Source organism: Diplotaxodon limnothrissa, linkage group LG2 (assembly GCF_057381915.1).
Source record: "Diplotaxodon limnothrissa isolate DT_005_m linkage group LG2, D_limnothrissa_male_GT1.1, whole genome shotgun sequence".
NCBI lineage: Eukaryota > Metazoa > Chordata > Actinopteri > Cichliformes > Cichlidae > Diplotaxodon > Diplotaxodon limnothrissa.
The window spans coordinates 8,396,931-8,469,019 of record NC_140597.1 but is presented as its reverse complement, the minus strand read 5'-3'; the positions used below and the strand labels follow the sequence as shown (position 1 = coordinate 8,469,019).

Here is a 72,089-nt window from a genome sequence, read left to right as displayed (position 1 = left end):
AATTTACAATGAAACGGAAACTGCAGTAATATCATCACCTCAGAGCAGCCAAGGTCCTTTTGGCAGGTTGGTGAAGACGGCGGTTAAATTAATTTATTCATTTTGATTAGCACCCTCCTTCTTTATATAATTAAATTGATTGGCTTCGTCATTTAGTTGTTTTGTTTAATTATTTGTTAGCATCATCCCAAATAGTCACAATAAGGCATAACAAACACAACATTAGAGATGACTTTATAAGGAAGCATTGCATGGTGCTCTTAGCTGCTATTATGCTAGCATGCTAACATGCTTCCAGTGGCAATGTTAAACACCTCTAATGTTTATCATGGTAATTACTCACATTTAATGTCACCACACCATTGTTTTCCATTTAAAGCTTCAAAAGGTCATGGTTTGGAATGAAATTCCCCCTTTTGAAATGTTAAACCCAGTGTTAGAAAGCTCAATTTCTTAGCTTCCATACTAACAAATTCACCAATCCATTAAAGAAATCAGATAGTTTTCAATGAATCAAAGATTTTAGCCTGCTGGCAATTAGGGGATCAACAGAGTTATTACAGCTTGTGCATTTTCTGGAAACAATAAACATCAACAGAATAATATTTGGTGCTAATGTATATTTCCAGTCTGTGTTTACTGAATCACTCGAGCTGCTAATTATAAGCATCATTCAGACCTTACAAATTGATATCCATGTTAAGCTCTTCTGTACTAACATCACCTGTCGTGTCAGATTTCTTGTCTATTGTGGGATTTTTCAGGGCCTTTAATTCTTACAAAGTGGATCTGGTAATCAGAGCCAAACTGCTTGTGTTTCTAGGTCAACTGTGAAGCATTGTTGAAGAAGCTATGTTCAGATAGCAGCCATCATTCTGGAGAATTTGATGAAAATTATATACTAATATGGAAATATCTAAAAAAAAAAAAAAAAAGTAACAAAAGAAAAAACTTCCGAATGCATTTTGTTTTTCTTATTTAAAATAACCCCTAAACTACAAACACTAAAGGTTTTTTTTGAATGCCTGTGACAAAATGGTATAAGGACTGATTTATGTACCTGACAACCTTAATAACTGTGTGAATTTGAGGTAATGCTGACAGTGACAAAGAAGGAAACAGCCTGCAGGCAAAGGGAAAAAACAAGGAAAAACCTTTTCTTTTATGCAGGGTACACAGAGCTGGGAAGTTTATTGTGCCACTTCTAAACACACACACACACAGACCCACACAGACACACACACACCCTTAGATAGTCTCTGGAGACATAAATATTTCAGAGAGTTGTTGTTAGTTTCAGTCTGCTGGGCTGGACAAGCCCGTAGCAAAGGAGCATAAACCAGAGTAGATGCACACGAGTTCATGACCCATATAGATGAAATAAAGTCAATAAAAGCAATCTGGCTTAATGGTTTTATGTTTTCTTGCATCAAAGGGAAGTCTTTTGGTGTAATGTTAAAATTTAGAAAATAAACACGAAAGCTTAATATATCAGGACAGGTTGGTTTCTTTGCGTGCCAACTTTTCCTTTTGCTATCTTCTGTGCTGAAGGTAGATTTTTCTCAGCTCTGCTTCAGTTTGACCTTTGACTCCAATTAAATCAATTAGCTTCATTAGCTTGGTGAAGATGCCAGATGTTCAGTCACAACAGCTTCAGTAATTATTCAGCTCAGTCTGTCCTTTACTTAAATACATTTTGCAGTAATTATTTTATCTTGGGGTTTTTTTCTTATAAAAGCATATCCTTCTCATTGTTGTATGGTGTGAATATAAACTGAGGTTAAAAAACTTTCCACAAAATGTCAAAAATTTAATGCGAAGAACAAGAAAGATTTTAAGATGAGCTTAATAAATGTAAGATGGATGTTTCTGCAATGCAATCTGCAAGCCCTAAAGCATTACAACTGGAAAAGATTCAAAAGATGACATTTTAATTTTGATCTCCTCTTCTTAGCAGACATACCGCAATTTCCACCTCAAAAAAATACCTAAGTATGCTACCAAGCTACTGACATATTTATCACCATATCCCTCTGATCTGAGGAACGCTGTGCTGTGAAACATAACATAATTTTCCGCTTTCAAATGTCATGCAGCTCAGTAGCCTTGAAACTGCTATGTGTGCTCTCTCGTTTTCTGAGGGGTCACTCATCTGAATCATGCAGTTTGCCTGTCAGCTGTTTGTGTATAAGCCTGAGGACAGTGAGCATGGATGACTTGTCCAATCTGACAGAGAAAAAAGAAAAACTATATTCACCCCAAAAAGCTTTGGGCTCTTCTTTTTGTAATGTACCATCTTCACCATGTTTGCAGCAACCAAAGCAAGACACAAAGAACATGTTGGATTTACTTAATTCAATAGTGGACAGTGGTGCACACAATTGTTTTGCTTTGGCAGGAAATTAATCAACTGAGTAAAATCAACACAACTTATTCATATTCAATAAACCTGTGCATTTCAATAAAACATGATTGAAACATGTTTAGATGAAGTAAGCTGAGCTCTTGGAATATTTTAGTCCTACACGAATGTGTCACTTTAGTCCAACACTATTCAATAACTTTTACCCCAAAACTACTTGGTCACTTAAATACTACATGTTGTCTACATATTACATAATGTTCAACAAGTCTAGAGTCTGGTTAACATAAAAATTGAATGGATTTACAACAACTTCCATCCTCATATTTTTATCTGGCTCGCAGGGGGGTTGGGGCATAACCAAGAAGTGATAGGGTAAGAAGCACGGTACACCCTGGACAGCTCACCAGTCTATCACATAGAGACAAACAACCATTTACACTTATGGGTAATTTAGACTCACCAATTAACCTAACTTTAATAACTGCATGACTTTTAACTGTAGAAGGAAACCAGAGTACTCAGGGGAACCCACTGCAAACTAGCCAGATTGTGGATTTGAACCCGGGACTTTGTTGCTGTGTGTGTGTAGTTGTCTGCCTCTTATAACTCCAGTGATTTTCCTACAGTTTGAAATCTCGTCTGATCGTGGGAATTTCATGAGTCCAGGCAACTAACCACTCTTACTAGATCCTATTATGTCATCTCAACAAGAACAAATTAAGTTGTTGAATTTCATACAATGTAACAACCACCCAATTTCTTTTTTTCAGTGTGAATCCATTATTTGAAAGCAAGAACGTAGTCTGATAAAAAAAAAAAAACTTTTTTTGGAGGCTAAAAGCAGCAAAACTAAAAGAAAAAAGAGTTATTACATCTTATGCATTTTCTGGAAACAACAAACATCAACAGTATCAGATTTGGTGCTAATGCATAAGCATATTTCCAGTCTGTGTTTGCTATATCACTCAAGCTGCTAATTATCAACATCATTCAGACCTTACAAACGGATATCCATGTTAAGCTCTTCTGTACTAACATTACCTGTCGGTGTCAGATTTCTTGTCTATTGTGAGATTATTCAGGGCCTTTCAGGGAAACTCACCTTTTGGATTTATTTCTTGCAAAGTGGATGTAGCAGCACACCTGTGCTGGTGGTTACTATTAATGTAATAACATTACATTTTTCAGTACTGCAGTAATGTACTGTATTAAAGTCAGTTATTTCATTACAGTCACAGTTATGCTCTTAGTTCTTACAATGGTTCTTCAGTTATCTCGACACTGTGCACATAGCTGCTTGTTTTCACTTTGTGTGCCAGGAAGAGGAAAATTGTGGCTTTGTACATCACTTCTGACGAGTGGAGATATGAACATTATTGATGGTTTTTTGTGCACAGACACACAGGAAGCCTAAATATGTTTTCCGATTCTGTTCATAATTTTTATGGATAGAATTTCTGGGCGTAGCCAAGTGACGGAGTGGAAGAGTCTAAGTATCTCTGGGTCTTGTTCATGAGTGAGGGGAGATTAGCAGATGGATTGTTGCTGCTGCTGCAGTGATGTCGGACGTTGTAACAGTCCGTTGTGGTGAAGAGAGAGCTGAGCGTAAAACCACAGCTGTCGATTCACTGGTCGATCTATGTCCCTACCCTGAGCTATTGTCATGAGTTTTCGGTAGTGAACGAAAGAACGAGATCGTACAAGCAAAAGAAACGAGCTTTCTCCGAAGGGTGGTTGGCCTTTCCCTTATAGATAAGGTGAGGAGTTGTTCCATCCAGGACCAGCTCAGAGTAGAGCTGCTACTGCTCCACATTGCCAGTTGATGAGCCAGTTGAGGTTGTTTGGGCATCTCACAAGGATGCCTGCACAGTGCCTCCTAGGTAAGGTGTCCGGGAATGTCTCACTCATGGACAATCTGGAGGAGGTGGCTGGGGAGAGGGAGGTCTGGGCTTAAGCTGCTGTCTCCATGACACAGCCCTAGATAAACGGAAGGAAAGGGATGGAACAATAACAATAATAATAATAATAATAATAATAATAATAATAATAATAATAATAATAATAATAACACCTCAATTGGCCAGGTGGATGAGTTAAACAAACATCACATTCAGAGTTGTTATGAAGAGGGAAACTGTCTATAGAGAACAACCATTTTGTCACAGGGTTTATATATACTTTTTAATTACGCAGACTTGGTATTTTAACCCTTTCATGCATGAATTATGACAACCTAAATCTGGGTTTTTTCTCAAGTGTTTTTATTCATCTTTAGCATGAAAAAAAAAACATTTGAACTTTTAAAACATGTACTTTTCAAAGAGTTTTTTTTACATGTCCACTTAGGTGGACAGCTGGCTGACCAGTGGGTGGCAGGGTATGGAGTGACACATCAGTGTCCAGTGTAGTGGTTTATGTGCAACACTGACACAAATACAAGAAAACAGCTTTTGAATAGTGTGTGAAAGGGTTGACAAGGAGTCTACGTGGACTGATTCACTTTTGGAGCCAACCCAAGTGTACAATAGAGGAACTGCAGGTATTTTCACATACGTGTCAGCTTCATTTTCCAGCTTTGAAGGATGTTCCTTGTCTTTGACCTGCAGAGGGAAGATGGTAACAGACTGATATCAAATGCTGTTTGCTAGATGCTGCATCAGGTAATTCAAGTGACTGAAGTAAACCTCTCAACCCAATTGTGATGTTGGTACAGCATTTGTAATAACATTATTTGACAAATAACACAGGTTACTGTGCAGTTTTTTATTCTGAAAGCTGCATTTTGAAGAGTATCATTTGGGTTTTTTTTAGCTTGGTGTAATATTTTGTATCTGTAGCATTTTGCTTGGCGCTAACTAGCAGTAGGGTTGCCAACTCCCTGAAAAATAAATAAGGGACACCTCGTGGCCAGGGCCGGGCAACCCAGTTGTCTTCACCCTTCCCAGTGTGGTGAATTTTCTAGCTCTTTTTTTGTGTGTGAAATTATTTTTTTTAACCATTTGACTTGAAGTTGATTTAAGTACATGCATATTCTATTCTTTGTGATATGACCATATGGGAAACAAATGATCATTTAGCCATTTATTTTTAGCTCAAAATGACAACATTAACACAATAAAACAGGTCTCTTTCTTAAACAGAAGCCTGTCATGCTTAACTTTTGAGAATATAAGTAAATCTTTCTTTAAAAGCACTCTGTCCTGCTTAACTTAAAATTATATAAATTAATAGAAAGCAATAGAACGAAAAATATTCTTGTAACAGTGCACATTTAGTGCATTTAGTACAATTGGCTTCAGTTGAGGTATTATTTCAGCTTTTCTAATGCTAATCAGCTGCTCCTGTTTGTAAACCCGCTTGTTCCCATGATTACGCATCATAACTCATCATCATTATTCATCTATGTATTACTTTTATGTATTAGTCATCTATTTGTTGTAATCATCTATCCTTGCAGTTGTTTATTACACAAAATAAATTATATTATCACACTTCTGGCCACATAGCGCTGATATTCACTGCACATGCCCATATTAACTTTTTCCAGCCAGGTGTTTTCCTTTTCCCATTCTTCCCTTTCTCTGAGGGGAACAAATATTGCTGCTCTAATGCTGGGCTTATGCTGGGCTCACACTGTGCGATTTTTGGCCCATTTTGAGCCGATTTTTGAGTGATCGGACCGATTTTGGCCTTCATCGTGCGTCGTGTAGTATACGTGGGGTAACGAGAAGTGATTAACACCTCACGACCAGCTCCCGATCATCAATCGCTCGTGAGGGTGTCACCACAGCCGCTCACACTGCTCATGCGCAAACACGTAAACGTCGGTGAAAAAGACGGCGCAGCGCGGCTGTGCAGCGTGTGATCTGGACACAAGCGATGGAGGCACAACTTGTAGAACTTTGGAAAGCTCATCCGAGCCTTTTCGATGTGGCATCACAAAATTATCACGACCACAACAACCGTGAAAATAGTTGGATTTACACTGCTGCTCATTCACAGCTGCCTGATCATGTTTTTCATTAGCAATTTAGCAAAGTTGATGGTGGTGGTGTGTCTGTGTGAGTGAAAGACTGAGAGAGCGAGCGACAGATTGTCTGTTATAACCTTCATGTTATGGAGGCACAGTGTGAGCTCTCAGGTCGCATCAGAGCATCGGGCGGTATAGTGTGAGACCTGCATCGTGACCTACCAACTTCTAACCCTGCGAGTCAATCGTGCAGTTTGAGCAGGAGCTGAATAACGTGACTGAAAAAATCGCACAGTGTCTGCCCAGCTTTAGGTGTACTGTCGTCCGAGACTTGCACCGCAGTGTCGGCGTTTGTTTCCCTGTTGGCCATGCTTCTTGTTGTGGTCATCTGTTGTCTTCCGGTATTTTCTCCGCAAGCGACCTTTCCTCGACCAATGAGATGAGCGGTAATCTGAATTGTCATACTCGAATTGTCATAAGTGTGCTGTCAGCTCATTGGTCACAAAGCAGGAGAGGGGCTGGGAATTATGTTTTCAAACAAAGCGTTAATTCCATTAAAAGTTATAGACTACTTTTGATTCTCACTGTATTACGGGACAAAGTGCGTCCCTTATTAGCTCAATACGGGACGTGTGCTTTTGTTTCGAAATACGGGACGATTCCGTATTTTAAGGGACGGTTGGCAACCCTAACTAGCAGGGACTGTCCCTGCTAGTTAGCGCTAGCGGTTTATCTGATAACTTTGGACTCCATCATCTTTTCCAAAGTTTGGTGTGTTTTGGATGAATTTTCAAGCAAATGAGTGATCTTCTCAAACTAAACAAGATATCAACAGGAATTGGCAAAACAATCCAGTGAACACATGTTGAAACAACTTTTGGATGTAACACAAACCAGATGTAACACAATGCTGGAGCTTTGTGAAAAACAGAATCCGACATGCAATAATTGCAAAATGCATTTAGAACACATTTCAGTGAATGTATGATGAATTTGTATTTCTCCTCCAAACAGCCTGCTGATCTGAGGTCAGTAAGGCAAGTCTATATTCAAAAACAATTCTAAAACCTTTTTGTACCCACAGTCTTACACTTAATAGCCCTGTTAGTGTGTATGTATCTTAACTTATTTATTTGTACAAATTAATCTTGTACTTCATATTAATTTAAGTCACATTTTTATGTTTTTATCTTTTAAGTTAAGCACATTCAGTTTACGTGAACTATAAAAATAAAATTTTTGTCAAAGTTGAGGCGAGCTGAGAATAATGCTGTTTCTTTTCTTCTTTTCACTCTTTATCGATAAGCCATTTTAGGGACTCGTATTACCAACAAAAATGGTTTAAGTTAGATTGATTTTTCCCACTGAATTTTCTTGTCTGGTGCTACACAAAGACGTATTGTATAAAAGGAAAGATGAACACTCTTTTATGAATCGAGTGTGTGCCACCACCAATCATTTAAATGAAATATTATTCTATAAATAAATGGACACACTAATTGGCTGCGAATGCTACCAAGGTACATGCCAGGTTTAATCTTTCCTCGTACAGCTTATTATCGCTCAAAGTAACAGAAATTGATCATGCATTCAAATTATTTCAGCAGTTTGTGACTCATGAGCACACACACACAAACACACACACCCCGAATACTCTTGGAGTACCAGCGTTGCCCCATCCTGTGATTGCAAATTAGCGCTTACAGGCCTGTAGCTTCGGGTTCCATGATTGCCAATTATGTTTTACTCAGCCTCTATTCAGAGACTGAGTGGAGTGCTGTTGCATGAGTTATCACGGTCAGCATCCTCATTGTTCATTATTGCCACATTATCATTCTGGGTGGTGAAGTATTGATTTTGCTTGTCATTGTGTAGAAATCATGGCCATAAATATTACACAGTATTTGTTCTGCAGGGACGTGTACGGGCATTTTGAGAGGTGGTGGCTGAAATTTTAAAAAGGGCCCCCTGCCCCAGTAGTAATTTCTATTGTCCTCATTGCGGTGTCAGTTATAAGTCAGCAAACAAAATACCCTGCCAGGGCACACACATTTATCTCTCATATGTATGCACACACACATTCGCATTTTTCTGCTGTAGTACTGATGTATTTAAATATTTTACACTGCAGACATTTTGTAATTGTGATGCTTACATTTTCAGGCACATCTGGTGGAGTTTTTCTCTCTGTTTAACATTGTTTAATATTTAAAGAATCATTAAATAGCCTTTAACCTGCCTGTTCCCTAGTATAGAATCCAATTGTGTGTATTCAGGGCTAGTGAGTGGTTAAACCAAAGAGAGCATTGCTATTTCCATTAGTGAGAACCCATTTGAATTGGATAATCTCCTGTTGTGTACCGCATATGAGAAAGGACAGGTTCTGACAATATCTAGGCCAGATTCTCCTGACATCCTCCCCCTGACACCATTTCGGTCAAACATGCAAAACACCACAATAACCAGAATTTATAGATAAGTTGTTTCTCCAGAGAGGAAAAGACACAAAAACAGAAAATCAACGGACCACTCCAACTCAATTTTCTAAAGCAAACCTAACGCTCTCTAGCCAAGCCCCAATCACCAAACATGCGTCATCGTGTTCTTAATAACAAGGTGGAGAATAATCGTGAGTATACACAAAAGTGGGAACAATTATGGCAGCTCAAGTTGGTCTGGCCTCCTGAGGACTATGACTTGGACTGGTTGATATTTAGTTGACAGAAAGACAAAAAATAGCCGTAATTATCTGAATTTGGCAGATTGGGGAATGTGGATAGGAGCACAGTGTGAAAAAAAAAACTGAATAAACGGCATGCAGCTTTGCAGTTTTCCTAAGGGGAGGAGTGAGCTTGTAACTTGGCTCCTGCTGATCCTGGAATGGCAGGCAGATTGGAGAGTACTAGTGTTTTGCACTCTTAGAACTACACACATTATCCTGACACTCACTGTGCATAAGAAAATATGTCTAAGCTACTTCAGGACTAAGGTTTACTTTGTAATATCTAAGGTGTGTAACAAATTCTAGTGCCAGGTGACAATATGCATTCCAAATTTTGACACAAACAAGTCTCTAGCTTTGAGGTACATCCTAAAGTTAGCATGCTAAAATATTCACAATGACAATGTCCTGTTGATATTTAGTGCATAATGTTAACCATTGTCACTATCTAACATGATGTTGTTGGCTTCATCATTCTGTCAAAGTATTAAAGGCGTAGATTGTGCACAATTGGCACCTATTGTACTTTTGTGTTTTTCTCAGGGCATCAAGTTGTTCATATACTTTATTCTTCCAAGCTGTGTTTTTTTTCTTTGTTTTTTCAGACTCGTAGAGGAGCCCCCTGTCCACTGTCACTCTCAAGCTGAGATGAATCAGATCTTTCAGTATGACATTACAGGAGTTGATGTGGAACACGTCCCAGTCAGCTTGGCTTTATTTGCAGCTTTATAATCTACAGGGTGTTTCACAATATCCAGTTCACCTGCTTTTGCTGTACAGTATTTTATACAAGAATCCATTTAATATATAAGTGACCTTAAAGAATATGACAAATGTTTGGTGCTTCAGTATACATAAATATAAGATATATCTTTAACCTACTTTAGTGTGTGTAATTAAACTTTTTATAATCATGCTAAACTGCTGATTATTGTCATGCAAGAGTTTTGCATGTACATTATAATGCAACCACATGCAGAGTTATTAAAACCAAAGCAGAGATTTACTGAGTGCTGAATTTCAATTCCAATGAATTTCAGGTTGAAAAAATAATTAATTGTTTCATTTTTCTTTTGAAAAAAAGTGAAAACGGGTCTCACAGACCCGAACACCATACAAGGGTTAAATGATTTTTCCTTGGAATTAACAACTTAAAAGAAGCGGTGAACAAAAAGACTTAAAAGAAAAGGATAAATGGGCCGGAGTTCAGAAAAAATACAGCTTTTCTGTTATGCAACAACAAAAAAGGTTTTTACTATGGATTATAGCCGTTGTGCTGAACAATTCTGATGAAATATTTATTTAATTACTGTGTTTGAAGTGACTACCTTTGAATTTTGGACAGTGATGAACAATTTTTTTTTTTTAAAAAGTTGTTTATAGATTAATGGAAAGCATCATTAGTTTCAGCCCTATAATCGCCCAAAGTAAGATGTAAAATGGAAAACCTGAGTCATTTATCTGCCTCCTGTCTTCTTCTTGTTTATTTGCTGAGGGGCAGCATTAGCAGACTGAGTATCATGTAAGGTAGATGAGTGTTTGTGATTACTCTGGAGGGGAGTTCAATATATGGATTTGCTTATCTCCTCTCTGCATCCAAAGGGGGCACGTCCATGTTTCCTGCTCTGGGTAGTAACACCAACAACAGGCTATCTGAAAGAACAAAAAACTGAAGCAGCTGGTAGATGTAGAGAAAGTGTTTTGTTTCTCTAAAGATGGGATATTTCCTATACTTGTTAAGTATTTTTTTCCAAAACTGCCTTTATCTGGATGGAATAATCATTTTGTGTAAGAGATAAAGCTATGACAAAGATCATTTTCCAACAATATTCCAGTGGATGCAGCTAATGTATTTGTGGAACTTTGTGCTTTGTAGTTTTAGAGAACCTTTTCAGAGTTAAGCCTATTAATGTTTTTAGTTATTCTTTAATAGTATACCTTCTAAGATGCTATCCATATGGCATCATGATCTCATCACTCTGTTTGTGTGCAATGTAGTCTGTTCAGATTAATCATTAATTCATCTGATTAATTAATTATTAGTTAATCATTCACTTTTTTGGTTTTTGTTGGGAGAAAGCACATTAAAGCCTTGAACCTGCAAAGCCCAAGCGGTGTCACTGTGAGAATAGCACAGGTATACTCAGTGGATTCACAATGTCATGCCTCCTGCATTCACTAGTGAGTACAGTATTTCCAGTAGTGACAACAGAATTATTACCTATTTTGCGCATCATTTGAAAACTGTCAAGTGTGAACAATGTCCTGACTTGATTGCCCCAACATCGTTTGGAGTTTCCCATCATACTGAGTCTACAGTTTTGACATCATCGCACGAATCATCAGTCCTCTTCTGCTTATCTGGTTCAGGGTTGCAAGGGTGCTGGAGCCTATGTTAGCTGCCACTGGGCAGCGCATAGCTTAGACAGGTCGCCCTAATTCACTAGAAGTCAGCCAAAATGCACGTCTTTGGACTGCAGGAGGAAACCAGCATTTCCGGAGAGAAACTGCACAGGAAGAACATGCTAACTCCACACAGGCAGATGGACTTAAACCCAGGAACTTCTGGGTTACACTGGGTTACCTAGAACCAGGTAACACTGGTGACCACCAAACCACTGTGCTGCTGTGCCACCCACATCATCACACTTTGCTTAATTTAATTATATAAGGTTTGGGACAGTTTAGAGGTTACACCTTTCAAACTTTTTCTATTATTGCGTATCCTCAGACTTTTTTTTAATTTTTACTTGTTTTGTGTCTGAATCTATATCATGCCTTGTTTTGCTTTATTTTAACCACCAATCCTAGCTCCTGTCTTTTTCTTCCTGTCTGTCTTGAACCCAGCCTTGAGCCTATCCCCAAGCAATCATTTCTGTAATACCTTACCATGAAGAAAAAGGCTGTTATGCGAGTATAGAAAATTAGATCTGAAGTGGAACTTCACTTTAGCACAAGACTGAATTATCTTCATTTGAGCACAGTCAGCTTCAGCCGGCAACACACTGTCAGCTATTACAACCTACTGCAGCTACACCTCACAGTAAAAGTCCCTGAAGTTATTCTTCAGGGAGTGATAAATAAGTTGTGAGATCAGCAGCCTCCAGTTAGATGAAAAAGTATCAGCGTGAAAGCCCCCGTGTGCATCTCTTAGGTCGTATCCTAAGAGACTGCGCATACCAGCTAGCTCCTGTGTTCACTGAGATATTCAACATCTCTTTATCTCAGTCGGTGATCCCCACATGCTTCAAAGAGTCCATCATTGTTCCTGTCCCGAAGAAACCCCACCCTGCTTCTCTCAATGACTATCGCCCTGTAGCCCTCACCTCAGTAGTGATGAAGTGCTTTGAACGCCTGGTCAGAGACTTCATCATTTCTTCACTACCAGACACACTGGACCCACTACAGTTCGCTTACCGTCCAAATCGTTCCACAGACGATGCCATCTCTCATCTCCTCCACACATCACTCACTCACTTGGACACTAGAAGGGGGAATTATGTTAAAATGCTCTTCATAGACTACAGCTCTGCATTTAACACCATAATTCCCTCCACACTCACCACCAAGCTGGAGCATCTGGGACTCAGCTCATCTATGTGTCAGTGGATCTCCAACTTCCTAACTGGCAGACCACAGGCAGTAAGGATGGGCGGACATGTCTCAGCCTCCACCACTCTCAGCACTGGAGCCCCCCAGGGGTGTGTTCTGAGCCCCCTGCTGTACTCTTTGTACACATATGACTGTGTGGCCACTACCAGCTCCACCACCATCATCAAGTTTGCTGACGACACCGTCGTGGTGGGCCTGATCTCTGATAACAACGAGACGGCCTACCTGAAGGAGATTAGGAATCTGGAGAACTGGTGCCAGAGGAACAACCTCCTTCTAAACGTCAGTAAGACAAAGGAGCTGATAGTGGACTTCAGCACTAAGCAGGAGAGGAACTACCAGACCCCCGTCATCAACGAGTGCCCAGTGGAGAGAGTGGACAGCTTCAAATACCTCGGAGTTCACATCACGCAGGACCTGTCATGGTCCTGTCACATCAACACCGTGGTGAAAAAGGCCCGACAGCGTCTCTACCACCTCAGACGCTTGAGAGACTTCCAACTGCCCTCCAAGGTGCTCAGGAACTTTTACTCGTGCACCATAGAGAGCATCCTGGCGGGAAACATCTTAACCTGGTTCGGGAACAGCACCATGCAGGACAGACGAGCTCTACAGAGGGTTGTGCGGTCAGCTGAGCGCACCATCCGCTCCGAGCTCCCTGACCTGCACTCAATCTACAGCAGGCGGTGCTGGACCAAGGCCAGGAAGATCGTGAAGGACCTCAGCCATCCCAACAACAGACTGTTCTCTCTGCTGAGGTCAGGAAAGCGATTCCGCTCCCTGAAGACCAACACAGAGAGACTGAGGAGGAGCTTCTTCCCGCAGGCGATACGGTCTCTCAATCACACCACCACACAGTACTGACCCACACATACAGTTCTTACACACACACTGGACTTTCTGGACTTTGGTTTTGCACAACACTGGTCACTATATTCTTCATTTCCGTCACTATATTCTTCATTTCCGGTTAATACTTGTACAGCTGCTGTTATTGTGTATATATTTATTTATATTTAGATTTCTTCATACATTCTTATATAGTTCTATATTGTGTATTGTGTATTTTGTTGTACAGTTATTTTATTTTCAACTTTAATTTATATATTTATCTTTATCTTATTCTTCCCAGTTAAATTTACCCTTCATTCTAATTTGTGTTGTACAATTATTTCATTTTTAACCTTAATTTATATTTTATTCCTTCCTAGTTAAATTTACCCTTTTTAATTTTTCATATTTATTTCCTTTCTTATTCATAGCCTTTTCCTTTTTTGTTTTCTTTAGGTCACGAGCAGTTGTCCAAGCATTTCACTACATATCGTACTGTGTATGACTGTGTACGTGACAAATAAAAATTTGAATTTGAATTTGAATTCCCTGCTGGAAGGAAGAAAAAAAACTTTTGGGAAACTCATTTCTGCTGCATCTTGATCGCTTACGGATTTCATTTCTAAAGTGGCTTATGTAACAAACAGAATTTCTTTGTGCAGCTTTGGTCGAAACACACACAAATCAGCTGGTGTTGCTCATCAGTGAATTTCTCATGAATTATAAAACACATGCAGCCATTTAGTTGGTTTGTTCACAAATCAAAAACAATCACTCAGAGACTAAAATGGGGAAGGTCTGCACACAGGTGAACTACAATTTAATCATCGGAGAATTCAGTCATTAAATTGTTTATTGTGTAGCCCTTTTCCATTTTGTCACATGCAGTGACTGAATATTTTGTCTTTGGTGTGAGCACACTCAGTCTTTTTTCCTGTCATTACTCTGGTGCTGCCAAATTTAGATGCCTCATCAGAGTCAAAAGGAAGACCTAATTCTAAAGCACGCACCTGCCTTCTGCTCTCTAACAATGACAGCATCTGGTGTGTCAGCCATGAAGCAGGAAGTACATCACAGTTAATAGCTTTCTAATGAAAGGAAAAACCTGAGATTGATTATATATAGACGGTATAATGTAATTATAAAGACATTCTCATATACTCCCCAGATAAAGACCTTGGAGCCATAATTCAGCCAGGTATAAGGCATCGTTGATTTACTGTGAGTTCACAGCTAATCTTCTGCTCAACATCAGTGGCTGCACTTCATTCATAAAAAGTATGCAAATGTTGCAGTGTCCTTAATTAAAAAGCCTTAGGCAGAATCAAAGCAGGGCCATTTTTCTCATGTTCAAGTAATGAAATATTTTCAGACATCATCATGTGCATGTACAACTTTGCTGCTATCGGTTGCAATGGCGATAGTGTGAGTGAAAAGCAAACTATAAATCTTAGTCAATGTTATGTCATTCATGATTGACAGTTCCTCCATCCCATGCATCTATCTATCTATCTATCTATCTATCTATCTATCTATCTATGTACAAACAAAATTCAGTTATTCATTTTTTTCAAGTAAGGTGCATATTTTATCTCTTTATAATTAAAACAACTTGGTGATCAACACAGTTAAATAAAAGTACCACAGGCACTCGGTGAGGGCCTTATACAATGTGAGAGATTTTTTTTATATTTAAAACAATGATTAAAAACAAATAAAAGTAAACACTAAAGTTAGTTAAAAACAGTAAATGTAAGATTGACATTGTGTAAGAGAAGAGATAAGTGGAGATTGAATGAACAAATAAGATATAAACTATAAATCAAAGAAAAACATTGGGATCTTAACCTGACAGGTGTGCTCACCTGTCATAAAATGAAAGTGTTCATACCTGTCTAGTATAATTAGCATCTCCACAACAGGAAGTACATTATATTGAAAAACTGGATTGGATATGAGCAGAACCAGTCTTTGTAATGACATTATTGTACCGGTTTGTACCGTTCGTTTTGGCCCCCGGGCCACATGTTTGACACCCTGGCTTTAAAGCGAAATAACTGTTCCATGAGAAAATAATTCATCTGCAGTTGTTATTCCGCTTTTATATTGAACCACCTGTTTGTACACAATGAAGAGCGACCAAAGGTTGAAAACTACAAATCCCAAAAAGCTTTGCGCCACTCATTAGCGTGTGTTCTGCATGCAGTGGGGAGAAATGTAGAGTGTTAGGAGGCGGAGAGTCAGTCTGCTCACTGTGGAGCTGTGTAGGGGCAGCAGGAGGAGCCGACACCGACAGAAAGGAGCGATTCAAAGAAAGACGTGAACGTTGCTCAAATGCACAAAATTGGGCTTTGAATTACGCCGGGAGCAACGGTCGTGTGGTTTATTCGGAGCCTTTGGTTTGGACAGAAAGGGTGTAGACTACGGACACGGCAATCCCCTTTACCCCCCCTAAAACAGCGAGAGGAATCGGAAAGAGGTGAGAGGAAAACCGTTTGGGACTGTGAGACATTTAAAACTAGCGAAGACAGAGAAACGCTCCACAATTGGCTCAATTGAAGTTGAAGGAACAGTTCTGGTGGGCTGTAGGAACATGACCGTCTTCAGTTAGCCTTTATATGATTTTTTCCTTCTTAATAAATGCAGTTGTTCGCCGGTCTAGTCATTTTTTAAAAGCCCCCATAGGTGTAAATTGTATCCCATTAGAAATGGGTGAGGTTTGTCTGCTATACAAAAGACTTGCGCTTCCTTTCCAGTCAGCTGAAGTGAATTTATGTCGTTTTCTCTGATGGATGTATTTTTTTGTTTGTTTTTTTGGTCGCCTTCCGTCTTAAGACAGCTAAGGTTTGATTTATTGAACACTTATTTGGAAGGCTTTGTGTTGACGGCGGGGAGCGCCTTAGAAAAACAGAAATGTGGAAATGCATAGCAGCCCGTGTAAACCCTTGTTATTTGGCAGTGTTACAAAGTAACCAGCAAGACTACGTGTGTGCGCGCGCACGTGTGCGTGTAAGCCTCTGGGTGTGTGTAAGCGTGTGATTTCTTGGCTGGGGAGACTGGGGAATATTTGCATTTGGTCCAGTATAGAAACAACAGCGATGATGAACAACTAAATAGGAAGATGGTTAAAGTGCAGCTGACCACCAAAGTGCCAGAATCTTCTCGGTGAGAGCTTCAATGGGCCTTTTTGCCCTCTAAAGTTTAATCATTGCTGCAAAACCTTAGAAAAAAGCGGTTATGTTACATTTACGCCCATGTTAACGACCTTTGTACGTGCAGGAAAGGGGGTCCTGTTACTTGGACTTTATTCCCCCTCACAGTTCAGGACGGATGTGGACTGTTTGGGATTTAAAGCCACATAGGAAGGAAGAGGGGATCAGTGGATAGACTAGAGAAACTGGACGAACCCCTGCCAAGAATTTAGTTGCAGGGCAGGCAGGCAGTGATGTGGGATGTGGAGGATGAAAGCACCGAAAAACCAGCTTGCCCACCTCTTGTAGCTCACTAAATAGAGTTCACTCTTCTTTGTAGGCTGGAAAATATCTGTAAAAGTACTGTGCATGATGATAAATGGTGTCAAACTGCTTCAGCTTATATGGAGACTCTTTAGGGCAGTAGATGTGTAAATAAATTACGCACTTGTGTTTTCCACTGCCTGCTTCTAGGAGAGTAAACTATGTCTCATCAACTGCTTACTTGACCAATTAGGACATATTGATGATTTTTTTTAAATTTGTGTCTTCTCATTTTGTTTCTGTTTTCCAGGGAAGGAGGCAGGCTTAGTGTGTTATTGGAGAAAGCCATTCAGCACTGGCAGTCTATTCCATGTTAATGTAATGGAAACACCCTTTTGGTCGGTGGCATCTGAAATGCATCAGTGGAAATATATCAGTAACTTCCATGGCTAATTCTATCAAGCAGCGGTGGCTTGAGTTTGCCAGTGGATGCACTCAAGAGCCGAGTGCCCTGCCATGCCCAGCGCCATGCTAAGGCAACACATTCATAATAACAAGGAGCACTTAGTTCAACCAGTGGGGAAGCTATGGAAAAAGTTGGTGGAAAATCTATGGTTTAAACCTCAATTTTAAACTTCCTTTTTTCAGTTTGACCTACATTTTCTCTAACGCTTCATAGCTCAGTTGCTTTTCCTGCCATCCACAGCGACTCTGCTTTTTTCTCTACTTTTCACCCAGCTTGCCTTCACTCTCGCTGCTTCTTAAAACCAAGGACATCTAAAGTGCATCCTTCTTTTGCACCTGACAAAATGGATGTTCGAATTTAAAGCCAGCCTTTGTTGGAGATGAAAATGTGAAGGGGCGTAATGAAGGGAACCTGAAGAGGAGGAATAGGTGGAACAGCAGCACTAGATCAAAATGGCCCAAACCAGTTTGCTGAAAGGGAAGCGCTTTTACTGCCGGGAGTGGGTATTCCATAAGATCCAGCATTGCCTCCAGGAGAAAACCAACAACCTCAGTGGAGTAATCAGCACTCCCAGTAAACAGCCCCCGTTGGCACCTGGTGGTAGTGCGTCCAACCCTGGCACCCTCACAGCAGGATCTGCAAAGTCGGGTAGCTCCTGGGGTGTGTTGCTGGTGGGAGGGCCAGGGAGTGGGAAAACTGCACTGTGTACAGAGCTGTTATGGCCCACATCAGCCCAGGGAACCCACCGCGGTCTACACCAGCAAAGCCTGGCTTTCCACTTCTGCCGGGCAGATGACTCGGACACGCTGTGCGTCGGCGGTTTCATCCGAGGTCTGGTGGCTCAGATTTGCCGCAGTGGGCTACTGCCAGGATATGAGGAAAAGGTGCGCGATCCGGCTGTGCAGAACACTTTGCAGCCTGGAGAGTGCGAGAGGAACCCCACAGAGGCTTTCAAGAGGTAAAGACACACACACTCACACAGTTAAAGTATGACTGCAAGCAGATGATTTCACAGATTAGCACCTCTTTATAGTGAGACGGATAACTAATCCATGTCGACAGGACCTCATTCTTTGCTTAATCAATTAGTCAACATTGATAATAAAAGCAAATTTTGCAGCTTGCCCAATGTGACTATTATCTGTTTTTGTCAGCTTTTATCTCATTGTTAAATACTGGATGATTAGACATGTACACCACCATCCTGTTTTTCAGTCTCTATCAGTTTTTTCCTGTTGATTCATTAAAAAAAATAAACTGATGCAGTTATATATTTTACTGAAACAGCTACCTATTGCAGCACTGCACAAAATTACCTGAATTATGATTCCTTTTTGGAAAATATAAATCTGCCTATTAAGTGTTTCTTCATATCTTCTTGCAACTTTAAGTTTAAAAAAAAAAAGAAATGGTTAAAAAAACGGTGTTTCAGGTAGTAACGGAAATCTAGGAATTTGGTTTGACTAGAAATGTAAAGTGCAGTCAGCCCATCCCCCCCCAAACCTACCCTCTCCACCTCCTGACCCTGATGCACCTCCCCCCGTTTATTTTTTTTTTTCCCTGCACACACTCATGACATAGCTCCGCCCCAGTAGCCTCTCCAGTTATTTCTTGTCATGGTTTTGTCTGTCCCCCCCGTGCGACATGCTGGGTGGGACTGTCCCTGCTTGGCTTCGGATTCAGGAAAGGTCAGATATTTTTAAGTTGTAGCTTAGCTCACGAGGTGAGAGACTCATGAGAAAGAAGCTTTGAAGTAGCACTGACTCACTGACCTGGGTGAACTGAACTGTGATTGTTAGGTTCACCTGGGTCAGTCCAACACTGTGCAAGATGATGAAGTGCACATGTAAGGCTGAAGTACAGTAGGCTTGTGGGATTCGAGCACCCTGCCCGGACATGTAATACGATCAAGATGGACTGTTATTGCAGACGGGGGCTTTAAACGGAGCTGCGTGTGTGCGTTACTTGCACGACTTGTCTACACAGTATAGGTCAGGCCGTCTATGCAACACAGGCTGGAATGCAGCACTGTACACACACGCTCACGTTTCTCATCTGGCCATCTGGTGATGCTTATTGTACCATCTCAGCATCACACACAGGAAGAAAAGTAGGCCAAATGTTCAGTAAGGTAAATAATTTTTCAATTACTCACCAGAGTCAACCTAACCCACTTTTTTTTTTTTTTTTTTTTAAACCCACTCATTCCTAAGGGAATGCTTGTCTTGTCATCGTCTTGTAATCACAAGGCTTCCACCAATGATTCAGACTTCAGTTTGCCCCTCTGAGGTAAAACACAGGTTATCATAGAAACATTGAAAAATAGACTGAACCCAACAGGGACAGATTTTTCACTTCAGCTCTGCTCTGTGTCACTCTGAATGTTGAGGGCCTTTTGCGGACACTTCACTGAACCCAGCCTCGTTAAGCAAATATTCTGTAACACTCGAGACCTCAGGCTTTAAATCTGCAGACAACAAAGGCACAAGGCTTATTATCTCTGACTGTTGTGTTCGTCAGCCACATAAACAGTTGAGTAAATGCCTTATCGCCATCTCAGGTGTAAAAGCATCCCAGGCGCTGTTGTACACAAAAATCTGAACAGATCCCCTGCTGATCGAGATGCTATCTGGATTCAGGAAGTCAAGATTGCATCTGGCAGTGGCATTTAGAAAAGTACAAAACAAAGAAGGACGTGGAACAGTGTTATTCTATGAGTAGTAATTTACATCAGGACTAACGTTTACACAGGGATTCACATCTTGTTTTGATTCAACTACCTTTGGGTTCACATTTATTGCAATAAAAGTCACACAAGTTTCATTTAGTTAAGGGTCTTGTTTAACACGTTTTTTTTTTTGTTTTTTTTTTTTTTGAGGAGCTGTTGACCCCCTCCTCCTCCTCCCCTGCCTTCCAGCTGTGATTTTAAACATTACCTAGTGAGTGAGTGCAAGAGGCCCTGCAAAATTCTTTGGCCTAGTCAAAGACAAACAAGTCAGTTTTGGTAGTAATCACCAGCACTGTGTTAATACAATGGGTTTACATGGGTTTACGTCCACTTACTTCCACTCCGATACCACAACTAACCAAAATTTGGACATTTTAATAAATCCCTGCACATTTTTATGTTGTAATCCTTAATTTCAGTGTTTTATTGCTGACAGGTTACAAACAGATGTAGCATGAGCAGTGACTTTAATAATAAGAAGCAAATGTACTATTTAAATGAAGAATATCTTCAAAGTAGAGTTAATTTTTAAGTATCACTAGAACAATCTTGCATTTTAAGATGGGTCCTGTGGACATGATGATTAAATTAACAATAAATGGCAATCAAGTGAATAAACAGAATTAAAGCAAGTTCTTAAAATTTACCTGATTATCTACTCATTGATTCATTGATTGGATACTTATCTGTCGGTCCAGTATCTCTGTTAAAGGACAGATCAGTTCAGTTTTGATGTTAGTTCATGTTTACTAGATCAGATGTCAGCAGTGCATCCGTAAACCTGCGTGTGGAGCACGGAGAGTGCTAATGACGAAAGGTCAGGACTTTGGAGGCATTTCACGCTGGCACACAACAAGTTTTGTTCATTTCTTTGCAGTTGTTTGTAACTTTACCGATTCAACAGCAAACGGTGATTCGACGATGACGGAAAAGAGCAGTCGATGGAGGTTTTCCTTGTTTCCCCCGCTCTTAAGTCCAATTTGCTCAATCGGATGAATTTCCATCTTAACTCATTCACTGCCATTGACGTCTATAGACGTCAATTACGTTTTTCAATGGGAGGGGCTAGAATACGTATGTACATTTTATTTTTTCATATATTTGTAAATAAATTGTTTTGATAAAACATAACCTTTCTCAGTGTTATTTCTGTTTTATAGAAGTGAAAAACTATTTTATATGTTAGAGGTGTCACAAAGCAAGAAATATTAGTGTCAAAGGCACTTTTCTGCTTGAAATGTATTTTTCACAAAAAGCACGTTTTCTCCCTTTTTTTGGTCAAAACAGGCATTTTTGGTGGAACCCACCTCTCTTCTACAGCTGATTACTAAAGAATGGAAAATGGTAGAAACAAGCTTTTTTTTTTTTTTTGGATGAAAGAAGAGAGTCTGTTCTTCATTTTGGTAGGTTCAGCGTTTATATGATCATAACACACAGTTTTCTGTGGCTCTTCAAAAATGAGTAAAAATGCTCAAAAACCCTGGCAGTGGGGAGTTACCTGATTTGAAAATGGCTGGCAGTGAATGAGTTAACCTGTCTGTCAACTGCTCTGTAAAGTTTGCAAAGGAGCAAGTGGTGAAACAGAGAGCAGTGGAGGCAATACAGGAAAGAGGCACAGAAAAGCAATAATTCAGAAATCTACATGGGAATTTATGCTTTCAAGTTTCTCAAATCCTGTTTTTTTTATTTTTAATTTTTTGTATGTTGGATAGACAAAAACATCTGAAATGCTTTTTTGGCCTAAAATAATAGAAAGGAAATAATCCGAAGGTCAGTAAAAAAAAGAAAAATCTGTGGCCTTAATCGTAACATTAACAAAAAAATCCTTTAATAGATTATTATCATGACTTTAGTTCTTTTAGCCAGACTTTCTATAAAGTCTTTTTTAATTCATGCCTGCATCAAAAGGCAGTTTCACCTTTTAATTTGCCCTTTGTGTGCTTCAAGTCTGCCAGTGCCAGCGTGTGTCTTGTTCAGACAATAAACTTCATAAAATAAACTTTGGTACATTCACTGCTTGCCGTCAGAGCTATCTAAAGGCTTTGACACTTGAGTTGCAGTGTATCATCAAAGATTCGACTTCCAGACAAAGCCAAAGCACATTCCTCTGTCTTTATCGCTTCTTCTGTAGTCTGTGTCTTAGCGCTATCAAAGGCCACTGCCATGTTTTGACTGGAGTCCTCCCATTTGAATCAGTTTGTGATTTTTTTAAACAACCAGTCAGCCTCCTGTCATCCAACATGCGTCACTTTCTCCCTTCAGGACAAAAGAGCTGGCTTCGAATAGGTGGAATTAACTCAGTCGCGTTGGTCAAATGACAGGCAACAGTTGCTTTTTTTTTTTTTTTTTTTTTTTTCCCTGATGGGACAAAGCAGGCTTTTAGTGTAGGTGTGACTTATATGTGGATCTGTTGTAAGGCTATTATCCAGTAAGCAGGAGTTAAGTTTGAATTGCAGCTGGATGAGTTTTTATTTTTATAGAAAGGGCACAGACTTCAGAAATGATGAATGACTGTGGCTTTAACTGGTGAAAAAGATTTGAACTTTCTTGGCAATGTTTTATTCCCTGAAGAATTGTCTGTGGAAGAAATTGATGATGCAGTTTTGAGATTTTCCTAAAAGATGGTTAGAAATGTTGATTTTCTGGCAGCTTCATCAGACGGTTCTTTGTAAAAGATTTTGCTTGTTGCTTTGTTCCAAACAACTGTTGATACTCTGGAAAAATAGTCACATCAGTCAAAGCTAAAGAAAAATTAGATCAGCTGTTCTTGCCTCCGGTGAGATCATGAATATTGTTAAACCTTTTTTTTCCCTAGTCATTTTTTTAGACAGTATTGCAACAATGGGATTTCCTTTTTAAGCATCTTGACATGTGACCGATTATGCCAGAGAGATAAATGTAGTGACGTTTGCGAAGGCCTCTGATCTGATTGTTACCTAAACAAGAGAAAGCTTTAAATAATATAAAATTAACGTAAAACTGTGACCTCACCCATATTGGCTGCCCGAGTCTGAAGTAAAACTAACCAAGCGGGAGCTCTGCGGTGTTTTTTTCTCTTTGTGTTGACTTTTTGACTGTTACACGTTGGGCGGCCGTGCTTATTGGGGTTAAGGGACCTTAAATGAAAGCAGCTCGCTGGCTTTCATGTGGTGCACGGCTGTGGAAAACTCGCTGCAGATTAGGCCCACATTTTAGAAACCAAAAAAAGACTCCCAGTGTGACGCATCAGCTCCAGTAGAGCAGATGAGGAGAAATGGCAGCACTGGTGTGGCTGCACCGATGACTCAGCAATCTAATGCCAACGTCTGTCTCCACACCACCGGCTATGTGTGTACTTTTTGTTAGAGCTTATTTGTTTGTGGATATGTCTGCCTACATGCTGCATGTGGATATACAAAACTGATTCATGTAATTGTTACCCTCACACACTCACAGTCAGCATTGCTGCAAGTTTATACTCATTCATGAAGTGGAGCTCCTTTCTGATTGTTCATTTAGTCTACAGAATATTGGATAATTGTGGAAAATGTAAATCATGTTTGTAGAACCCAAGATTAAATCTCCATATGATCTCACAGTCTAAATAAAAGTCTCTAATTTATTAGGGCTTGGAACAGAGGAAAACAGCAAATCCTAGCTTTTTTCAAAGCTAGACTTGCTGAATGTTTGCCTGACATATTACTTAAATGGTTAAAGCCCCTGAAAACTTGATGAAAACTTGATGAGTCAGTTACAATTTGAAACTTTCAAATTAAATACAAGCAAACTTCTAAGACTTTCTAGTGTTTGAATGGTTTAAAGAAAAGGGTTAAAAACAAACTGGACAAGTCTTCTGTGGCTCATCCGGATTGTGTGGGTGTGTTTTAAACCCGTTTGATTGATAATGGTCTGGAAACCTAAGCAAACAATCCCACAACTGTCATCGCATTTTGCTGCAGAACCCTGATTGGTAGAGATGAATATGAGATCACCTTTTTCCACCAGAGTTCCACCCACTTGAATTCTAAGGAGCTTGGAAGAAAAGTGTCTGGACTTCTTTAAGTCTCCTTGAAGATGTTTCACCTCTCATCCGAGAAGCTTCTTCAGTTCTAAGAGCAGTTGGTGGAGAGTCCCAGTTTTTAAGCCCTACCACATGTGGGACCACCACATGTCCCAGTGGATACTGGACTACCTCACAGAACGTCCACAGTATGTGAGGACACAGGGCTGTGTCTCTGACATGCTGGTCTGCAGTACTGGGGCCCCACAGGGAACTGTGCTGGCACCGTTCCTGTTCACCCTCTACACTGCACACTTCTCCATCAACTCCCCACGCTGCCACCTACAGAAGTTCTCTGACGACTCTGCCATAGTCTGCCTCATCACAGGTGAGGACGACTCAGAGTACAGACAGTGGACTCTGGACTTTGTTGACTGGTATCAGCAGAACCACCTGCTGATCAACGCCGGGAAAACCAAGGAGTTGGTGGTGGACCTCTGGAGACGCAGACCCACCACACTGACACTGGTGAACATCCAGGGAGTGGACATTGAGATAGTGGACTCTTATAGGTACCTGGGTGTTCACCTGAATAATAAACTGGACTGGAGCCACAACACTGATGCTCTTTACAGGAAGGGTCAGAGCAGACTCCACATGCTGAGGCGGCTCAGGTCATTTGGAGTACAGGGAGCGCTTTTAAAGACCTTCTATGACTCTGTGGTGGCATCTGTCATTTTTTTACAGTGTTGTATGTTGGAGCAGCGGTTTATCGGCAGCTGAGAGGAAGAGGTTGGATAAACTCATCAGGAAGGCCAGCTCTGTTCTGGGATGCACCCTGGACCCAGTGCAGGTGGTGGGAGACAGATGGACTCTGGCCAAAATAACATCTCTGATGGACAGAGTCTCCCACCCCATGCATGTAAATGTTGCTGAACCGCAGAGCTGCTTCAGTGACAGACTGCTGCATCCTCGATGCATGAAGGAGTGTTTCCGCAGGTCCTTCCTCCCTGCAGCTGTCAGACTGTACAATCAGAACTGCTCCCAACAAACATAGATGTTTACATCTGTGCTGAAACTGCAATAAGTTAATTAACCGATTCGGACTACAACCTGGTTTACCTCTTATCTGTAGTTATCTTTATTTAATTTAATAACTGTACAGTACTCTCTGTATATAGTAACCATTGTCCTTAATGTAAATATGTAAGAAAAATTGTGTATCTTTCTGTTCTGTGTCCTGTGTACTGTTTGTTTGTATATGTGTCTTTTTGGCTGCTGTTACAACCAAATTTCCCCTTGTGGGACAATTAAAGGATTATTCTATTCTATTGAAGTGTATTCGAGAAACTTAAAGAAGTCCAGATGCTTGTCTTTCCAAGCTCCTTAGCTTACGATGACCTTGACGGACACCCACTTTCAACCCATCGAAACAACTAAGGACCAAAAACAAAGACAAATTTTGCTCATTGGAGCACTTCTCGGGGGCTTTAATCGAATATTGAGATTATTTTTAGAAAGCAGAAAGCTTCAGCATCACTCTGCTGCCCTTTGTTACCAGAAATCTGTGAATCCAGGTAAAACCTCTGCTTGAAGGTTTACCTGTCAGTGCTGAAATCCTTCCCATTGTGTGTATTTGTGTGCTTAAGCTGCATGGACCCAGCTGTGGGTCTGTGTACATCTGTGTGTGAAGAGAGCAGGAGCACAGCAGAGTACTGGATGAGGACAAGAGGGAGGGGAGGGGGGCCCAAAAAGGATAAAATTTCAGATTCCTTTGACGGTATTGGATAGCTGGCCAGGAATGCACACCTCGTCTGGGTTGGGAAGAGCTCGGGGGGATTTGGAATAGTTATGGTATGAGGAGGTATGCATGGTGGCAATGAAAGAAGTGTGTTTACACTTTGTCAAATCATTAAAGAGCATCATTATATAGATGCATAACGTTGAATGAGGAGATCCCGTTTTATTATAATTTACCAAGAAATTGGTCCATTTTGAACAACTACAATTGGAATTACTTTGGGTAATAAGTTGACTATAATACTCTCACACAGTGAACAGTGTAGTCATTGTGTGTGATCAGTCTCGTGAGATGCTTTCAAATAAAAAAATAAAAGTCATAAGACTCACATTTTAGTTAATCTAATCTTTATCACTTTAGCAATGGTCTATTAAGAAGATTCTTTTCGGACTTGCCTTTGAAAGCTGTAGCTGTTTTTGCATGAAAGCAACTTGGATCTCTTTTCATATGCTTCTCACTTCCCCCTGACCAAGCAGTCTCCAACACACCATTTCTCGGTCAAGCAGGAGGCATTTGTCTGCTGAGGGATTCAGCGCAGAATTGATCGTGCAAATCCATTAAGAAGAGATCAGATTCTTGCATTGTCCAGCAGGTTTAAAGAACCGCTGAAGAGAACACTTTTCAAATACTTACAGGGCTTTTCTAAAATGATTTTTGTTTTGTTACTTTTGTGTTATGTCAGATAATCTGCCTTCAAGGTTTATACACCTGTTTTGATGCCACAGGCTAAAGCGTGGCCTGAAGTGGAGCATGGCTGAGATGTCGGAGCCCTTTTCCCAAATCCTCGGATACTTAAGACGTCAATATAGTAATTCATTTTTTTACCAATGGCACAAGTAGGTGCAGCTTTTCATGCTGTATGCCCACATTATAGCCTGACATAAACCCCCACCTATTGCAAATGTGGTGAACACTATACAATGTTCAAAAAATAATGCTGTCTCAAATTACTCTAAATAAAAGAAGAAATACACCAGATCAGCTACGGTCTTAGAGTTGTCATTAAGCTGTCAAAAATGATACTCACATATTTTGTCATACTTTTTCTGTTATTGTTTTATGGTTGTCCATAAACTGCCTTTAAAAAATCTTTTTTTATAGGGAATCTTTTAAAAAATATATAATTCAATTGAAAAATTAATAAATTAAGATGTAAAGGGTGGTGGTGGACACAAGTTCATCAAGAAGAGGAGTTGGGCCCTAACTAGGCTTTGTTTTGACTCTAAAGTCTGCCTCGCAAGGGCAGCCGCCGGTCGTTGGCAGTCTGCTTCCACCTGGGAATGTCTGCGGGGGCAGATGAGGCGAAGAGAGAGCCCCAGGAGGCAGTGGACTCAGATGCCTGCTTGAGACATGCTCAGCAGCCAGTGGGTGAATATTAGAGAGCTGGTGCAGACATCTGAAAGTTGGATTGGGTAAGAGACCCTGAACAGTTTGGAGACACTAAGGAACCAATAACCCACCTACAGCTTTAACTGTGAAACTTTGAGAGATTTACGTCCTGTAGATGCGTCTTGTTGACCGAAGGCTTTCCGTCATCCTGGCTGAAGCTGCTCTAAGCAGCAAGTGAGTTTAGTGTGGGTTTGAATTTCTCTGCTGTAAAGGAAAGGTGTGCGCTTGATTTGCTGCAAGTGCTTCATAGCAAAATTTAATGCAAGACAGTAATAATTTTCGCATTATTCCCACTTCCATAATCATTCAAAGCAGAACTGATACTTAAATTATTTGGTCACCCAGCCCCAGGTCTACCTGCAGTTCTGGCAGTAGTCATATGTCTGTCTGGTTGTGGATGGAAATATTTGTCAGAAGTTGATCCCTTTTAGTTGTGATGGTTGGAGCCTTTGTGGATTGGGGTTTTCAGTTAAGATGCTAGTTACCCTTAGATTTAGACAAGGTCACACTTCCACAGTTAGCTCATTCCTCCACCTGACAAAAATAATGTCTCTCTTCTGAAAGGCTGTTGAACTCTCACCTTTTTCCTTCTGAAAGTAACACTGGAAATTGAATGCTCACTAAGAATTTGTTGGGATGAGTGAATTCACATGAATGCCAAGGTTTTCTAGCTGAATACTGGATTGTGAGGCGATAAGGTTGTTTGCTTTTCTTGACAGTGGTTTATTTGCTGTGGCTGATGAGTGTAAAATTTCAGTTTCTGTTATTTGATGTGGTATTTTTTTCTATTTTAGATAAATTAGTCCTGAACACATTGATATTTTGTAAGAAATCTGTTTAATATATTTACAGGATGTAAACACAATCTTAGAGGCTTTACAGTTGGGTATCTCTATTTAGATTACACGTTTACTGTTTTTTCTAAGAGACAACTCGAATGTCTTTTTGCTGATTAGGCAGCACTAAATGTACCATACTGGTGCACTTAGTGCAACATACTGGTGGCTTTGTCAGGCTAGACATGAACAGAGTGGTGCGTTTTAAGCAAAATGTTTGTGTGGGTGTGCTAATGTGGTTCACGATGACATTATTTGAAAAGTCAAAGGATCACCGAAGTTAATAGCAGCCATCTTAGTTGGCTTTTTACTCCAAACGGGAAATGTCAACCTCAAAGTGGTGTTGGAATAAAAGTGAAGGGATCACCGAAGTCAACAGACTGTGTCCTTTGGGGACCTGGAATGGCAATCCATCAAGAAGTAATTTAAATACCCAAGTCAGGAGTAAAGTGGTGGGATAAATAATAAATTGTCATAATTTTTTTTTTTTAAATCGAAATTATAAATCTATTATAATTCAGCCCTGTCCATGAAACAACATACAGTCCTGCAGAGTCTTGTGAAAACTAAATATATCCTTACTCTCTTAATTCCTATAGAATCAGTAAGTAGTAGCCATGTGCTGATAATCAAATGGACTTGATTACTTGATCATCAGCGTGTGTGATATTGTGCCATTTACAGGTCAGGAGAGTTCAGATGTGTCTTAACACAATTCCACAATCTTCCCAAGAGGGGATGTCCCCAACAGATTTATCTAAAGGTTGGACTATGCAGTCCAAACTTTAGGTAAACCCCAAAAGCATCGGGTCTCACAGACTACAGGCCTCAATTGGCATATTAAAAGTTGATCACGGCACAATTTAAAAATTGAGTCAACAAGGATGGCTTGCTTGTAAAGGTTGTCAAGCGAAGGCCTCTTTTCTCAAAAAACAGCATAGCAGCACATTTTAAGGCTTGCCAACCTGGATCTGAATAAACTAATAGACCGCTGTGTCCTTTGGAGAGATGAGACCAAAGTGGAGATGTCTGAATTTAAGGCAAAGCACCACTTTGGCAAAAACCAAACGCTTACTGTCATCTCGGTTGTTGGCAACTGCAACTGACAAAGGCTACCTCATGTCCTCATTATTGGCTTAAACTTCTCATACCACCTGTCAAGCAAGGTGGCCGAGGGGCAGCGAAATTGGTGATGGGCTTTTTTGCGGAGTTGATCATGAATTGTCTCGTAGCTAAAAAGAACTATGATTAAATGCCTGTGAACCTCAACGGACAGAAGTAATGTTGAAATGAAGAGAATTCATCCACCACGACATAAGAGACTGATAAGTCATTCAGAAAATGAGGAGAATAAGTTATTGATGCGAAATGAGGTTCTGCAAGCTATTGAATCATGGGCCATACTTGCTTCTTACAAGCTCACATAGAGAACGAGAAGTGTGTGCAGAGTAGCTTTATGTCAGGGGGGATGTTAATAAAATGGTGCCGTTAATCAGAAAAATGTCATGACATGTTTTAAGCTCATATTCCACTCCAACAAAATACAGTTGTTTGAGTTTAATAGGGATTTTTTTTTTAACATCACCTAATTCTCCGCTCAGTCATTTTGAACAAATGATTATCATGCCCATTTCAGTATTTTTGAAAAGCAACTAGTTTTCTGCTGCAAGGTTGACATCCTCAGAGGATTATCTGTCTAATAACTCAACTCAAATTAATGTAAATATGCCAGTCCAAAGCTTACATAAGTGCTGTTCTGCTCCTGTGTAACCACTCTGGATCAGACCACATTTTTTTTGTTTTTGTTAAAGCTTAAAAGTCCAGCTTTTTTCAGTGCATAAATGTTTTCCCCAAGTCTGTAATAAACCCATAGAATTGCAATTTATGTCCAATCAGATGAAACTGGAGTTGGATGATAACAGATTGAGCAGGAAACAAGACCATATGGTCGATCCCAACATAATGGGAAGAATACAGTTAAAGTGTGTGAGCCTCTTTGTTCAGAACATTTTGCCCACAGCACCAGTCACTCTTATTGTTCTTGTCAGTGTGATTACTTTCGACGGGATGATTGCAGTAATATAATTCATAATGTACGAATCGCAAAGGAAACTGTGAGCAAACAATCTGCAAGATAGTCGTCCCTTTCAGTTTGGATGAGCCGGTGTATGAGTCAGCTGATGTCATTGAGCTCTGTGGTATTAAATTGTCTTGACTTTGCAAAGATGCTAAGCAGGCTTCCTCCAAATTGACTCAATACTAAATGAAGAGAGAGAGGGGGGTTTTTTTTGCTTTGTTTTTTAAAAGCAAAGGCCTCGCTTCAACTTTTGTCTTTTTAAGCCATTATGGAGGAAAGCTTTGTCGGTATCTCTCTGTGTTGTGATCTGTCTGAAGCTAAGAGCTAAACTCCGCTGCTGGTTATTCTTCAATTAACAGAGCAGTGTCAAGGCCATGCATGGATCTTATTTTCTAATCATAGTTTTGGTGTGCATACAGTGTGTGGGTATGGGCTAGCTCTCTAAAATGAGCTGCGTAAATTTACAAGGCACTGGCTCGGTGCCCAGCGCTGCCTTGTCGCCCCAGACATCTTCACTGGAAGCTTCGCTTTGACCATTGTGGTGGGAGTGACGGCTGCTGCAGTCGCGAATACAACATGACAGATGGTGACTGTGTTAGGTGCATTTCACATCCCCCTCTTCTACTTTTTCTTTTCCTTTTTGCTCTAGACTTAAATGGCAATTGGCATTGGGTTGGGCATATGTTAAGGATTTGAACAAGAACTAAAAGGTTGGTAAAAAAGTCAGAGACCACCATGTGAAGCTTAAATACTTTTGGTTTTCTGGTCCAGGTATGCTGCAGGTTTGTCTGGCAAACTAAATCAGCTTTTCCTAAGCTCATTTTCTCTCCATGTCCCACATCCCGCTAAGTTTCCTTTGTCTGCAGTCCTTGTCTTTTGACTCTTTGACAGCCCGAAAGTAGCTGAATAGTGAGAGAAGAATGGCTCTTTGTTTCGACCGCTTGCTGTCGCTGTGGATTTGATTGTCTCAGTAGGCAACATGGCCTCAAACATGACTATTCACACACTGACACACACAGTCACCCCTGTGGATGGACATTCCTTTTGGCAGGGCTCCCAGATGGCACTGCAGGTTCTGTGCGGGCTGCGACCATAAGAAGGAGTGATTGACTGTGTTTCTCAAAGGCTGAGCAGCATCACACTGGAGTGTGAAGGTTATAAAACCATAACTCTGTTTTGTTTTGTGTTTTTGTTTTTTTTTTTGTCGTTTTTTGTTTTTTTGCTGTTGAGAGTTCAGATTTCTCTGTAAAGTCTTCAACAAAAGTTGAAGATTCACAGAAACATGTATAACTATTGATTGTTGACTTTGGACGGATTTCATCTGGTACTGAAATGACCAATTAAAAGAGAACAAACTTTTAATTCCAGCTTTTTAATTATGATTGATTGCTACTTTTCCAATTATAACATCAGTAATTTGGAGGTTATGTCTGTTTAGAAAAAAGAACATATTTTGAAGAGATTGCCTTGGGCTATCGAAACAACAATAGAATAGAATAGACATTGGATTTGCTTTTAATTTCCTGAATACTAGAAGTTAGGGTGTTATACGAGTCCCATATTGTCAGATTTCTGTATAACATAAAAGTACCGTAATTGTCGGGCTATAAGCCGCTACTTTTTGCACAAGCTTTGAACCCTGCGGCTTTTAGTCAGGTGCGGCTTTTCTATGGATTTTCCATGATTTTTGTGATATCGTAAGACGATTTGTTTTGTTTGTTCCGCTGTTGTACGGCACTACGTTGCCTGGCGGAAGGATCGTGGTTCAAGAGTGGTATGTTAGTCACATGTCCGTCCGCCAGGCAACGTAGTGCCGTACGAAGTAGCACGAAAAACAAACTTCAAAGTAGCGCTACGCATTCAGCGGGAGGCGTGGATGACGAGCGGCGATAAACTTGCGAAAAGCAAGTTATGCCCAACTCCACCGGTGGATTCTGACAGTGTGGAAAAGTGCGAAAACATCCACGATCACCAACGGATTTTGAAGGGCTGGACTGCTGCATGATGGAGAGGAGGACACCGCCACGGCCCTTCTGAGGGTGTTCGACTCTGACGCTGACAACGAGGATTTCTTTGGTTTTGAAAGTGACAACGAAGGAGAGAAGCGGAGAGTGGATGACGAAGCCATCCTGAGCCAGTTCGTTTCCGACATTGGAGAAGAGGACTTTGGTGGTTTTAGAGCGCAGGAAGAAGAGAAAGATGGTGAATGACTGACTTTTCTTCTTGTTAAAGCCGTGTCACTGCACCTGAGCCTAAAAGGTAGTCCGAATCTATTTTTCTGGTGTGCTGTAGGTTACTGTTATGTACTACATGTGCAAATATGTACCCATAACTTGTTTTTCAAAATATTAATAAAAGGGGTGTGTCTCCAAACAGCCATCTCTTTCCTGACAATTCCCTTTGTGCATATTCTCTTACATATGATAAGTCAACATTGAAACACCTGCGGCTTTTAGTCAGGTGCGGCTAATGTATGTACAAAACAGGATTTTCCCCTGATTTTAGCTTGTGCGGCTAATATTCAGGTGCGCTTTGTAGTCCGGGAAATACGGTATTTATTTTATTCTATCAGAGTTTTGGGGATTTTTTTTTTTTAGTCGAAGTTCTTTTAGTATTCAAGAAGAATTAATTGTAGAAGTGGCGTCTTTTGTATTTTAGACTGAAATTGCATCCCAAATAACATGGCTTTTCCTGCACTCATGTTCATTACGGACAATAAATTGAAGTAAAATTTAGGTCTTGAATGGTAGAACCTCAAAAAGGGAATGTCTTTGCAGCCGCAGGGTTAGTAACAGGCTGTTGAACATCCAAAAAACATCTTGTTAAAATTGCGTCTTGGTGTTTTATGACAACGCTTACAAGCAATGTCAGTTCCATTAAAGAAGAGTGGTAGTTAAAGAGACCATCCCATCATCCGGAAGGTGACTGATTTTTATCTGCGCGGCAGCTACCCTAAAAGATCCTCAAATGCCCCGCAGCCACGTCTACTCTTGAGTCAAGTTTTTATGTTGAGTAATCAATTTGTTCAACCTCCTTTAAATGTTTAATTAACCTAGACCCAGAGTAAAATGTCACTAATATGAAATCCTCAGATCCTTTATCACAGCCAGCTGAGCTGGAAGCAATTTTGTGAGTATTAGGAGATGACATTTTCCCCAGGCAGACATCTTATGGGGGATTCAAACTAGTTGCAGTCACAGTGGAACAGAAGTCCTGCGAACAAAAATTAGTTCAGTGTACATTTACGTGTGATCTGCATATTAGCCTTGAAGCAGAATCATGCCTCACTTACATTTGGACTTTCATAAACGGTTAATGTGGCATATGCTTAAAATACACATTTGCTTTCTTACTGAATGCTACAGTTTTTTTTTTTTTTTTAATGGATGTTAATGTTCAGGCATCAATTTTAATGTTATTGGGAGATCAGTTGAGATTCGACTTGAAGAAAATATCCATGTTTAGTTGTGGTTAAAGTTGCAAAACACTTTTCTCCTTCCGCATCTTTGGCATAATCTCAAAGCTGAAAATCTAGTTGTCGGGCAAAGTTTTTTCACTGGGGGGGGGGGTGGTAGGCGGACGAATTATAGTGATTGTATCATCTGTAAATCTCTCTTTGAGCGCAGATCATCGGTAGCAGGCCTGTTAATGGATCCAATTTGAGCTGGATGGAGATGTACTTAAACACCTTTGCTCTCCCTATTTAAACAGTTTAACTGAAATTGGTTGTGTTGTGACTCTTGTGTCCTTGTAAAGCCACTGTTTCACTGTATTAGACCAACTGTTTGTATTCATCTTGAAGCGAAGCACTTGCTGTGCAGAGAATGTCAATAGTATGTTTATTACTATTACTAACAGTTTTTATTTCATAAGCATGAATATCTGAGCTCATTAGAAGGGGAAATAAAAACATGCATCACTTTCTGGGTAAATAAGAGTGAATATAGAATTTAGCTAGCTAAACCAACATAAAAAAATAAAAGTGACAATGCACTGACCTATCAAGGTTTAGGTAGTTTTTTTTTTTTTGTTTTTTTTTGGTTTTTTTTTACTCTTTATGTCAAGATAGGTTGACAGATGATGTCAGGACAGAGTCTACATGGATTAGGATGTTTGTAGATGACCCTGATCTGCAGTCAGAGTAGGGAGCAGGTGGAAGATGGTCTGGAGTGTTGGAGGTATGCTCTAGTGAGAAGTGGAATGAAAGCCGGTGGAGGCAAGACAGAATATGTGTGTGTGAATGAGAGGGAGACAGTTGTAACAGGGAAGATGCAAAGAGTGGAGGTACATGACTTTAAATACATGCTACAAAAAGACAGGAGGCCGAACTGGAGGTGGCAGAACTGAAGATTTTAAGATTTTTACTGGGAGTGGCCAACAACATTACATTAGTGTACATTGGAGGGACACCACAGGTGGAGCTGGTAAAGACGCAAGCTTAACATGGTTTGGACATATGTAGAGTACCAAGGCTGTTTGATATGAAGCTGCTAGGCAGGAGAAGAAGCAGAAAATTAGAAGATTCATGGAAGTAGTGAAAGGGAACATGCAGATGAGTATGCTAGAGACCAGAATCTGCAGTGGCAACCCCTGAAAGAAGATGATTTATGTCATCAATTGAACAAAATCAAAAAGATGAAAACATTGTAACAGATTTTTTTTTTCTTTCTCCTTCCATGTCTCATCCTTTTTCATCAGGTGTGTACTCCTGCCTCTCTTGAGTGTGAAGCCTCCTCAGCAGGCACTCTTCCTGCTTGTGGACTCCATTGATGAAGGCAGTCAGCTGGGTGAGGGGGAACAGAGGTCCTCCCCAGGTTCTCCCAGGACCATTGCAGAGCTCCTGGCCAGTCACCATGAGTTTCTGCCTCCTTGGCTGCTGCTCATCTGCTCCGCACGACGACAGAACAAAGCCATTACCAAACTGTTCACAGGTAAATGGTTCAACTTTTCTCGTTGCTCAGTTAAGATAACTGTTCTCCAAGTGTAGAGGCAATTTTCCAAAAGCTTTAGGGTGTTACATGTAGTTTTTTAAAAATCAATACATCATTGTCAAAATCACTATGATACCATTATTACAACTGAGCTGAGCTGTTGAAAAGAGACAGTTTGATGTATGAGAAAGTACTTGCAATTGTCAGTACTGCTGTATGCTTGTTCCGCTTGATGGCAACCATTTTTCAGATTTAATAATACACATTTTGACAAAAAAAATACAGCAGTTACAAACAAAGCCTGCAGCATCATTCTTTTTTTTTTTTCTTTTTTTTTGTCACTGCTTCGAATGCTTTCTGACATTATGACATGCCTGAAGGGATTAGTCACCACTGCAGACTTCTGTAAGAGATGCAGCTTTTCCTTGTCTTGTGACACTGTACCATACCCACTGCTATTATCTCCTTGTCAGGCCAGCAGCCTACTCTGTGGCGATGAGCTGGCATAACATTAATCAAAAACCTAACTGTGTGGGAGGAAGTTGCCTCTGCAGACTCACATTGCTGCGTGTCCCCCGTCTACCTTTCCAAAGCCATTGAATGTGGGAGCTTCTAGTGCCCTCACTTTACCTTTTTTACTGTTACACAACATCCCAGCAGTCTGAATAGTTGTGCTGCTCCCTCCTCAGGAGGTGCTTGCGGTCAGATTTGGGGATGAACAAGCTACATGCGTTCTTCCTTTTGTTCCTGCATAAATTATGAAATGCCTATGTTTGTATGATCAAATTCTCCAAAAGCAGTTCTATTTGTAGTGCTGATATTTCTATTGATTTTATATTGGATCGGGTATGATCGCGATTAGGTCTCTGTGCATAGTATGTACAGAAATGCATGGTAACAATATAATGTGCGCCTAAAATCCTATAAAATTAATAGGACAGGTAACAAGCATCCTTCTTTAATATCTAGTCCCAGCAGCAAATTAATTTGCTTGGCAGTCTGTTCATGTTCTGGCTTGTCTTCAGTGGATTATGTTGCTTGCCTCTTATCATTTTAGATAATACAAATAGTATTCCTGTATATATTCCAAATTAAATGCAACAGTGTAATTAGAATTAAGAGGTCACGCTCAAAGTTGTTTTCAGGACTCTTAAAATATGCTTTTCATATATACAGCAGGTAAAGTAAATCATGAACGCGTCACCAGTTTTCTTAGTAACTATATTTCTAAAGGTGCTATTGACATGAAATTTTCACCAGATGTTGGTAACCCCTCAATCCAATTCACACATGCAAAGTAATCAAACTATAACTGTCCATATTTTAAGTTGTTTGCAATAATGAGACATGACACAGGGAAAAGCTGTTGAACACATGAAGAAATGGAGGTGCAAAAAGACCTAGAAAGTCATGACAGCAGCTGAAATCTATCAGTAATTGGAAAGCAATCCTGCCACTTAATGCTAATGAATAACAGCTGGTTCAGTCCCTATAAAAAGGTATCTCATTACCAAAGATATACAACCCATGATGGGTAAAACCAGTGAGCTCTTGCAAGACCTTGCAACCTTAGTTTTGCAACAGATACTGATGGCATTGGTTGCAGAAGAATTTCAAAACCACTTGAAGATTCCAGTGAGCGCTGCTGGAGCCATAATCCAGGAGTGGAAAGAATATCATTTCACCATAAACTGGCCATGACCAGGTTCTCCCAGCATGATTTCAGACAGAGGAGTGAAAAGAATTATCAGATGAGCTTTCCAGGAGCCAAGGACCACTTGTGGAGAGCTACACAAAGAGTTGGAATCAGCAGGAACAATTGTTTTAAAGAAAACAATAAGAAATGCAGTCAACCACCATGGCCTGTATGCACGCTCGCTACACAAGACTGTTGCTAAAGAAAAAGCATGTTGGAGCAAGTTTAAAGTTTGCTGAGAAGCTCAAAAGGCACTGCATAACATCCCAAAAGTAAATAAGTTTGGAGGTGGGACCATCATGGTGTGGGGCTGTTTTCCAGCATACGACAATGGCACGCGTCATATAATTAAAGGAAGGATAAATAGAAAACATATACAGAGACATTCCTAATAGGAAACTGCTGTCGTCAGGAGGGTGAAGACTAAACGAGGATGGATGTTTCACCAAAACAATGATCCCAAACACAGCTGAGGAAACTGTGTTGGTTTCAGAGAAAGACAATAAAGCTGCTAGAATGGCCGAGTCAAACACCTGCTCTCAATCCAATTGAAAATCTATGGAAAGAACAAAAGTTCATAGAAGGGGTCAAGGAAACCTTCAGGTATGTGTGTAAGAATGGGCCAAAATCACCCCTGAGCAATGCATGAGAAGAATTTCTCTATACAGGAGGCATCACCAAAGGCTTCTGTACAAAGTATTAAATACATTTCAGTAAGTGTGTTCAATACTGTGTCATTTCTCATTATTACACTTAATTTTATGGACATCTATGGTTTGATTTCTTTGCTTGTGGGGCTTGGATGGGACATCTGGTGAGAATTTCATCTCAATAGCACATTTTGTATTAACTTAGAAAACTGGTAACACATTTAGTACTTATTTAACCCGCTGTAGGTCTCCTGCAAGAAAATGAATTGTCAGCTATTTTGATCATTATTTCCGTGCAAAAGTTCCAACCACTCCATGGGTCTAGTTTCTCCATTGTGAGTTTGTTTCTTAGTCATTGTTTGTATAAGAGTGGAAACAGGAATTCAGGACACTAGAGTCTCACTTTGAGTCGTTCGTGGGCATCGTGCATGTAATTCAACAAACCAACCGTGATGCAGGCTGCCCACTTCATAATTTCAAAGACACGCCCACCCACGCTTTCCTCTAACTTAAAAGGTTCTGTGTAGGAACCCGTGTGGATTGGTATCAGTTTAGTTTAAAGCGTTTTCCAAAACTTTGTGTCCACAGACAACACAGATGGAAGAAGTTTTATATTTGATTTTCTTTCGGCAGCAGTTTGTGTCTGGCCCAAATCATTAATTTCAATAGTGAGATTTTATCTGGTGTGCACTTCATGTTCAGAGCGGACTCAGCAGGGGAACATAGTCTTAAAAAACATTTTCGTCTTTGGTATATGTTTTTTTTGTTTTGTTTTGTTTTTGTTTTGTTTTTTACTTGTTAGTTCTATTTCTGCTTGTTGCACCTCTTTTGTTTGTACTTGTCTGTTGTTTTTGGTTTTTGGTTTTGTTTTTTTTTTTAATATATGGTTTGAGGTGAGTTTCATCGTGGAACAATCTGATAAGTGGCAGTTATCTTCTTTTTCTCCATTTTTGAAGCTCATTCTCTCTTTACTGCCTCTTTGATGATGGCCAAGCTTTTGTTGAGCTCTTACTCCAATTGCCAAGCAATTGGTTCAAAAAGATTAATCTACTTTTGAAAAGAGTGCCAACCTCACATATGAGATGTGATGTCCCTGCTTGAAGGGAGTGAAGGACATATTTGGTTTTGTTTTTCCTTTCCGTTTAGACTTGCTGATGTCTTTTTATTTCTATGAACATATTCCACAGTTAAAGAACTGAAATAAAAGGTATTATCTAGTCTATGCACTGAAATCCTCCTGCAGAACTACAGTAAGCCTTGATCTAATGCTTTTAGCAGTGTCTTTGTTTTGTCTGGATCCAGTCTTCCGCTTTTAGTCCAGTGCTGGAAATTCTTCTACAAGACTGACTTTTTCTTTTTTTCCCATCACACTTAGACGGATGTGGACTTGCACACACACACTCACTCACAGTGTATTCTATTGCCTTTTGTACCTTATTATTAATATGGCACTATGAATGCTCCTTATTCATGCAGCAGTGGACTGAAAATAGACCAAAGAACTTTAGAGTATCAGACTGAGGCCAAGTGTCCCCTAAAAATATCTTGCATATTGTTTACAATTTAGAGATGGCAGTGACCTGCCAAAAGCGTCCACTTTCATGCTTGCTGCAAAGCAAACTACTATTTTATATGAGCGTCCGTTTTAGTCGCAGTGGAGGTTGTCAGTTTCCCAGTATACTCTGGTTTGTGGTAATGCGAACTTTGTGGTTTTGTAAATACAGTGCTGATAAAGTTTGAGGAATGACCTTTAACCACAAGGTTTTGAAGGGAGCTCACTGGACCTGAATTTTGGTCCTGTATTTCTAAAATGACTAAAAGAATTCAGACTCCTTTTATGTGAGTAACTCAAAGCTTTCTGTTACCTTTGATTTTTGCAAAATTTGCTTCAGTCTGACTCACAGCAAGTGCATTCAGCTGGAATTTCTCATTTAATTTTTTTTAAGGAGATGACTTTATTCCCCAGGAGCAAAACTCAGAGTTCCTTGTCTCTTGCTCAACTGTTATTCCTTGTGTCTATCTCTGAGTGGAATGTGCTTTGGGAAGTTTTCAGCACCTCAGAGACCGAACAGGAAGGAGGCATACTGACTTCTGCTGCAGAATGCCTCACTCACATCCGCTTGGCTAATGCCTCACAAACAAAGAGTGGTCAGTTTGTGAGGAGTACAAGAATTTTGCACAGTATCCCTCTGGCAGACCCGTGTTATGTGATCATTCCGATTCGAATAAGCGTCGGACTTGTTACCTTTGACTTGGACTAAAATTTCACTCTTGAGATGCAAATTGTAGCGAAAAAAAATCCTGCTTTTTCTGACTTTACCTTCTCTTTGAGCTGTGCTACTGTAAGGGCATTGTAGCGGTAGTGCAGTGGAAACACTTAGGCAGCGATTTTGGTTGGGAGCCGGGTAGAATCTGTGCCAATTTATCAAGGCCTCCAGCAGAAGGTGGAGCAGGGACAGAGAAAAGAGGGCTGTATGAAGGTGCAAGGTGGGGGTTGGCTGTTTAAATACCCCCCCCCCCCCCCCCCCGTTGTGTGTGTGTGTATTTATTTTTTTCAGCTCAAACCTCAATCTCTTGCCATCTTTTTTCTTCCTACTTTGCTATTGGTCTCATCGAAATACTTACAGCCCATTTTTAAATCATAGTTCCAACTAGAGCTGGGCGATATGAGATTTTTTCATATCACGATATGTTTTTTTCATTTCAGGCGATAACGATATCTATCACGATATAAGCCAAATAACTATATTTGTAAGATTTAAATGTGCCGTTGCTCACAAGTAAAATGTGAAATAATCAGCAGCTTGTTTTTATTTAAATATTTATTTCCCATAATAAGTTCAACAGGGTAGATGTACTTAAGGAACATGAGACTTTTTCAGATAGATAAAGGCAAATATTGCAAACTACACAAAAGGCAGCCGCTAAAGCGTCTAAGTTTCAAAATAGAACAAACGAAACAGACTAAATTGTCAATTCCACTTAGAAACAAAATATTAATTCTAAAAATAAATCTTAGTTTGTTTTACAGAAGAACAGACAAAACTGACTAACTTTTGTCAATATCCAATAAACTGAGAACTAAAAGGAAATTCTCAATCTCTCCTTGTTGTATAGCTTAGCTTTTCAAACAGTTTTAACAGTTACTTTAGTCTGACAAAAGCCGAATGACGAATTAGCGCTTCCAGTCAGAGACTGAGGCTACGTCCACACGTACACGGGTATTTTTGAAAACGGAGATTTTCCGTTTTCGTTTTAAAAAATAATCCCGTCCACACATAAAGGCAGAAATGAAGGAAAACGCTGCTATGAACATGCCAAAGCAGCAGGTGGCGCTAGATTCCTAACCGTGCAGAAATGTTGGCCAATCAGAAGTCTAGAAGCCTCGGTGGGAAAAAGTAAACAAAGCTGGGGCATAGAAGCAGAACCGAATCGTATGTGTGGACGGACAGTAACTGTGTGTATATGTAAGCATTTAAACACTGCAGAGAGTAGAATTAACAGTAACAGTATTGTAGAAGTTAATTTCACCGAAACAATAACGTGGCGCACAGTGTGACGCATGCACCAGTTTATTGTATTTCCAGACTTGCTTTCGGCACAATTTACAGTGCACGCTACTCTGTTTTTTGTCAGACTTTAAATAGCCGAAATACCTTCACACTACAGAACTTCTATGGCTCTTCCGTTCGACAATCTCTCCGGCGTTGGAACCATCATCTGTTTTCTCTTCGGTCACGCTCGGTTGATTTTTCTAGTCGGCACACTCATTTCCTCCATTAGGCGCTGGCTCCATTACCCGCTGGCTGCTTCCCAAACAAACACACGTGCGGCTTGGCACTTGTGCTGTACGTAACAAGTCACGCGACGTGACGCTGCGGCTGTGATTGGTTCGGCTCTGCGCTACTTAATTTGGATTGGCTGACCTTTTTTTTTTTTTAAGAGGACAAGAGCGGCGAGGTCTATCGCGATAGCTTAATTTCTCTATCGAGTAAAAGTTATATCGCGATACATATCGTTATCGTTCTATCGCCCAGCTCTAGTTCCAACATAGCATTTGAATCAGACTCATGTGATTTTTTTTTTTTTTTTTTTTTTTTTTTTTTTTTCCCCCGTCTGTCACATGAAAGCATCACTGGACTGTAAGGGCTCCTATCCGAACAATACTGTTTGATTCATACTTGTTAAAGTCACTGTTTCTCAACAGGCATGTATGTGTGGGGGCTCGAGAGAGTACTGCACGGACTACATGAAGGTGTCTGATCAGCTGATGAATATTTTTTTTTTTTTTTTTTTTTTATTAGGGAATGGCTCATATTGACATTTACTTCTGGAAAAGCAAGGCTTCATTTTTCATTTCTTTAAGTAAAAATCCCTTCTTCTTCCCAGTCAGAAAGTGTGACATCCAGCCAACAAGTCATTTAAGGTCACAGTTGTAGCACGGTGACGACATTCCTGACAGTGACACAAAAATGCAGACAGGGTTGACTCATCAGATCAAAGTGTAAATCCAGTCTGGTGCTATAAATAGAAAAAATATATACAACTGGACTAAGGTAATAATCACTGCCATCTCTTACTTGTAAACGATATGGGGGGGTATTTTTAGCAGACACTTTGCCTCAGTCTGATAATCTAAAGTCTTGGTTTGTTCTCTAGGTACAAAGTGCTTAAAATTATGTTTTATAATTTATCAGAAATGAACTGCATCATTAACTTTTTGCTAATAACTTTAAAAAAATTTAGATAAAACATTTTTGGTTAAGAACCAAACAAAAATTTTTAAGATTAACAGGCCACAGCGTCTCAGATACATGTGTATCTGGGTCCTGTATACTGTCACTTAAATTCACTCTGTTTACCTTTCTTTTGCCAACCTTGGCACAAACATATATGGGCAGTACTTGTGGATGGAAGTCTTGCTGTCCTGCAAGACTCCCACTGGAACAGTGAGGCAAACCTCTCCACCAATTAGCATCCAGAAAGGGCTGTGCAATGTTCGAGCTGTACGCTGAATATTTCATTTGCTGATGATTACTGCTGAAGCTTCTGCACTCAAAAATCATAACTCCTACCTAATGTCCATATTTTAGCTTATTTTTTTTATTTAATTCAAGTATTACCGGCTAACAGCCAACCTTATGGAGAGCTCAAGGCATGTGTTTTTAAGATCTGAGATAATCAGAGTGAGGAGAGAATTGCTACCGAAATCTTTTCTTCTGTCTGCAAGCATCTTCTGAATAATCCTCGAGTACAGAAGGAGGAAGGTAACTGTGATAGAGCCTGTTTTAAAGGAAACGCAAAACAAAACCTCGTGCAAGCTGTATTTAGGATTTTGAGTGAAAAGCCAACATGAGCGAGGGATGAGGAAGGATGGAGAAGGCATGGAGTGCCAGTAGTTATAATAATATAGTATCAGTGTGCTCCTGAAGCTGTGAAACATAATGACTCCCCTTAAACAAGCACATTCCTGCTCAGGAGTGTTACAGCAACTTCAATTAGATTGATTTCCACTGTAATAAAATACATAATTATTTTAACTCCTTTCCCGATTTTACTTCTTCAAGTGGGTGAAAAGGAGCAACGTTGCCAGCGTTAAGGGGGGCCTACCAGTCAAAACTTGGAAAGTAGCCACCACAAAACCTCACATAAAAGCTTGTCTTGGTTATGAATCACAGCTTTAATTAATACGGTTATACCCCAGCTTAGTCTTAGGAATGTTACAGGAGTGTGTGGCTGCTTTAAAAAGACACTCATCCTTTGAGACATTTTGATGGTGGGTTTACTCATTTCCTTCCCAACGTGACACATTTGCTCATGCTCGTGAGGATTTTTGTTTTAAAAAAACCAAGAGTAATTTGCAGGACTGCTTGCATATAGATAAGTCATTAGATTTCACAGCTATTGTGTAGTAAAAGCTACACTTTCAGGAAATTGTGCTACTCTGGGGTGGGACTGTGTTTCTGTTTCCTGTATTTGTGTCTTTTTCGGGTGAGGGTAGACCACCCTAGCAAGGGCTTGAACCACATCTTCCACCTTCGTTCTGTCCACCATGAATGGAGCTTTCTTAACCCAACATGCCAAGAAGCTGAACTAATTTACCACTAGTGACCACAAAAGAAAAGAGCAGCTCTGTTTTAAAGTGCATGCACTTCTTCAAGAAGCCCTTTGTCTGGAGGCCTATGGTTGAATCCCTTCACAGAAAGGTCAGCAAAACTCTTAACATCGCACTAGATGTGTTTTTTTTGGTAAGGTTTCTTTTTGGTCAAATGTAAGACCTCTCTGGAGGGACCGCAAGATCTTACTGGCCAACTGACAAGACAAACACAGTCATAAAGCAGCGAGGACAGTTTATTTCTTTTCTGCTGTGGAATGCTCCCCGAAGAGAGGCAAAAACGGCTTTGCTTACTGACTCCACAGTAAAATGCCATTTTGTGGCACAGTTTGGACAACTGGATATATGGTTGCACAAACAACAGATGAATTTGGAGCTTAACAATGCCAAGACTTTTCAGCAGTGAAAGAAGAAGCACTTCCACAGTTAATAGTCAAAAGAATTTAATAATTGATTCCAACATATTTTGGTCATGCTGCGGCCTTCACCAGAGACTAAATTGCTCAACACTAAACCAAAATCACGTTCAGCAAATGCCTCCTACTATTAAAACACAAAGTTCACTCTGTTCTCTTTTTAGTTTTCGTTATAGATTCTCTGTCACCATGGCTAACAAAAGCAAGCAAGATGCTATTAATAAGCTTACCCCTCTTTTTTTTTTTTCTTCTTCTTCTTTAGTTGGCTTACACGGACAAACTGATTTATGTCCGTATTCATGTATAAGTTGTCGTCTGTGAGGCTGCATGTTGAGCCTCACTTTGGATGAGCTGGAGACCATAATCCCTGTTGAATACTGTAATTTTACCACCATGCCGTCTGTCAGCCGGGCAAATTACAGGTCTACCATGTCTGTATCTATAACACCTTGGGTGCTGCAGTGCAGTCACATGACTGTGAGCACGGCGAACAAAACTGGCTGGCCTCTTCCTACCTGAGGTGATGCCCTTTGGTATGTGGCATGCCTCTGCCAGATTTTAATGAACCTGTGATTTTATTTCATTTTTTCACATTTCTTTTGGTGGCACAGAGCAAGACTTGTTGGTTTTTGATTTAATTGAAGGGTTTTTACATTAAGCCTTAATTAAAATACCCTTCAAGAATTCCTGGGATGGTTTTCAGTGTGTTGCTGCAACTAAAGACATATTTTATCTTTTAAATATACCACACTGTCTCTTCACTTGTGTGCCAAGAATGACTTTGCAAGTGCCTGATTCCGCAGCAAGCCGTCAAAGCTTTCCTCATGCTGAATCTGTAATCTGTACATGCGAAGTCTTCCCAAAATGCTTCCAGGCCTACCTGGCAACACTTGTTGATCTTAGATAATGGATTATTTGACTTGATTGCTGTCAAGCTAGTCTGAGCAGTTTTTATGCAGGTGAATGGAAACATGTGGCGGTAGAGCCAAATGAGGTTACTCATAGGTCAACCCGTGTAATGATGAACAAAAACATGGTCAGAAGGTCAGTTGCAGAAGCTTACCATTATTGCAAAGCTACAACGTTGCATCTTCAGAAAGAATCAGTTCTATTTGATGATTCAGTGACAGTTAGTCTGGAACAGATTCCATGGGAATTCCATATCCACTTCCAAACAGCCCTTATTTAGGTTGGGGGCCAAGGTATATTCATAACCGCCAATGTATACTTGGCAACTTATTTTAAAATTTTTAAATATTTGAGAGAATTGTATGACATCCAAAACTAGTAAAGAATTCCCACAGTTAGTTTACACCTCGCTCATATTGTCTGATGTGCTCCGATCATCACCCTATTCCCTAAAACTCGAAAACACTAGCATTTGACTCACAGTGGACACTGTGACAGTCTGAACGTTTAATGGAGTAATGGATAAATGTGCACTTGGAACAAATGTCATGCTACTTTTTATGATTTATGTCTGTTGTTTGGGGTTTCTGTTAGAATCTTTGGCATGAATGAAATTTGCAGCCATCTGTGCAGCTGCAAGAAGCTAGCTGTAATAGCAGTGACAAGTCTCTTAGAGTAGATATCTCATATGGGGTAGACAGGTGCTCTGCTTTGAGTCAGCCTCTTGTCACCATCTTAATGAGCTTCTGCCATTCAAAATAATAACTAAGCTCTTTGTGGGTTAGTGGAAAAAAACCTAGTATTTCTACTGTGTTTTGCATAGATTTTTATATGATTGATGTAGTATTCTTTGCACAGGTGGCCTTGTTGTGAATATGTTCCTGTTAACCCAACCCCCAACACATCAGCCCTCTTCAGCTGCCCTACAACAGGTTTGACTGGAACTCTTTCACATCCCGTTTGAAAGTCAGCAGAGGCATGTTCGGGCGGGAGTGTTTTCATGTGCCTCGCCTCAAGCAAACCTAAATTAATTGTTAAGTGTAATCATTTCTGCGTCTCGCCTGGTGGTCGCGTAGCATGGCAACTGTTTGCATCTTTGCGCTGTTAAATCAGCTCCAGATTTGAGCCGAAACCTCTCAGATCTCAGCTCCTCAGTCTGTTCTCACTTGTGAATAAGCCACATTTATCCAAAATAAAACAGAAAGAGTTGTTGCCTTTTGACTGTTAAACTCCAAATTGGAGTCTGTAAACAATCAAACAAAGAATTCAGCAGTATTTTTCAAAGATTGAAGAGTAGCACACTTGCATAGGACTCGAGTTTGCAGACCATTGGAGCTCACTCTCTTCCACATACTTGTGTTTAGGAGGTTGGCTCTCTCGTGTTTTTTGGAGCTGGGAACGCTGCAGCTGTTGAACAGACGTTTGGTTGAGCGCGGGTTTACTGGAGAGCCTGAGGAGAGGGCAGTGAGGCTTAGATTTCTGTTTTCTTTATGGATCCAGTGACTTAAGATGGGGTCTCGCGAAAGATCGTGCTGAATCTGAGAAGCTGCCGTTCCACAGTCCCAGTTGATGAGCTTAGACCTCAAGTTTTTTTGACAGACATGCACGCACACACGCTGGCTCATTCGTCATTTGAAAAATTAATCTAGAAAGCAAACAGTCACTCTTTTGTACGCGAGACCCTGTCTCTTGTGGCTGGTATCCAGCTCTGTAACGAGCAGCAGCTGGCTCAGAGGCCTGCACTCAGGAGCTGCATCCCTCACCCTGATGAATGTGTCATTTGTTGCTTGTTTAGCAGTCGCTTTTGTTCTGGGTCTGAACCATCCACAGAGACACACACACACACACACACACACACACACACACACACACACACACACACACACACACACACACACACACAGTGAACACACACACACAATGCTCAGCTACAGTTTGTGTAACCTACTTAAAATGGTGCAAAATCTAGGCCTTCATGACTGCTGGGTTTTGGAAAGAAAGAAAATGGTTCTTGGAAGGCGTCTGGGTATTTGTAGCCAATGAGAGTTCATGCATTCTTGTGTAGTACTTAATAGTAGTTCCTGTTACACCGCAGTCATCAAATGCAGGTTGGATGACATTCCCCCTGCGGTTGTTTTATTGCTTTATCGGCAGGAGTAGGGCAATAATATTGCCATGACTTCACAGTTGAAGTGATGTCTGCTGATGACTTAAGTAGAAGCTGTAGGCTATCTTTCAGTATGTGACTGAAGGGAGATGTAATTTTGGTGAGCAAAGGCACTTAAGTAGGTCTATTGTTTTATTTCTTGTTGTAGGTTTTTTTGTCTTATCTGAGCAAGTGCTTTATTTCATGGTGGCTGCAGTCAAATTTCGATCTCTTCCCTCCTCCAGCTTTCCTATTCACTGTATCTTCATAATTGGTGTGTCAGCGACCGTGGAATGTAGAAGAAACGGTTTATCATAAACTACGGCACAGAAGCATTTTTCTTCTGTTCCCCAGAGAAAATATTCATGATAGAGCAGCATCTCCAGAATTGGGCTGTAATGCATACTGAATGTTTTTCTTAGTCCCACTGTGAATAGAAGAAATCATCACGGGGAGGAGAGAGATAGATAGATAGATAGATAGATAGATAGATAATAGATATATCTCTATCTATCTATAGATAGAGATATATCTCTATATCTATTATCTATCTATAGATATAGAGATATATTGATGGATATAAAAAAACAAATGCATTTTGAGGTCTCTTAAAGCATGAAGCATTTTTTGTCTTATTTTTCCCTTTCATGGCCTCTTTCCCCCTTCCAAGCTAGTGGGTTTCCTGTTCCAGCTGGAGCAAACCCAGAATGCCCAAAGAAGGATTTGGTCCAGAAGAAGTAGGAGGACCCATCACTGACATCCGAGCATCAGAAAGTCGCAAGACATAAGCTCTCTGTCGTTAGCGAGAGAGACTGTAAATGTAAATTTGAAACTGTGTGCTTGTGTCAAGTGGAGCACTTGTGATTGTGCACTGGCCTGCAAAGCAGAACAGTAGAAGAGAAAGGAAGCATGTACACCAGTTAGATTAGCTTTCAAGCTGAGGGAAAAAGAAAACAAACCCCCCACACACTGGACACCTGACATGAAACAAGAGGCTAGACAAAATGAGATATAAGGATGAGTGAGAGATCCTCTGATGATAACATGATGGGCTGAAATTTGATCTTTACTGCTTGAAGTTTCAGCCAGGGGAGTTGTGAGCACACAGAGAGACCAGGAATGCGAATTAGGATCGTGTGGTGCCTTCAGTCAAGTCTGTATCTTTTTGATATAAACCCTGAAGTAACCCCAGAGTCATGATAACAAAGGCCTTTTTAAATGAGTACTTAGCCAAGGTTTGTAAACAAAGAATGAAATAAAGACATCACAACTGCTCTAAGTACTCAGAAACAGAAGTGATTTTTACATGGCTACATCACATGCTTGCCATGAATTTGGCTCTTGTAATGTCAGTGACTCCTCCAGGACTGAAGTAGTGGGAGTTGATACGGGAGGTCATGGAGCTGGAGAGAAGAGGCTGAAGGGAGTGTGGAAAATGTGCACAGTTACTGAAAACAGTGGCATACTAGAAGTGGGTTAGGGCCTTTCAGTGGCTGTAATGATGGGGAATATTACTTTAAAGCTTGTTAAAGTGTAAAGAATTCCCATAACCGCCCCATACATAAACCTGTGTTTACATGTTCATATTTAATATTTTCATAATATTTATTATTTTTTTATATGGGAGTTTGGTTTTTTCCTTACTCAGGTTTTCATTCTGTCCCAGATTGTAGACTTAATACTACATAATGCTGTATGCAGACAGATGTGGGGAGTGTGTGATTGGCTGTTGAGTCTCTTAGATGTATATATTTTTTTTTTTGTTGTTGTAGTTAAGAAGCATTCTTAGTCTCCTCTTTTTCATTTAGATCTACCACAGGCCACCACATCACTAAAGAAATAAAACGATACAGACAAATGTAAAGAACAATGGAACGTGATTTTTTTTGTATAATAGATCTCTGGGTGAAATCTTACATGAATCCTATTTCATCCTGTCCTGTCTTAATCCCAGTAACTGTTCACTCCTTAGCATCTCAGTCATAAGATGTTTCATGACACTTAAGTAGTGCCTTTTAAAAAGTAAATACAAAGTAAATATTTGTCTTGTATCACAGATTAAATTCTTTCATTCAGTTTTATTTATACAGTACTGATTAAAACACTCTTCTCAGTGGGCTTTAGGTTGTACAGTAAAGACCTTACAATAAAGTGTAACCATTATCCGAAGTGTGAGTGTTTTAATTTCACCAAGTAACCAGTTTTTCACAGGCTGAAATGTGACGAAGGGCCTCAAGGACAGAGTAAAAGGGAATTATTGTGAGATACTGTTTGAAGGAACCTGCTTATCTTAAACCAACACAGAAGCCAGCGATAAAGGGAACCTGTTGCTCCTTCTGTTTACCAGGATCTGTTCAAACTATCAGTGCCTGCTTGGGAATTCTTGTTAAAGTCATTAGGTTTGCTATTTGGCCTGGAAGTGTGTGGTTACCGTTGGGCCTATGTGGAATAAGATTTCACTGTCTTTTCTACCCACACAATAGCAGTCGGATGAAGAGAGGACTGCTCCAGGCCTGGTGACAGAATCTGATTCATACTGAGGAGAGATGTTATATAACCAAAGCAATCACATTTCACTATGGAGAATAAAAGTTTTGAACTTGTTAGTAAACCTTTCTAAATGCTCTCTTCTTTTAAGCTGTTTTATCTGAAGATAAAATATCTTTATTTTAATGAATTGATGCTCAGGCTGGCAAAGAAGCACATCAGTTTAGGGAGCGAAAGTGCCAGATAGTTGTTCCCATAGTAGGAGGCTTGTTAGATGTTGGGGAAAAAACAGTATGTCAACAACACTGAGACAGACCCTGGTGACTTTCTTTCCTGTCCTAGTAACCCTGAGAAGCATGGGAACTGTAAATAAAAGTATGCAAAAATGCTCCTACTGCCCTCAAGGCTGCAGACTACACAGACCATGAACAGATTGTTTAAGCATGAAGGAAAGTTCACTTTATGCCCATTAGCAGAGGCCATTATGGAGCCATTTTTCCACATCTCAGAGAGGATTTCCCATTAAAGATCATTCATTAAGTGATTGTGATTATTTTTCCCCCCAGTAGGATTTCTAAAGGTCAATGTGGGAGCATGTTGCATGATAAGTAAGGCATTGGAGAAATGTTTTACAGACCATTGATGTGTTACAGTCATGCAAATAACGTGTCCCTTGCTCTCTTCCATTTTACAGCAGATATGCTTTAGCTGATTAGTCTCTGCAATTAATGAATGGGCTGAATCACCAATGTAGTGGATTCCAGTGTTGAAATAAATTGTTTTCTCTCAGGATGTGAGATTTGTTTCTTAAATGGTTATCTGCATTGTTACTTCAAGGTTTTCTAGCTTGTTTTTTTTATTATTATTATTATTACGCTGTATTCATTGTTTCAGCCATGTTTATACTTAAATTATTATACATTTTTCCCTAATGCTGGCACTCTCTATCTAAGCTGAAATAGCTGTTTTAGCCAATACACTAAAGCCACTAATTGACATGATTTTGTTTTTGTTGGTATTTCATGGGCTAAGCTGAGAGTGGACACTCACTGATTGTCTCCGTTTCCAGCAGTTAGAGGGGTTATGCTCTCAATTCCTCTGAAAGGATTTTCTTTAACAACCTGGCTTTACTATTAATTATCTTAAGAACCTTGGGAAATAAGATTGACTTAACCTAATTATCCAAAGGTACATGATCAGTGACTAAGTACAGGGCAGGATCTCAAGGTCAGACATGACCAGTGTGGGGAGAATAACTCTACTCATCATTAGCAAATAATGCAGCAAAGGTCATTCTTGAATTAATCTTTTGGATCTTTTAATATACTGAGTAAGTTATTAGCTCAATTTGCCATCAGTCTCATCTTATGTCCTTCCCTTCTGTTTCAGGATTCCGCAAAATCAGCCTTGATGATCTGCGTAAGGCCTACATCGTCAAGGACGTGCAACAGTACATCCTTCACAGGCTGGATCAGGAGGAGGCCCTGAGGCAGCATCTAACCAAGGAGACAGCTGAGATGCTTAACCAACTTCACATCAAGAGCAGTGGTTGTTTCCTTTACCTGGAACGTGTCCTGGATGGTGTGGTGGAAAACTTTATCATGCTTCGTGAGATCCGCGACATCCCGGGCACTCTTAATGGCCTCTACCTGTGGCTCTGCCAGAGACTGTTTGTCAGAAAACAGTTTGCCAAAGTACAACCAATTCTTAATGTAATCCTTGCAACTTGTAGGCCACTCACAGTCAAAGAACTGTACCATGCAGTCTGGACCAAAAACATGACACTGACCATGGAAGAGTTTCAGAAAAAGATGGACATTCTCTCCAAATTATTGGTCGATGGCCTTGGGAGCACTAAAATCCTCTTTCACTACAGTTTTGCAGAGTGGCTACTAGATGTTAAGCACTGCACCCAAAAGTACTTGTGCAATGCAGCAGAGGGACATAGGATGTTGGCAATGAGTTATACTTGCCGGGCAAAGCAGCTCAAGCCGCTTGAGGTGCAGGAATTTGCATTGCATCTTGTGAACTCCAATCTACAGATTGAAGCATTTAATCTGGCTCTTTGGATGGTTTGGAATGGAACTCCTGCTAAAGACTCTTTGAGCACCTCCATACCAAAGGAACAGGAGGTTCTGCAGCTACTGGTCAAAGCTGGTGCACACGTAAACAATGAGGATGATCATGCTTCATGTATTGTACAACAGGCCCTAGAAAGAGAGGATTCGATAAGGACACTACTTGACAATGGGGCATCTGTAAACCAGTGTGACTCCGGTGGAAAAACTCTGCTGAGTAATGCTGCATACAGCGGAAACCTTGATGTTGTCAACTTGCTTATATCTAGAGGGGCAAACATGGAGCTAGAAGATAACAATGGACAGACGGCACTTACCCTTGCTGCAAGGCAGGGCCATACTAAAGTGGTCAACTGCCTTATTGGCTGTGAGGCCAACATAAACCATACAGATCACGATGGGTGGACTGCTCTCCGTTCAGCAGCATGGGGTGGACATTCAGAAGTTGTGTCTGCTCTGCTTTATGCTGGTGCCAAAGTGGACTGTGCTGATGCCGATGGCAGAACTGCTTTAAGAGCTGCTGCTTGGGGAGGTCATGAAGACATTGTGTTGAACCTTCTTCAACATGGCGCTGAGGTCAACAAAGCAGACAATGAAGGAAGAACAGCTCTTATTGCTGCAGCCTATATGGGACACAGAGAAATTGTTGAGCACCTGTTGGACCATGGAGCCGAAGTTAATCATGAAGACGTTGATGGAAGGACTGCCCTTTCAGTCGCTGCTCTCTGTGTTCCTGCAAGTAAAGGCCATGCATCTGTTGTGAGCCTTTTGATCGACAGGGGTGCAGAGGTCGACCACTGTGACAAAGACTGCATGACTCCTCTCCTCGTGGCTGGCTATGAAGGACATGTAGATGTAGTTGACTTGCTTTTAGAAGGCGGGGCTGATGTGGATCATACAGACAACAATGGCCGCACCCCTCTTCTGGCTGCTGCATCAATGGGCCATGCATCTGTAGTCAACACACTACTTTTTTGGGGGGCTGCTGTTGATAGTATTGACAGTGAGGGAAGGACTGTGCTGAGCATTGCATCTGCTCAGGGTAATGTGGAGGTGGTCAGAACTCTGCTGGACAGAGGTCTTGATGAGAATCACAGGGATGATGCAGGCTGGACCCCGCTTCACATGGCTTCATTTGAGGGCCACCGGCAAGTTTGCGATGCCCTTATTGAACAAGGTGCTCGTTGCACAGAGGTAGATAATGATGGTCGAATACCGCTGATATTAGCTGCACAAGAGGGACATTATGACTGTGTGCAAATTCTTCTGGAACACAAGTCATGCAGTGACCAGAGGGGATATGATGGGAGGAATGCTCTCAGGGTAGCTGCATTAGAAGGTCACAGGGAGATTGTTGAACTGCTGCTGAGCCACGGTGCTGATATCGATTACAAAGATGCAGACGGACGCCCGACGCTTTACATACTAGCACTTGAAAATCAGCTGGCCATGACAGAATATTTCCTTGAAAATGGCGCAAATGTGGAAGCTTGTGACACTGAGGGCAGAACGGCCCTGCATGTATCCTGCTGGCAAGGGCATATTGAAATGGTGAGGCTGCTGATTAACTACCATGCTGATGTGAATGCCTGTGACAATGAAAAAAGATCTGCCCTCCAGTCTGCTGCATGGCAAGGCCATACAAAAGTCGTGCAGTTTTTGATAGAGAATGGCACACATGTAGATCACACATGCAATCAGGGAGCAACGGCACTAGGCATAGCTGCCCAGGAGGGTCACATCGATGTTGTACAAATACTTCTTGAAAACGGTGCTGACCCCAACCACGCTGATCAGTTTGGAAGAACGGCAATGAGAGTAGCAGCAAAAGGTGGCCATTCAATGATTATAAAACTTCTAGAAAAATATGGAGCTACAACTCTAAATGGCTGCAACCCCTCCCCAGTGCATACCATGGAAGAAAAAACACCATTGGCAGTGACTGGTAAAATGCAGTCCCTCACCATCAAATCAAGTAGTTCTGGCAGCACTGGGGCAGGAGATGTGCAGTCATCTGGACGAGGTCTACAGAACGGGCCTGTTCATGCCTTCAGTTCACCGTCAGAGTCTCCTGATTCCACTGTAGATAGACAGAAATCCTCCCTGTCAAATAATTCTCTCAAGAGTTCAAAAAACTCCTCTTTGAGAACCACATCATCTACAGCCACAGCACAGACAGTGCCCATTGACAGTTTTCACGGACTGACATTTACAGAACAGATTCAGCAGCACTCACTGCCCCGCAGCCGGAGCAGACAGTCTATTGTATCTCCGTCCTCTACGACAAAGTCCATTAGTCAGCAGCCATCATCCCCATCCAGTGACTTTGACTGGTCTCAGCTGAAATCCGGTCTTAAATCAACAAAGGGAACTAAAACTGGAAATAGCACAGCAAACAGCAAAACAACACTGGGAGACAAGAAGAAAATCAAGAACAGTGGCTCAACCCAAGGTCAGGTTCTGGAGTATGAGATGACCCAGTTTGACAAGAGAATTGCCATTAATAAATCGGTAGCTAACATCGCAGTGAAAGATCCTCATTGTAAGATCATGATTGGTGGTTCAGTTCAACAGGAAAGGGGACAGTGCCAGGATCAGTTTTTCATACAGCAGCAAAGCTGTTCTGAGAAGAAGAGGAATGGGATAATGACAAACCCCAACTATCATCTACAGGGTAATCAGGTTTTCTTGGGTAGGGTATCAGTTCCACGGACTGTTCAAAACAGGGGCCACCAGGATGTTCTAGAGAACTATCCCATAGGGGAAACGGAGCTAAGCCTTAAACAAGCCCTGAAACTGCAGATTGAAGGATCAGACCATGGGTTTAACTACAAAAAGGAGACTCCATTATAGCTGGTAAGAGAGAGTTTGTTTTTGTTTTGTTTTTTTAATATTCCAGCATGTGATTTTAATGTAATACAGCAACCATGTGTTTATATGTTGAAATCAAGAAAAGGTGAGGGCACATAGCAAACAACACATGCTTTTGGCTTGTCTAAGGACTAATAAAGGAGCAAAAAATGGGCACATAGATGATACCGGAATGCACTGAATAGAACCACCATTAGTTTTATTTAATCAGACTTGCGTGAAGAAAGCCTCCCAAGCAAAACATTAACCCAAATCATTCCTGTGCCATTTCAGATGTCTTGAATGCCATTCGTCATGCAGACGGCGGAGGGAATGTGCCAAAGCAACTGTTTTCATCTGCATTTAAAAAAAACAAAAAAAAACAAAACACTTTTTTTTTTAAACTTTTCATCAGTGGGAGACCTCAAAATGTTACCTAGGGAAGATTGTTTTCTGCCTAAGGCTTATGTGAACTGATACTTCAATGTGCCTACATCTGTTACAGCCTTCTCCATGTATCCATGCAAACTATCATCTTAATTTAATGTAATGCTATTTAATAAACAGTGTATGCACTTTTAAGAGTAAAATGACAGACATGCATTTGTTCTAGTCACTCGTATCCCATCCATGTTTTATCTAAGTAACTGTTTGAGAAAACGTACCAATGCTTTTTCCTGTTATTTTATATTAATGTTTGTTCTACTTTTTAAACACTGACAACAATGTACTGCGAGTACAATGTAACAAACCAGAGGACATAACAGTAACTGATGCCATGGTATGAAGTAAGCGCATTGATAGTCTGCCTTTCTAGAGACCCCAAATAATCTGTGTTAACTTTGAGCAGCGTGTTAAACTTACTTTGTGTGTGATGTGTCAATAGCTATTTTCATCACAAGTATATAAAAGTGTATTTATTTTTGGGGGAAAAAAAGCCACTTTTTGGTTTTGCATTACATTCTATCATGGTGCTGTGTTTTCAGATGTTGCCTGCAGTCATTTTGAACTCCCAATTTGTTGGCTATGTAAGTTTGTGCATTATTAAAATATCTAAGAAAGAGGGAGGTTCATCGAAAATGTAAACAAAAATAATAATAATTTTGTCCCTATGGGATTTTTTTTTTTTTTTTTTTTGGTTGTTGTTGTTGTGAGTCCTGTTTTGTGTGCATTAAAAAAATATTTAAATAATCCATTTTGGTGCTAAAAGCAGCAATGTCAAGTGATTAAAAATACATTTGTCAGCACAGTTACATGTATAACCTACTGCATCGCAAGAAACAAAATCCAAGCTTTGTTTCCGTATCGTCATGTGGTTCATTTTCAGTTAATTCCTGGCTGGATTTTTCAGGGGCATGACACAGACTCAGAAAGGCTTCAGCCATTAAGACAACTACTAGCTGTTAGTGACATTGTCTGTAATGCAAAGTTGTAAAGCCAAAGTTGAATGGGTATATTCTAACCCGCCTCCTCCCTGTGAGACACTGAGGATCAGTTGGACACGACTTACCCCTGTGGGAGACTGAGGGGAGGAGGTGCTCAGCTGTGACACTGAGGGAACTGAAACATCTGTTTCTTATGAATTCTATAGAGCTGCGTTAGTGTTTACAGGCTGTGTCATATTTTTTTGCAGGCTTTTCATAATGTTAACGGTGAGATATATTGCCAAGAACTGGGATCGAGGAGTAGAAGCCTATCGCATGCACGAACACTTATAAGCCCTAGTGAAAGCTCTCAGCTCTTCAGTACTACAGTAGCTCAAATGTATGCCATGAAGGGACGGTAGAAGGATTCTAAGCAGGACCGGGTTTAGAAACAGTGTTGGAAAAACATACTGTATAGTCTTATTAAGCAGTTATCTTGTTTGTCTTGACTGTGTTTTGTCTGCCATCTTTGATTTGACTGTCAGTGATTGGATTGTAAATAGCTTCCAATGTACATTCAACTTTCATTTAAAAAGAATTCCTGTATTCTATGAAGTGGAATTTTCTGATGTATATTAAAGTGCTTAATAAACATATTTGCTTTACTGCTGAAACAGACATTTTTGCTTATTTCATTTCGCATCCTTTTATAGTAACAGTGCCAGATAGTTGAGGCCAGTATGCTGACAGAAATGATTGTGTTGGCCGTTAATGGTCCAAAACAAGATGGATAATAAAAAAGCCACCAAAGGAAAGAGATTTGATTTATGGGGATGTACCAAAACCTGAAAAATCTGCACCATGCGTATATTTTTGTACTTGTATTCTTTTGACAGCTTTTTCTCCTCTCCCTTTCTCTCTCTCTCTTGTATTGGAGCTGTGAAACTACAGCATGTGCTGTTAATACCTACTTCACTGTTGGTCATTTGATATAGAGGGCCAAACCAGGACACTGCAGGCATCGCAACACATGGATCACGCTGAAGTGGAGCAGACAAGTGTGCCAAGTGCTATCGCGGCCTCCCCCTCTCCTGCATTTCACTCTGTTCATTTGAGTTAAAAGCAAACTGAAAGAGAGCTCTAACAGAAGTAGCTGAAAGATTTGATTTAATAGCATTTTTATTTAATCTTACGCAGTTTCACAATAAAGAAACTGGGTGCTTTTACTGGATTTTGGCTGTGATTGTGAATTATCTCCTATTCAAATTCCAAATCGATGCAAAGTATACAGTGAAAACATTCAGCTGTGTTTCAAAAAGACTTAACTTTGAACCAAAGAGTTAAATCTGAACAAAGTGGTTCTATTGAATAATTAGGTTTAACTGCCACCACCCAAAATGTCATGAAAAAATGCACCAAATAGCCGTTCAAGTGCCATTTAGACTTTTGGACCTTCAGCACAGGCTTCTCTGTATGTTTTGAGAGGGTGGGTGTTAATGAATGAACCATCTGGTACTGATGTCATGCAGTGTGCACTGTCCAAGCTTGGAGGATCTCCTCATGAACCGTCTGCCAGTGGCCACATCTGGTTGCTCTCCACCCATGCCCTTGTTTTGGATACAGCGCTAACAAGTTCCCTCACAATATACACAACATGGAGACAGTTGTGGCTGGCTTGTTCCAGAGGTATTTTAAACCCAATGGCCTTCAACTAGTGCATGCCTTTGAGAGCCACGTGTGTGCTGAATTCACATTTAAGTAAATGTGATCTCTGTTTAGCACTTTAGCTACAAGCTTTCTTGTTTGGCTTCACAGAAACCTGCGTGTACTTCGATCTAAGCTGGCTCAAGGTGACTGTCGAATCACAAAATGCTGTTAATTCTCGTGTCCTTGTGGGGAACATATTTCCCAGCTTGTCTTGAGATCAGCAATCCTCACAAGAATGCAAACACTGAAAAGATTTCTTTTTGGCAGGTGTGTGTGTGTGTGTGTGTGTGTGTGTGCGGCTGGTGTCTTACTTCCAAGTTTCTTTGTGATCACATATGTTGAGCTTTAATCTGTGTATTTTCCAACTTCTGCATACAATTTTCAAAAATATACACTTTGAAGAGGGTTTTCAAGATAAAGCCTTTTCAGTTGATCGAAGCTTAGTGAGACAAAACAAATAAAGGCTGCATTTTCAGATGTATTCTCGATTATGAGACTTTAGCCAGAGCAAAGCTTTGTTGGAAAAGAAAATACTGTATGCATTCAACAAATCCTCTTTTTGTGCAGAGATGAATGAGTATGTGCCAGATTTTGCTTCGTGGATTACATTACTAATTACATGCTAAATTACAATTTGTAAACATCACCAAACAGTCATTCTTACTAATCAATTAACTTGAGTAAACACATCGAAGAATTTGCGTTGACTCTTGGACAGAATGTGTAAGTTCAAATCTATAGCTGAACAATTTAAATCAGACTTCAAGCACGACTCTACATCATGTCAGACCAGTTTTATTCTCCAAATGTTAACTGTTGTTCTGGGAAACTGGCATCTGTACAAGTATAAATAGTCAGCATCTTGGGATGAGTGCCAGAAATGATTTGGTGAAGAAGCAGCCAAGTGGCAGACTTGTGGAGAAATTTTACAATGGGGTATTTAAATATGTCCCTCCAGTTTTATAATGACACGAGTGCAGCCATGCAGAGCCATTCATCTCAGTGGCGTTCAAATTAGATTGACTGGAACTACTAGCCTTTGGAACTTTGGAAAGCAGATTCTTCTTGATTTAATATTTGAACTCAAACAAGCTTAATACTTCTTTGTGGGTCAGAGCCAGTCTGCAGAGGTGAAATTATCCCAATTCTCAACTTGTATACATTGCATATTATAAAAATGCCATATTACTACTGTGCTACAAACACCTAAAACACATCCGAACCCATCCTTTAATGTCTAGTTGCTGGCAGCCATGTATGCAATGGAAACTCAACAACAGGCTGTGTAAGCCCATTTCACACTCCTCTTTCCTACAAACATCACGTGATCAGCCATAATTCATAGAAGCACACTTAAATTTGCAAGATTTTTAGCTCCAACAACCCCACAAGTGGGTTTGAAAGACAGACATCTCTAAACCCCGGAAAGTAGTATTTGAGCCAGAGATATGGATCTAAAATCCCATCATCCTCCTGCACGTACATTATGATCATACTGTGCACTACTATGTTAGTATAATATCTCACTCATACTCCCACAAAGCTAACAAACAGTAATCGCAAAGCCGGTTTCGGACGCTGTTGTGACAAGGAAGCCTGCTGAATTTCATACTGTTTACTGGCAACAGTTCATTCATGAAGAGTTTCAGTTAAAAAAAAGACCATTCCAGTTTGGATTTGTGTCAGTACAGTCCAGCAGCAGGTGGGCAACGAATACATTCATCAAGCTTTCACAACTGAGGCATTTAAAACATGCATACAGTATACTGCTCTCAGATCCAGCAAAGCACTAAATGCATTTTTTATGAATGCACGTCTTATACAAGGTACAATTTCAAAATGGGTTTATTTGAAAAAAATAAGTGTGCTCCTTTATGTGTCACAGCGCAGTATCAACCGAAAAGTCGAATTCATATTTTAGATAAAAGCCTGTGCTTAAAAACAGGCAGCTTTCAAAGCAGCCTCCGCTCAACAACAATGCACCAACTCATGGCCAACAAAGCTGCAGAATGAGAGATTACTGACATACTGTATTCCTCTTTGTTGCCTGTTTACATAATCCCCACAGTCTCTCATCAAGGATCGTGGATGAAAAGCTTTCATCAACTCTCGCCGGAAAACCTGTTTTCTTCTTTGAAACTCAACCCACTGGTCCAGCGTGAACACAGGTGTTCCACTTTCACTAAACTCTGAACAGGATAAGTAACACACCTGATGGTACAATCTAAAGTTGAAATGTCTGGCTGTGAGGACAAAAAAACCCTAAAGAACCTGTCTTTTGAGCTTGGGTGAGTTTACAATAGTGCACCACCATACTAAGCATCATTAATCATTATGGTTGAAGCCAAGGACAATAAATGGACCCAAGCTCTACATAATAAAAAGACTATAGCTTCACAGACTGAGATACTCAGGTATGAGACAAAAGCAGCTGTCTGTTAAGCAGAGAACTCACGATTTCACAGCTCTGTGGTCTCTTTCCATCATAGTCACTTTCAGATGCAAACCGTGTATCTCCAAAATGTCAGCTTTTGAGGAAGTAGGAAAAATGACATTGTTTACATCATGAAGACGAGACATTTTTGAGAACAGTTGGTGCTTTTGTGAGGGTTTCATAAACCCAGGAGGTCGGTGAACTTTCCCAGGCCACGCGGGGCATGTAATGTTACAATTCATCCCTATTGGAGTTAAGAGGTTTGCATCAGGCAGTGGTGATATGTGGGAACGTGGAATCTGTAAGAAACAGCTGGGAATTGTAAGACCAAAATATCTACCCTGTGACACAGTGAAACAATATATGAAACAATATTTAGTAAAACAAGGCGTCGTTATGAGAGCTACAAAAAAATTTACAAAGTAAATAGTGAATACAGTATAAATGTTAAACAATCAAAAGGAAAAGTTGAAACTAAAGTAGGGATTTAAACATGTATTCAGCCACATTTAGCTTGTGGCTGTGTTTCATTAGTCAAAGACAAACTGTGAGAAACCAAGTTTGCCAAGTTCAACAGGTTGCAGATTGTTATTTCATTTCTAAGAGACAAAGTAACTAAAGGCTTATTTTCCGAGTGCAGAGTGTGCAGTGCTAAGCAGAATCACATTTGATTTTTAGAACAAAGTACAGTAAATAGGTTTTTCTTAGGAATATTTATAAAGATTGCAGCAAGAAATATGATTTTTTTTTTTTACATATGTTAACAGCAAGATTTTCTATAAAAGGCAGTGCCAATGAGCTGATGCATCTTCGTTGTCTACAATTGTTTCAAATTTTCCACAGTTTATAGTACCCATTTGATGAACCCTAACAACTCTGGTGATCCTCTTACTTTTTTTCCCTATTTCTTTAGGAAATGAACATTTCTGCTGTTACGTTAGTTACACTAGAGAAAACAGGGTTTGGAGGCTGCAGCATGAACAAAACTTTTTGCAACCCTCTTCTTGTTGTGTCTGTCAGTTGCTGTCTTCAATGCAACTTTGGTATTTCAAGATGCAATAAAATGGGATTCAGTCTGCTACCAGTTTGCATTTGAATGGGGTCAAGTTGATATTTACATGCAATCTGATTATAATGCGATGATGGTAATCAGGGCTGGACTATTAATCTGGCATACTGGGCATTTCCCAGGTGGGCTGACACACTTTTGGGCTGATGGGTCAATAGAAGGGCCGCTGTGCACGGCCCATTTTCATTACATCTACTATTGCCCAATCAAATCTCTTTAACACAACAGGTCTTCCCCTATGTTTGCTGTGCACTCATGCACCTCGTAGAACAGAGTTTAGTGTGGAAGAAGTGGTGAAAAGGTGAAGCTGCAAAGCTGAGACAGAAAAAGAAATAAATGCAGCAGATGTGTCAAATTAACTGACATGTTAGCTGTTGGGACTGCTGCTGCACCGTCACCTGCAGTATCAGCAACAACTAGTAACAAGCCCTCTGAGTCACAGGAGGCTGCTGGTAGCGCCAGCCGTGGAGAAGCGCAGGAGGAAGGACCGCAGTCCCAACAAGAGAGCGAGGAAGAGACACCGGAAGGTGAAATTACCATGGTAAGAAAAAACAGGGACAAAATTAGGAAGCGAGAGAGTCAATGATTAAAGTAAAATAAATGACTGCTTTGATCACGGGTCACTCCTAACAGCTAAAGTGTAATTTGTTACACGCTGTAGTGCAGTGCAACTAAGAACTAACCTTACAACAACTGTACCAACCTGATTAAAAAGAAAAACTGTTTCAATATCAATAATCAAACAAAATGAAACATATACATAATGCATGTATGCATGATATTGGCCAGGGTTGTTTTGTTGTCCCAGTCCAGTCCTGATGGTGATGACTACTTGCATTCACTCCAGAACCTCATACATTAGAAAATAAATTCTCTCCAAATAATGAGGTAGATGCTACAGGATAGAAATGTATCTGTAAAAATGTAACCAGAGTACAAGCCTTTGGCGACTAATTGACTTGAGTCCGCTATTGCAAAGAGAAGAACAGAGCTCATCAGCGCAGACTGACTCGGATCGAATGTGTCAACAATCTGTCTGCTTATAAATTTATATAAAGTTTATAAATTAGATGAGAATTCTTTGTAGACCTTTTACGATATATCTGAAAGTATTTGCAGTCATTCCCAGTCAGACTGTGATTGTTTGGAGATATGATGCCTCCCACCAGAAGTTGAGAGCATTGCGCACTGAACCTCTGTGCAACCACGTAGTCTCTACAACCACTGACTCCAAATAAATTCAGCGCAGTCACCAAGCAAACTCGGATTTTTCCCAGTTACAAGCAGGATCCGGTTCTACTTTTACTCTAAGCCTCTACTGAGCCTGCAGCTGTTGGACGAATTGTTCAGAAAAAACTTGATGTCTTGATAACTTTTTATCTCCTGCCACCAGTAAGTCAAAATTTCTATTTCCATTAAGCATGAACTAGATGCAGTGTCACAATACTGTGCACATACATCAGTGCTTTCCAATCAGTTCACTGCTGTCTTAATGTTACTGGTGATTGTCTGCCTCATTTAGGCTAACCACAAAGTAAAACTATTTATAGATTTAATGTCTCAACAATTATGGGAAAACACTGAAAATTAGTACACGTTCATGCTGATCTCAAAAATGATTACTATCATTTCATCGGACTCCATCATTAGCTAATAGCTATGGTTTGTTTCCCAATTATGTTAGCTTGCTAGCATGCTAAACTAACATGGAAAACTATTATACTTGCCAAACATTAGCATGTCACTGTATGCATGTCTAGCTGTCCCCTCCCCTTACAACAGAAGTGAAATCTTTAAGAATCTCAAAAAGGTGTTTTATCCAGTTCATATACAGAAAGATTACCATACATGAAAAAACAAAAATGAGCATCCATAAATGATAATGCTAATGGAATAAAAGTAGGAGATTTAGAGTTGCTGACATTAAAAAGTACCACATAAATTTATGTTAAAAGTCCATTCTAACCAGCAGTGTCCTACCTATTTCAAGCACGCAGGCCAATAAACGCAGCACGACAATGTAATCTTTATCTACTCTACAAAAATCACTGACACCATGTGACCCTAAACTAAAGCGCCTTTTTCTTCAGTTTTACAGCAGCTGAACATTACGAGCATAGCACGAATAGAACAATGAGAAGCAGATTTGCTTGAAACACAGCATTTGTCCGTCAAGCTGAGAAAAGTGAGCACCACCTGGGTGTTTTATTGGTACTGAGCTGCTAAATCAGCTTATTATGCAGAGCTATTATCGCCAGGAGTTGAGGAAATTTCACAGTTGGCAAGGGTTCTCTCTTTCTCTCCCTCTGGGTACCTGGCTCTCTCTCTCTTCTTTGGCTCTGTTTCCTTCATTTTATTAAATTTTTTATATTTATTTTGTAGCTGTTTTTGATGCCTTGCTCACTTGCTTTCGGTTTGAATTTTCTTCTGCCATTCTCTCCCAGACCATTGTATTTCCCCTACCCCCATCCTTTTGTTTAGCTTTATCTTTCTTAGTCTTGGCCATTCTCCTTTGAGATTTTTCATGTCTTTGCTTGCAACATCCCCTTTCTCTTGCCTGTCCCTATCTGTATTTTCTTCTTCCTCCTGTCTTTGCCCCATTGCTTTTTCTCATTTTCCTGTCTTGTTTTTGTGCCTACATACAATTTTTCCATTGTTCTTCTTTTTCGTGGCTCATTCTCTCCCCTCGTGTCACTCACTCACGTGCTGTTTATTCTGTTTTTGGTTTTTCTGTCTTTGGCTCTCGTAGACTTTTCTTCTCTCTCTTATTTGTCATGTCCGCCTTCTGTGTCACTCTTCTTTTCTTTCAGGCAGATTTTTACCCTCCCCTGTCTTTTGCTCTCCCTCCCTCTGTCTCTTCCCTCCGTCCCTCCCTCTCTCTGTTTCTTCCCTCCGTCAGCAGCAGCAGCCCTCACCACGGCTGCTGCAGAGTTCAACTCAGGACAAAAACCCTGCTCTGCTGCTGCTGCTGCACATACACACCGTTTGTCGACTGAATCAAAGTCTTGGGTGTAACGGGGCCCGGGGACAGATGGAGAACGGTGACGGTAAAACAAAGACATTCTCTGGGTTTCACTAGCGTATAGGAGAGAAATATTGAAATGACAACATGGGCTAAGACTCTAATGGCACATGATTTCAAAAATGGTTCCTGCTCAACAATGTTTTGCACATGAACACATGAAAAAAAACTGGCACAGCCGTGGACTCATGGCTTCAATTTTACGATCAGTTTGCTCCCTCTCGCTTTTGCCAGGATTCACATTTGTTTTGTGAAGAGTGCTAGGGAGATTTGACCTGATTTGACTTTTGCTGCAGATGTTAATCAGCTGTCTCAAGACTTTGATGGATAGTGTTTTTTGCGGTGTACACAGCAAAACAAAGATGAAAAATTAGGAAAGTGATTTTCTTGTTGGCATCTTTGGGACAAACACGTCAATGGTGTATTTCTGTCATGGCAATAATGCAATAAAATGAATAGAAGTCACTCCGTAGTGGGGATATCTGTTTCTAGAATGGCTATTGTTCTTTGGTTCCAAATGGTAACACCAGTGATTAGCTATACCAGATCTGTTTCTCTTGGGACAGTAATGGGAGCCAATTTATCGTTTTCCCCAAATTATGATGGGAGTACCTCAATGTCTAGGGATGCATTTAGATGAAATATACTGGAGTAAAGTAGTGAACAATGAATGTCAAGGATTTTGTTACTAATGATCCACCTATGCAATCTCCCCTCAGACTTGATAGGGGTCAAAATAGAGGTAAGAAGAAGAAGGTTCATTAGACTTAATGGACCCAGTGTTCATATGAGAAGTGTTGGTTTCCAATGCATTTTAAACATCATTTTTGTTTACACTCCAAACACATTGTTTATGTATGTGTCTAAAGGCTTATTAGTCGATAGCACTGCGACTTTGAATAGATTCAAAATGGAAACCAGAAAGCTTTGGGTACCAAAGCTGTTGTCCACTGCCTAAACATTCTTCACAAAAATCTCCATAGATTAAAAAAAAAAAAAAGTACAAAAAGAAAGATTATTGCAAGTCTCCTTTAATGCAATATTTAAACTGGCTATCTTAGCACTGACACTACTGTCTAAACTTGCCTAATGTTTTGTGGCTAGCTCAAGTTACCAGCTGTTTACTGTGACAGTGAGATTAAAAACGTCATCCAACAGTTACAGTATTACAGGAAAGTACGTCTTGCATCAATAAGCAGTATCAGTACTGACACAATACACATCCCTGGTGAAAAGGATCCAGTAATAGCAACATGTTGTCAAGATGCACACACAAACTCTGCATTTTTGTTGCAGAAGCGCATCTGTAACCGGAAGGTCGCCGGTTCGATCCCCGGCCGATGGCACGATATGGCAGCCTCGCTTATGTCAGTCTGCCCCAGGGCAGCTGTGGCAACCGTAGCTTGCCTCCACCAGTGTGTGAATGCGAGAGTGAATGAATAGTGGCATTGTAAAGCACTTTGGGTGCCTTGAAAAGCGCTATATAAATCCAATCCATTATTATTATTATTACTGTAATACCTGCACTACAAGAGCACCAGCTGTTTCCTCCAATCAGACTTGAACATAATATAATAAAAACTACTTCTTCTTGGTGTTCACAGCAGCCTGTGTGTGCATTACAGTCCAAGCTTTAGTTGTGGTAGCTGCTAGGGTTCTTCCCCTTAGACATTCACTTACCGCCTTCAAATCACTGGCCAAGCTTTTGTGTGTGACACCAGACCTTGAAAGCAACTTCTATTCAGCACAACCAGTGCATGACATTTCAAATCAGGACTGACCTGGCAACCCTGAACTTCTCTGCCGCTCTCTCCCTCTCCTCATTAGCACGAACCCTATTCAAGGTCATTACCTATGGCACAGAAAGCACACCGTGTCAGATATACATAGTTACATAAATTCTTTATCCCAGGGTTTCTCTGCCACAAAACAAAAACACACACAAAAGGCTTTCTACTTGCTTTCTCTCCCACACACCCTCACATAATGGCACACATATTGCAGATCAGGGCAGATGAGCAGGCAGGAGTCTGACCTCATTAGGAACCATGGCGGTTCGCCAAGAGAGAGTCTGTCGATGAATGACCAAGAAGAACTGGTGCGAGTGCAGGATGGACTCATTTATAGAGCAACAGGAAGAGATCTAAGAGTTTCTCCAGTAAAGCTAATGATAATCCCATATTTCTAAGAATTCTTTCCATTCCCTTTTTCATTTGTACTGCACATATGCCATTTATGTATTCCTTAAAACATATGCAATTTACCAAAAGCTGATGATGTGATGCATGTTAAAGTGATGAAATGCATGATCCAGTAAAACATCTCAGCTAAAGGATCAGTTTAGTGCAAATGTTCCTAGAAGAGTTTTTAAAAAGGCATTCAAGAGTCACTGACTTTTTATCAAGTATGTCAAAATTTCTGTTTGTCTTGTGAAATTTCATCATCTACTATAGATGATTAAATTTAAGTCAGCCAGTGACTTCCATCAGATGGTAAGATAATTATACTAAAAAAGCTTAATTTTTATAGGCTCAGGTATAACTGGAAAAACTACCATAATTTTAAACACCTGAATAAAAATCCTTTGCAGTCATTGACTGCCCGAAGTCTAAAACCCATGGACATCATGATATACTATGTTTTCTCCCTCAAGATGCTCTGCTAGGGCTTTACTGCAGTCACCTTCACTTGCTTCTTGGTTGTGGGTCTCAACATTCAGATTTATATTTAATAACTTAAAAGCCTTCTGTTGGATTGAGATCATATGACTGCCATCGCCATTGAAGAATATCCCATTTCTCTGACATGGGAAGCTCTTGGGTTGCTTTTGCAGTATATTTTGGATCATTTGCACTGTGATGTGCAGTCCAGTAAGTTTTGCAGCATTTGGTTGAATCTAAGTAGAGTACAGCACTGTACATTTTGTCCTGCTACTTCTAGCAGCAGTCACAAAATCACAAAACATCAGTGATTTGGTACTATTGCCTGCACCACAACACTGTCTCCAGATGACAGATGTGTCATGTGTAAATGTGTACTTTTCTCTTCTGATCATTTTAGTACATGTTCACCTTTCACTTGAGTGTAGCCAATGGTTTGCACTTTGTTGGAAATCTTCTCTATTTCCTTTAAAAATGTGTCTCTAGGCTTTTGACAATAATACATCTCCCAAAAAGTGATACTGACTTTGTTAGAAGTTGTGAAGTTGTTTTTCTTAACCATGAAAATAATTCTGCGATCATGCACGTTAGGACTTTGGTGTTGCTGAATTAGCCATTCAATTCATTCTTATCAGACTGTTTATTTGGCCACCCCTAAAGTTTGTTTTTTTAGCCAAAAAAATGGTCTTCTTTAATTGCATAAACCCTTCTGTGTGTCTCATATTTAAAATTACAGTGAAAAACTACAAAATACAGATTTAAAACTTTAAAATTACTTTAGACTTTGGGTTTGCCTCATTTGTCAAGAAATCACAAGGGAACAGGCCTCACCTGGCCTAACTGCTAATGTGTCGATTTTCTTTTTTGTTAATTCATTGTTAATTTTGAGCTTCGATTTATAAAAATGGCTAATGGCTTAAAGATAAAAGTCTGAACTTACTCAAAGTTATGGATCTAACTGTATGTATCAATGCAATGCATCAAAGAGTTCAGCGACTAAAAAGTAAAACCATATTTCAATTAATTTAGCCATTCAAAGTATTCATATTTATAACAATAAATATACTTCTCCCAGCACTAATCAACTAGATTGTTACCTAGAAGGACTGTTATGTAGGTTTATCAAGCATTACCTTTGATGTACAGCAATACTGCAAAATCCTAACACGTTAAAATCATAATGCTACAGTGTCCACCATAAATTATGTCACACGTCAGACAGATTCTACCTTGTGTTCCAGATGAGACTTTCTTTTTTATTTTTTTTTTAATATGCAACCTTTTCAAAGAGTGACCAGCTCAATCCAAAGCCTTTATTTTTCCCATCAGACAATAGCGTCCATCCATCATATGACTACTTCCATGACTTTCAACAGGCATGTGTTTGCATTAGTGGCTATGAAAAATTGTTCCTCCGTTCCTGCCTACAGTTGGCACTTATGGTTTTCAATGGGAATGAATGGAAAGAAAGTGTTGTGAATTAAACATAGTCAAACTCTTACTTTTTCTTTTGGATTTATGACACAAGGTAACCTCAGCTTCCCTTACTATTCAATATTCAACTAACAATTTATTGCTAGTGGAACAGTTATGGAGAGTGGAAGGCGGACATGCAGCCAAACCTCACAAATGATAGATTGCTTCTGCACTACAAGGATGTATAGGCTTTCCACTGCTGTCAGAATATGTCCAGCTGAATACATTACCAAACGTTATGCTGGAATCACTCAAATCCCAACCAAGGTCCACAGATAGATTAACATATAAATGAAACTACAGGCAAGATCCTGCCCTTCATTTTCTATCTGTTTATGGGAATGATGTGCAGCAAAAGAGTCTTGGAGCAGGCAAGTCAGGTGGATGTCAAACCTCTGTATCATTAATAGTAGAAAACATTGCCCTAAAACCAGGGAATCCGATAAATAGATGCCCTGAAATGTTTCCACTTGTAAACTCATGATAGTTGAAATTGCAAAGCACATCAGTAACACAAATAATTCTGTTCCTCACTCATTACTTCTTGTTTTTTCTCTAAGTCCAGAAGAAGAAGAGGAACAATCTCTTTCGCTGCTTTTGCCAAATTATTAAACAGTACCTCTGAGCTTTTCTTGAGAGAGAAAAAATACCTAGGATTAATACTGTGCATGGCTTCCCCAAATAGCTTGAGGAATAATTTCTCAATATACTCTACAAGCTGACACTGTTGGCGGTATTTACTTTATTAAATTCAGTTTTGGCATTCGAGATATTACGCAAGACAAGGAGATAAATTTGCACTGTCTCAAAAAAGTGTCCCATCCACAAAGTTATTTAATAAGTTATTAAATATTCAAATCTATATCTCCTCTTTATGGAAAAAAATGTCTTCTTTCCAAATTGATTTTCTCAGGGCCCAGAAATAGACAGAAAAAAAAGAGAAAAAAAAATGGATGATTGGTATATTGCTCATTTTAAAAAACATTTTCAACAACGTTTAGATTAAATAAGGGACTGACACTTAACAATGCAAATCAACCCTGATGTGTTTTCCTAGCAGCTTTCAGACTAATAAACCTTTATTCTTCTACAAAAAGCGAATCTTTAACTGGTTTGCTGCAAAGCCTTGCCAAGCCCTCCGTTTGTTGTAGCCTTCAAACATGCAGTGCAGTAAACAACCAGCATATCCAACAAAATCTCTGTATAATTGCATGTTACACTAAAAGAGCTGTTGCTATTTTCATCAGTATACTTGTGTAAGTAAACAGTGTTTAGCAGATCTGCACAGCGCAACAGTGTTGTGTTATGTGTTAAGTAAAATACGGGGTATTCAGCTGATTCTATTCTAATCCACAATCAGGATCACATTATTTACAAAATGTAATAAATGCACACTTGTCGGTCTTGTTTGCCTTGCTGCAGACACTGATCAGCATAAGTGATGGTGACAGAAAAAGCACTCAACTGAGTTGAAGGACAGTGTGACCTCACATAAAGGCAGGACAATGAAACACACAAGACAGACAATGTAATATAAAATGTGCATTCTAGCAAGTATGCACAAAGTTGCAAGTGCAGACAGCTTAAGCTACTTAAAATGTCTTAAAACGTCAAATTTGTGCACATAAGAGAGTTTCTATTGGGCTGCAAATTAAGTACTTAAAGCAGCTTGAATATGACTTCACAACGAGGTGTGTGTCTGTTATTCCGTTACAACTTAAATCACAGGAATGTGCCTTTTAAGGCAGTTACACCATCAGTTAAACTGAGCAGCCAGGAAAGGTCAAAGCAGTGACGTATAATCACTGAAAACAACTGTGATGTTTTGTTAAAACCTTGTTGACTGTTGAAATGTCAGTTTACACAAGTGCTGAAACAAGACGAAAAGTCAGTTGATAAGTAAGCGCCGAAGCAGCTGTTTGGAGCGGTGGTATGGGCTGTGTTTATGCCTCCTGACAAGAAACCTCTTGTGGCCATGTGAATAATGACAGCACTCTGGATTTGGAAACAGCACGAGGATTGTCACATAGTTTGAGTTTGAGAGGAGGTTGAGGTGACTGGATAAATGTGTCATTTTTGATACTGACGACCACATTTTGTGTCCTGTCTTCTATCAACAGTCAGCGTGGATTTTTTTTTTCTAACCACGGAGGTTTCTTGATTCTACCCATGACTATTGCACTTCACTAACCATATTCATGTAACTCACTAGGTGCTTCACTAAGTGCCATGCTTTTTTTTAAAACCAAAAGTGTTGGCTTAGGTTTGTCTTACCTCCCACAAACACAAATGTGGAAATACCAAACGGTCATGTGACTTGAACCATGTAAGCATTTCAAATTTGCCTGCGGCACAAAGACACCTGCCTTTGGACAAAGAGTCTTGTCTGGAAGTATTTTTACATTTTTACTAGATTTTTCTTCTTCCCTTTTCACTCAGTGGTTGGTTAGGTTTAGGCGCCAAAACCACTTGATTACCGTTAAAATGGACCCTTTTACAAAGTTAACCATAGGTTATAAAGCTTAATTTTCTTGGTTCCCAGCATGCCAAGTTCACCCCAGTCTGAAGGTGACAACACCAGCAAACATTTTATGTGCATTTATTTGTATTGTTTTGTGGTCAAGGACAGCCTCAGGAATACTAACACAATTTACTTCACCTTCCGCAAATCCATGATTTGGTCCTGTTATAGCCTCAAGTTTAGTATGATGGCCATCGTAATCTTAACTTTTGTAGCCCAGAAGTCACAATATTTGAATTGAAGGAGTGAGTACCAACTTAACTTACAAGTTGCATTGATACGGAGCTGTGAAAAAAGTCTTTTTTACTGATTTGCATATTTCAGATAATCAATCAAAGTTTAATACTAGACAGGTAACCTGAGTAAATACAAAATGCAGTTTGTTAATTAATGGTAGCCCTCCCACACACACACACACACACACACACACACAACACAAGTACAGCTGACAGATAATACTTTTATTTTTACAGTTGTAGTTATAGACACACTGGCTACAACAGACGGTGAGTAAATAAAACACCTTCACCCTCCCGGGCTTCTAGAGAAGTGCGCTTATATTAAATGTCGATAACCACTAAGAAAACCACGTCTTACAGATTTAAAAATCAGGTATAATGCTTCTCCAAACAGTACAAGACCATTTATGGATAAAAGCAATCCTGGCTGGTTAATGAGGACTTTTCAGGTCATGATAATCGGTACAGAAAGGACACTGAAAGCCCATTTTGGAATTGTACAGCATGTTTCAATGCCATGCAAATCAAGCAAAGAGCAGAATGACTGAACTGAATGACTCATTACAGCAAGGTAAGGGGCTGCAGAAGGCCCTCAGAGCGCAGACCACCCACTCATATCACCCATAAAGATAGCCAGCTCTTCTTGCACATTAACACCCCTGCAGAAATTTACTGCTTGGCCTGCACTGAGGGTGAAAAATGGTGAAAGACGAGGATTTTTAATGAGACATGGGTCAATGAAATGTCAGAACTGGACAAAGCACTGAGAAAATGCTTTAGAATGCAACCAAAAATTCAGGCTTTACAACTTCAAAGGGAAATTGTGAACTTGAAATGATAACAAAAAAAAAGACAACTTTTGTCTTATTGGTAATACTATAACGACTCTCTGGCACCTAAAGAAACGACAGATAGATAAATTATCTAGTATTTCAACTGCTAAACAAGTGTACTTCAAAAACAGAAAAATGGTACAAAAAAGCAGTTCATCTGCATGAAGGATGTAAGAAACTTTTAGCTGTCCACAGAAAACCCACTGGACCAGGATTGCTCATTCACTCATCTCATTTATTCAACCCAGGGAACTG

The 72,089-nt window shown here is 40.1% G+C and overlaps 1 protein-coding gene across 1 annotated transcript; it reads left to right on the top strand.

The window, feature by feature from the left end:
* Positions 1-15,756: 15,756 nt before the first annotated feature.
* On the top strand, positions 15,757-56,392 carry ankrd50 (ankyrin repeat domain 50). The gene is made up of 5 exons (XM_085360332.1): positions 15,757-15,979; positions 17,266-18,379; positions 34,930-35,162; positions 50,971-54,515; positions 54,804-56,392. Exons 2-4 carry the CDS (start codon positions 17,874-17,876, stop codon positions 54,510-54,512), a joined length of 4,281 nt encoding a protein of 1,426 aa, XP_085216458.1. The 5' UTR covers positions 15,757-15,979; positions 17,266-17,873; the 3' UTR covers positions 54,513-54,515; positions 54,804-56,392.
* Positions 56,393-72,089: the final 15,697 nt, after the last annotated feature.

Coding starts and splice junctions, on each gene's coding strand:
- ankrd50 (XM_085360332.1), top strand. CDS start 17,874: ATGGCCCAAACCAGTTTGCTGAAAGGGAAGCGCTTTTACTGCCGGGAG. Junction 18,380..34,929: donor CCCACAGAGGCTTTCAAGAG/GTAAAGACACAC, acceptor CTTTTTCATCAG/GTGTGTACTCCTGCCTCTCT. Junction 35,163..50,970: donor CATTACCAAACTGTTCACAG/GTAAATGGTTCA, acceptor CTTCTGTTTCAG/GATTCCGCAAAATCAGCCTT.